Source organism: Rhinichthys klamathensis, unplaced genomic scaffold (genome assembly GCF_029890125.1).
Source record: "Rhinichthys klamathensis goyatoka isolate OS25496 unplaced genomic scaffold, OSU_Roscu_1.1 h1tg000442l_1, whole genome shotgun sequence".
NCBI classification, from domain to species: Eukaryota; Metazoa; Chordata; class Actinopteri; order Cypriniformes; family Leuciscidae; genus Rhinichthys; species Rhinichthys klamathensis.
This window is the reverse complement of record NW_026606938.1, coordinates 356,038-428,126: the sequence shown is the minus strand read 5'-3', so window position 1 is coordinate 428,126 and position 72,089 is coordinate 356,038. Positions and strand designations below refer to the sequence as shown.

Sequence of the window (72,089 nt, the reverse complement as noted above, 5' to 3'; positions counted from 1 at the left end):
CAGTTGGCGTAACAGCTGTGAGTGAAGAGCTGGAAGTCGAGGGGAATGTCTTGTGATGTGATTACTTAAAGGGTTAGTTCGCCCATTTAAGACATGAAGTTGTATGCAATCCTTACCAGCACTATAGTGCATACACACTGACCCACTCTCTTGCCACCTCCCTGGTCAGAGTTCTGGCCGCTAGAAGTTTTTCAATGAAGCACTCCCGGTTATTTTCCAGGGTCACAAAACTGTGCGTTTTTACGTGAAAAAATTATTTGCGTTTCAAAGCTTGATTAATTTACCACACAAAAAACACGCTGGTCAAAATTCATACCTCAGTTTTAATTGGCACTATTTTCTATCCATTTCTATCAATCCGCGCTGCTGTCAACGTCAACAGTGCGCACGTTCCGATCAGCTGTTCCATAGTGTTTACACAATCGATTGACAACGACGTAAAAAGTATTAGATTAACAATGGTGCGAACTTGTAAATTCCCAGGCTGTGACCACAACGATGTACCGGGATCAAAGTTCAGATTCCATCGTTTTCCTGTTTCGAATATAACTATGAGACAGCTTTGGCTGGTTGCCATCGGCTACTCTGCGGGAGCTAAAATATCCAGTCCGGAATAAAGGATTTTCATGTGTGTAGTGCTCACTTCAGCGAAGACGATTACAACCAAGGAGGAAAAGGAAAATTAAAGAGTTTTGCTGTACCAGTACCACGGGTAAGCTCTATTTACTAACTTTATGATCCCATGACTAAACTGTACGGTAAACAAGCTGATGTTTAACGTTAGACTCCATTATAAAACACGTGAAAAGATGTCTAATATAAAAACAGTATAGCCTATAGGGATATTGGTAGCCTGGATGCCAGCCCGAACCCCGCCCACAACATTTTTTGATCGGGAAGTTCGGTCTGGACTCGCTCCATTGAGGAGTAATTATGATCGGTTCAGAAATCGTTGGGCCAATCAAATTGCCAGGGCGGGCTTTATACGATGATGGACAGATGATCTGCAGGGACGTAATCCTCACGTTATCAAAGAGCGCTTGGGTTGAACTGGTTTCCCTCACAGATGACTGCCGCTGGAGAACTGAGATGTAGAGATTCCGCTATCGCGTCCGTTGTAAAAGAAATCGACAGCGCATTCATTTTAAAAGACGAACATAGAACTGCAATCAAGGCATTTGTCGATCGGAAAGATGTGTTTGCCGTCCTTCCTATGGGATTCGGCAAAAGTTTAATTTATCAGCTGGCTCCGATGGTCACTAAGAAGATGGGACGCAATGAAAACCCTGTGGTCGTTGTGGTTTCTCCTTTGGTCGCACTCATAGAGGGCCAAGTAAAAGAAGCAACACTCGTTATTTTACTTCTTCCAGCGTGCGTGCATTTGAGTTCTGTAGTTGACAACTGTGCTATGCAAAGTAGTTGACTTACTGCGTTGCTCTCATTGGTTGTAGGTCTATCCAATTGAGTGCAGAGTTTTTTTTTTTCCTGGTTCGGTTAAGACACGCCTCATAATCAAAGCCCTATGAAGCAGTATCAGACTCACATTCTGACTAGAATATGAGTATGACGAAGTCAGGCTAGGATATTGGTACAATTTGCTGAGAAAACTATTTGATTGAACACACACACAATTGAGGTTTGGTGTTGCAATCAATAACATTGTCGTTGTGCTAAAATTACTTTCATCATCTGATCCGTCTGACATTGTGCTAAAATTGGTTTCATCATCAGAAGTTTCGCAGTCAGACATGTTGTCAGCGAGTCGCGCTATCAACAGCTGATCGGAACGTGCGCACTGTTGACGTTGACAGCAGCGCGGATTGATAGAAATGGATAGAAAATAGTGCCGATTAAAACTGAGGTATGAATTTTGACCGGCATGTTTTTTTGTGTGGTAAATTAATCAAGCTTTGAAACGCAAATAATTTTTTCACATAAAAACGCACAGTTTTGTGACCCCGGAAAATAACCGGGAGTACTTCATTGAAAAACTTCCAGCGGCCAGAACTCTGACCAGGGAGGTGGCAAGAGAGTGGGTCAGTGTGTATGCACTATAGTGCTGGTAAGGATTGCATACAACTTCATGTCTTAAATGGGCGAACTAACCCTTTAACAGATCCCCACAATTGCTTGTTAAATTGTGCATGACTAATAGACCTGTTCAAGGACAAATTTGTGTTGACATGTTTGATGGAGTACATTCTCCAGGACTGATGGTTACCTATTTCCAAGTTTATCACATAGAGAGTTAATGACAACACTACTTTCCTGATGAGGAGGAGGGGGAAGAGGATGCTGTTGGTCAAAACACTTTGAAGGTGCTTATGGATTGAAATTCTGACTTTAATTAACTCACCTTCCATAGTATTTTTGACTCTCTGGATCTGTTTGTGCTTTTATGTACACAGATTTAATTTATAATGCCATAATACCTTGTCACGTCAATCTGTTTCATATTTAAGAGCTTATTAATCTACACTTAAAAGTCTTCACTGTAAATCATTTTTGATAAATTACCACAACACAAAAATACATCTTTTGTAATCAAGCTTGAAAAGCTCCTTTCTGTAATACAATGACACCTCTGAATTTGGAACTTACGGCTCATAAATCATGCTATGTCTGAGGTTAATGTCTCATCAGCCTTGTGTTCATAATGTATATTTATTTTCTGTCCATTATGCATCCAACGACTCACAGTTTTGTGCATTAATTGCTTTATTTAGTTAATTGAACAAATTAGAGTAGTGCATCAGTGAATACAGAATGAAATAAATTGTGTCCATCATATCCAAAATTTTCATAATAAGGTTTGTCTTAGCCAATGTGCTCCAACTTAAAGACACACAATGAATGATATGCAGGATGAATCTAAGGAAGTAAAGAATTAAAATAAATTGAAGTTTGAAGGTTTTATAGGCTTGATGGAATGAGGGATGGATGGATATATTTTTTATTGCAATTCAGTAAATTCAGAAAATGCCAATTTCCAATCTAACGTTTGTTGTGGCCAATGTGATTAAATTTTTCCATAGAATTTTTTTATTTTAATTGAAAGGGAGCCAACTCTTTAATTCTGAGTTTTGCCCAAGCGGCAACCTTCCCATCTCGCTTGAATCCAACACGGAAGTGAGTCAAGTGACTTAAACTGAAATTCATCAACTGGCCACTAGAGACAGGCTCCAAAAGAGAGTCAATCCCAATCCCAATCCCCCATGTTAAAATGCCCAACTTTACAGCAGAAAAAAAAAACATGTTTACAGCCTGGTACAAAAAGTGGTTTTGGTATATATTGATAATTTTGCCCTTCATGACAACTGTGAGAGGGGTGATTTTTTTTATAACTCATTTGTATAAATTATATTAAAGTTCTGCATAATTAAGGGCGTGGCCACTTGAGTGACCGGTGGATTGCCACTGCTGTCAGTTCTAGCCGTTTGTCTGCTGTCTGTAAACTGTCACGTCAACTCAGCTAATCCCGCCTCTTTGCCCATTTTCGGTTTATCACAACACCATAAAATGACGCACAGTGATGCGGTGCCAAGATGGCGACAGCCAGCACCGCCCACTTTGGGCTTCAAAAATCCTTTTCATAAAACTATGGGTGACGTCACTGACACGATTTTTTATGTCCATATTTTTTTACAGTCTATGGGTTTGCCCAACTGTGGACAAAATCCTAGAAATATAATTCCAGGTACATTTGTTGTAAACACATTACAGTGACTGACATTCTGTAAACAGACAAGATGTTTAGAATCATTTAGAAGGATGCCTAAGGCCATACAAAATATCCTGTTCCTGGGTGGGTAAAAGAGAGACACCTTCCTCACCTAAGAAGCAGCAGCAATGGCAGCTGCAGTCCGCCAGATTAAATGATAGATTGACCACAAATCAATGGCAAACTGGTTCTTTTTAAAGCCCCAGATAAATCTTCTCTAATCTGTGCTGTGCAGGTGTGCGCCACACATACAAGCACAGAGTCCAAGTAACCTCCCAAGAGTTCACAATAAATCAAATACTAGAAAGCCCAACAGCTATACCCTACTCAATGCCATTTTTTATTAAAGCTCAGAATTAAAACAATCTAGTTAATTTCATATCACACACTGGGTGGTGGCTTGATATGCTGAAATAAGTGGCAGTGTATGATGCTTTCACTAGCGATATGAAAATTCCACTAATTAATCCCTGAGTGTGACTAATCTGAGGATGATTCATGCTGTCTAAATCAACGTCCACTGAATTTAAACCTATAAAAAAAACCACACACACACACACACACAAATGGTTTCTGTCCACGCCAAAGTGTCTCATTTATTCACTGAGCCATGATCCAGTTTTTCCTCTTATAAAGATATGTGTAATCTTGATTGCATCTCACAGGCTTTCTTTTCTTATTGAATGGGTTGAGTCACGAGTCAGTGATGGATTCCTTTTATAACCACTATTTCTATTGTTCTTCTTCTGTATGTCTGCAATCATACTGATTTTATATCTTAGCTCATTAGGGTTTAAAGGAATAGTTCACCCAAAAATAAAAAAATTCTGTCAATAATTATTCACCCTCATGTCGTTCCAAACTCGTAAGACTTTCATTCATCTTTGGAACATGAAGATCTTTTTGATGAAATCTGAGAGCATTCTGTCCCTCCATTGACACTTTGACGCTTCAAAAAGTTCATAAAGAGATTGTAAAACTAATCCATATGAATTGAGCGGGTTAGTCCAAATTTTCTGATCAGCAAACATAATCAGAAGCTAAACTGAACCTGCTTGACGCGCAAGAACAAACCTCTTGCGGAAGCTCAAACGTGCTGCGTAAAACGAGAATGAACCTCATTGGTTCTTTCACGTCAAGCAAACATGTTATAGCTTCTGATAACCACAACCGATGTGGGTCGATGAATGTAAGACACAGTTAATGTGTTTTCTGAACACAGTTATACTGCAGCAAGAGAAAAACTAATAAAACTATCAAGGGTCAAGAGCCCAACTACAGAAAACACCAATCACCACAGTGGTGACTTGTTTGTTCCTCTTTCCTTCAGTGATTCTGCTTGTTAACTTTAGATCACATCATCACTAATGGTGTTAATGAGACACAGGGGGTTTTGCTGTTCCAAGGATGTCTTTACAAAAAAAGTGTGCTATTAGTTAGTTACTTCTAAACTAACAATAAGAAAGTATACTTTGTCTACTTTGTACTTCTCAGAAATACTTAAAATTGCACTTAAGAATATAGGTCTATGTATATTTGGCCTATACACTCTAAAAACTTGTACTATTTTACACTTAAAAATATTGATACAATTTTACCGCAATGAAATCAATTACATACCATATGAACTGAGTAAATGTAAGTAAAAAAACTAAGTAGATCTGAGTAACTGCATTTGGTACATTAACAAATAATAATTGAAGAAAACATAAAAAAACTATATTTATGAGTAATATTAACTGTTTTTATTATGAGTAATATAGATAAGAACTCCCGCACACTATCGTTACTTGCAATTTAAAAGTAATGTTTATTCACACACAACGTTTCGGTCACACGACCTTCATCAGGAGTACTCCTGATGAAGGTCACAAATATTACTTTATTCAAATCAATATTATTAATATATTTAACTTCTTCTCCTAAGAAATTGAGTAAGTTTTCTAAATTAAAACAATGCACGCGTGATTGAAATGCCTGATGCCTTGCATAAAACACACGACTTTATTCCTAAAGATAAAAAGACCTTCATCAGGAGTACTCCTGATGAAGGTCGTGTGACCGAAACGTTGTGTGTGAATATACATTAATTTTAAATTGCAAGTAACGATAGTGTGCGGGAGTTCCTTATCTGTGAAAACGACTAACTTGTTTGGTCCTATTATCCGACGCACCTATCACCTGCAGGTGTGCGATGGAGTTTGTTCACTAATTATGAGTAATATAAAATTTTACAGTACGAGTAATTTTAACTTTTAATTTCCTGTAAACCTTTGTAAAATACTCCACAAAACCACAGGTAACGTTATATATGACATTGGCCTTTATTGTCGATGAGTAGCCTACACCAATACAGCATATTTTATACTGTTTAAACATGTACAACATTTCCTACATTTAAACTCATATAACAAACATATTAGAAGTAAAAACTAAAAATGTAAAAACTAATTCAAGTGTAATCAACCGGGTCTGTTATCCCATTTCCACCGTATCAGTGCTAGTTCTCGTGCTGGAGATGGACTCGCGCTCTGCGGGTGAACTTTAGTCCGCTGTCCTGCGTTTCACTCATACCCGAAAGATGCTGCGCTATTGGATATCCTGCCAACAAACAAACAAACAGTGCACAGTTCTGAGAACATTTTATCATCTAAAATAATTCCATTTATTATCTTTAGGAATAAAGTCGTGTGTTTTATGGAAGGCATCAGGCATTTCAATCACGCGTGCATTGTTTTAATTGAGAAAACTTACTCAATTTCTTAGGAGTCAGTTAAATATATTAATAATATTGATTTGAATAAAGTAATATTTGTGATTCTTGAAACAGATCAGTTTAATTCTCCATTCTCAAATATTTTGATAGGAATTTCACAAAAATGTTAAGTGTATTATAAATAAATAATTGGTTAGTCAAATATTAAATTATGTTAGTGAAAAAAACTTGAATATAACTGTACATTTTAGACAAAATTAATTAATTTTAGTCAATTATTTTGTGTTCAACTCAAGCCATCAATTAAATGATATTCAGAGAAGTTAATAGTCAATTATTACTGTGATATTTACTAAGCTTAATTATTTTTTAGTGTACTTGCACTAAATCTTTTGATTGAGATATACCTAAAAGTATAATTAAGTATACTTGGCTTGTAGTTGTGTTTACTCTTTCGATTGAGTAGCCTATATACTTTTTTCACATAGTTTTATTTACACTTTTTCTTATAAACTATGAAAAATAGTTTGAAAATATTGATTTATAATGAAAACTGATGTTCCTAATTCTCAGTATCTGAATTTTTTGAGTAGGAAAGTGACCAAATGAAATTTCAACTCAGGAAAAGGAAACGACTGAAGCTTTGGGGTGTTAATGCACTCGTTCTACCAGCCTGGTCTCATTGTTAATACATAGGTATTAATACGTTATTTTCAAAGATAGAAAACAAACTTTTTTATACGTTTGGATAGATGCTGAAACGTATAATATGGACGTATCTGCAACATTTAAACGTAACATTATTACGATTTTACAGCTACAAAACGTTAATTATTTACGTATATTCCATATCATAAAGATTTCTGTATAATTTCCCTTTTACCATTTTATAGATAAATGTAAGATCCCTTAACCCTATTCCCAAACCTAAACATACCCATACAGAATATAAGAAGGGAACGTAACGTTAATGGACAGAGATGTGCAGGGAAATGGCAGTTTTATTAACAATATAGCAATAAAATATATTTTGAGCCACTAATCCTACTCCTACCCCTAAACCTACCTATAACCATTCCTTAAAACTACGTAGAGTACAATTATGAAGAAAAACATATAAGTATAATCACAATAATTTATTTATTGCGAAAATGTCAAAACCGGTACCAAAAGTCGTTCACATGATGTGTTGCAGTCCTCTCTGGTAGTATTATAATAGTTTTGTATGAGGTACAGAGCAGATTTTAAGTTAATAATCCATGAAAATGTTAAAGGGGAAATGAAGCAGTCAGTCAAGTTTACATAATTTACAAGATGGATTAGCACTATAATCAAAAATTATATAAGAAACATGACAAATGTTAACATATAAAAGAAAAAAAAAGAAACACCGTTATATCTTTCGAGCGGCAAGGGCGCCGCCATTGTGCAGTATTATAACTGGTGACGTCACGGGGTTGGTTTTGATATTTGATAGATTTGCTTTCACTAGACTAGTCAGCATAGAAAATCAAAGAAGGAGAAGAAAACTTCAAGAGTCTATGCAGTAAACCTCTCATACTTTTCAACTAATAAAGATCTTCATCGCTGGCAAACAATTTGATAGATTTGCCGATTTGCTTTTACTAGACTGTACTGTAGGTCCACGGCCACTTCATCCATCGCTCTTGATGTTCTTAAATCTTTCTCTTACAACTCCGAGTCGAGTGTGAATTGAAAGCGCTTAAGTGATTCAGTGCGTGCAGAAATCTGAACAGATCATTCAAACTGATTCGCGAACCGATTTAGACAGATCTGCCAACTTGTTTGATGAAGTCTTTGAACAGAATAAAAAAAAAAAAAAAAAAAAGAGTGATTCATTTGTAAATTGAGCGCTTAAGCGCTTTCAATTCACACTCGACTCGGAGTTGTAAGAGGAAGATTTAAGAACATCAAGAGCGTTGGATGAAGTGGCCGTGGACCTACAGTACAGTCTAGTAAAAGCAAATCGGCAAATCTATCAAATTGTTTGCCAGCGATGAAGATCTTTATTAGTTGAAAAGTATGAGAGGTTCACTGCATAGACTCTTGAAGTTTTCTTCTCCTTCTTTGATTTTCTATGCTGACTGACTTGTTGCACGGTGGTCTGTTGTTGTGGGGACATTTCCACGCCCCGAAACGTGACGCTGAACGAAACGAACTGTAATTGGTTGTTTGACATGTCGGTCAAACGGCCTTATGGGCGGGCCTTGGCCAAAGAAAGCTGCTATGAATTCCAGACCTTCAGCCGTCAGTCTGAAGGTCTGGCTACGCGAGACTAGTTCTACTCCATCTATGTTTTGATCATCATTCTGAATCCGATCTGGATGTAGTCTTTGACAAAAATGTGATTTTCTCAGCTTTTTGTTTAAAATGTTGCTTTTTAAATGAAACTTATCCAGATTCCAGTCTTGATAAAAAGGATGCATTAAAATAGAATAACATGTTTTTAAAATGGATAAAGGACAGTTATATTTCAAGTATAAAAATGAATACCTAAATAGGAACATAGTAGTATACTTAAAGTGCAAAAATAATATATAAATAGTAAATTGATACTTTCAGCAGGATAAGGTGCCATGTCACAAAGCTCAAATCATGTCAAACATTTCTTGATTTCTTGAACATGCCAATGAGTTCACTATACTCAATTGACCTCCACAGTTCCAGATCTCAATCAATAGAGCACCTTTGCGATGTGGTGGAACAGGAGATTCACATTATGAATGTGCAGCCGACAAATCTGCAGCAGCTGCGTGATGCTACCATGTTAATATGGACCAAAGTGTTACCAAGAAGATGGCAAAAAAAAAGGTCCAACCCAGTACTATATACAGTATATATATATATATATATATATATATATATATATATATATATATATATATATATATTAGGGCTGTCAAATGATTAATCGCGATTAATCGCATCCAAAATAAAAGTTTGTGTTTACATAATATATGTGGGTGCACTGTGTATAATTATTTTGTATATATATAAATACACACACATGCATGTATATTTAAGAAAAAAATATTATTTATATATAAAATATTTGTATTTATATATAATCAAAATTATATATAAATCTATATACAGTATATACATGAAAATATTTCTTAAATATTTACAAGCATGTGTGTGTATTTATATATATAAAATATTTATACACAGTGCACCCACATATATTATGTAAACACAAACTTTTATTTTGGATGCGATTAATCGCGATTAATCATTTGACAGCCCTAATATACACTCACCGGCCACTTTATTAGGTACCCCATGCTAGTAACGGGTTGGACCCCCTTTTGCCTTCAGAACTGCCTCAATTCTTCGTGGCATAGATTCAACAAGTTGCTGGAAGCATTCCTCAGGGAGTTTGGTCCATATTGACATGATGGCATCACACAGTTGCCGCAGATTTGTCGGCTGCACATCCATGATGCGAATCTCCCGTTCCACCACATCCCAAAGATGCTCTATTGGGTTGAGATCTGGTGACTGTGGAGGCCATTTTAGTACAGTGAACTCATTGTCATGTTCAAGAAACCAATTTGAAATGATTAGAGCTTTGTGACATGGTGGAAGTAGCCATCAGAGGATGGGTACATGGTGGCCATAAAGGGATGGACATGGTCAGAAACAATGCTCAGGTAGGCCGTGGCATTTAAACGATGCCCAATTGGCACTAAGGGGCCTAAAGTGTGCCAGGAAAATATCCCCCACACCATTACACCACCACCACCAGCCTGCACAGTGGTAACAAGGCATGATGGTTCCATGTTCTCATTCTGTTTACGCCAAATTCTGACTCTAACATCTGAATGTCTCAACAGAAATCGAGACTCATCAGACCAGGCAACATTTTTCCAGTCTTCAACTGTTCAATTTTGGTGAGCTCTTGCAAATTGTAGCCTCTTTTTCCTATTTGTAGTGGAGATGAGTGGTACCCGGTGGAGTCTTCTGCTGTTGTAGCCCATCCGCCTCAAGGTTGTGCGTGTTGTGGCTTCACAAATGCTTTGCTGCATACCTCGGTTGTAACGAGTGGTTATTTCAGTCACTGTTGCCCTTCTATCAGCTCGAACCAGTCTGGCCATTCTCCTCTGACCTCTGGCATCAACAAGGCATTTCCGCCCACAGAACTGCCGCTCACTGGATGTTTTTTCTTTTTCGGACCATTCTCTGTAAACCCTAGAGATGGTTGTGCGTGAAAATCCCAGTAGATTAGCAGTTTCTGAAATACTCAGACCAGCCCTTCTGGCACCAACAATCATGCCACGTTCAAAGTCACTCAAATCAACTTTCTTCCCCATACTGATGCTCGGTTTGAACTGCAGGAGATTGTCTTGACCATGTCTACATGCACTGAGTTGCCGCCATGTGATTGGCTGCTTAGAAATTAAGTGTTAACGAGCAGTTGGACAGGTGTACCTAATAAAGTGGCCGGTGAGTGTGTATATATATATATACTGCATATACACTGTATTATACCCATTCTATTTATTGTTTAACATTATGTTTCCAGGTTCTGCGACCAGAGCTAAGGGAGAGAAGTCAGAGCTGTTCATCTGTTCGTCTTGGACTGTCACACATAAGATGGCAACGGTGCTATTTTCACTGGCCAAGATTCACACTTTCACTGGCTAAACAGAATTGCATTCTGTATTGTATTCTTGATGTAAAGTTTAAAAGATGGTGTATTGCAGTTTTTGGATTTAATAAATGGCTCAGTGTGTTTTGTATGGACAGTGTATCTAAATAACACACCTGTTTTTTCTCAATTCTGTAATTTCTGCATAAAGATGATCAGTCTGCATGTACAAAAGATAGTTCCTTTAAAATACAGTAGTCAACATTTGAAGTGGATCAAAAAAGTGCATCAAAGTTGTCCTGAGACAAAAACGGGTATTGTTCAAAATTCATGTATAACTTTGATGAAAGGTTTTGATCCACTTCAAATGTCGACTACTGTAGTTTAAATTACCATTGCTGCAGCTGTATGAATAACAGACTGAATTATTTTTTCATTAATCATTAATTAAAGAAAATTAATGTTATTAGTCATTAATTACATATGACTCAATGAGTATCTTATGTAAATGGGTTGCGTGCTATGCTATCATTCCACTTCTTTGCATTGTTACAGACAACCTGAGTAATCCTGCTAGAGAAATAAAGACAATGATGCAATATGGGTTCTCTCTTGGCTCTGTTTTATGTGTTTATCTCTCCTTTTGTGTTTAACTTAGTAGCACTGTGCAGGGGCATATCATCGCCGGTATCATGAGAGGATATAGATTATAGAGACGCTCAAAAGCACATATTGTCTCAAAACAGCAGAGTGCTTCTCTGTAGTCTCTCGCCAGAGATGAATGCAAATAACATGTTAGAGCGAGATGAAAAAGCGAAAGTGTTTTGCTCACAGGCTTATTCAATATATATCCTCCCACTCATGAACGATCAATGCGACGCTTACAGCTTCCACGCTGTGAGTATCATCTTGTTGCAAAGCAAGTGCCAATACAATCAAAATTGAAACTATGCAGGGTTTGCATTCTGTTGTTTTTCATTAAGGAGAAAATATGGCAGTGGTTTATTGAATGGATCTTAAAAACTACACTAGTTTGAAAGAATCACATGGCTTAATTTGACCAGCACTGATTTAAAGATGCAATATGTATACAAAGATAAAAAAAAATTAAGCCGCTAGGGGTCGCTAACCTCTTACAATAACAAAGGCGTAGGTTGATGATGCAAAATTCCAGTTGAATTATGGAACTTGTCGTCAAGCTTATGGATCTAATAATGCTTATGGATGAGTGAATACATTGATGTTTTTATCATGACTGTGGTATGAAGCAGGGCTCAATTGCTAATGAGAGACAGACTAACTACCCGCAAGTGCAGAATTACTCACACGGGTCAGTTTATTAGACGAATGAAGCCTGTGAGGTAACGCAGCGCTGTTTCACTTGGTCTACACACTATCACACTAAACTGCATTTGAGTGTGTTCATGAAAGTTATAATGTTATTCTATGTGTTAGTTTGTTGGCTATATGAGACTAGCAGTAAGCTAGATCAACATTAGAATAACATACAGATCATATTCTAACATTTCATCATGTTGAACTATATAACATTGATTAGTTTTATGTACATTTGCTCACCTGTCTAATAAAGTACATATAAGAGCTCTGTCAAGTCGAAGTTTGTCACGGACGTGGAGCTCTCGGCATCTCGAAAACGCCACGCTGATATTGATCCTCGTTTTAGTTCTCCTTTTTTCCCAGAGTCTGCTTGCCATGGTCCATAATGTTTGAACGAAACAACTGCAGCTAGACGTAACGCTGTTGTCGACGTCTGTCGCCTCGCCATGGTTACTATGCTCGTACTGCACGAGCGGAAACCAGGGATAACGTAGATATTACGTCAGTGACAGGCGACAAGTGAAAATTCCGGGACGGCCAATTTTTAAAAAATTGGAATAGGCTCTATGCACGATCGCTTCCGTGTTTTGTCTCAGCCCGCCCAGTTACATCCGGTGCTGCGTCGCAAGCCGTTTTTGCATTAGGTGGAGATAATGGCAAATTACACTCGCTGTTTACAAGACCTTCCAGCGGTTAACGTGAATGATGTTAACAATATTGTGAGGTAGTTAGCTGTCACACATAAGAGTAAGAAAGAGAAGGGCATTAAATTATATATTTCCAGCTACATCGACAACTTTGAGGGTGAGTAATCTCTCATATAATGCGAAATCCGACTAGCGAATCAGTTTCTAAAATTGTTGTCTCGTTTCTGAGAAAATTACTTTTATTAAAGTTTGGCCGCTAGTATCCTACACTTCGCTATAGAAAAGACACTGGCTGAGATTCTACCGGAAATACGTCAGCAGCGTTCGTGCATAGAGCCTATTTCTCTGAAATTAAAAATCTTTGGGAAGTATTTGGATATTGTAAGTAGTGTACACAACTGCAGGAAATATATCACACTGTGCAAGTGATTTTTGGATATTTTATTACAAAATTCTAACATATTGTACCTTTAAAGCAATGTGCATTTCAGCATGACTTGTACTTAAAATAAATCAGAAAGGTTTGTCATGTAAAAACTGTAACACTCAATCAAGCATAAAAGATGGAATATTATGGAGGAAAAGTGAAATTTCGAGACAAAAAGGTTTGTTGATGGCAGATTGCAATGAGACAGGCATAAGACAAGCACAACCAAGTTCAGAGGATACAAATATACTATATATTTTTTTTTATAAATACTAAACAGACAAACAAATAAAACTTCTTATTTTTCATTTATAGTCATTAGTATGACCACACCCATTTACAGTATTAGGGTGAAAATACCCTGTGGTCCAAAATGACTATGAAATATTTAATTCCACTTATTCGTAGCATCAGCTGTGTATACAATTATCATGTGGTTGAATTATCACAATCTTGTTGATGTTTTACTTAAATATTTTTCACAAACATTCTGTAGTAGCCCACTTAACTTACTTCTGACACTGATGACATCATCGAGGCTGATCGAGGCGGAGGAGCAGTAATGATCCAGCATCAGTCTGAGCTGCTGTGAGGCACTGCTCTCCGGCTCATGTGGAGTTTAAACCGCATTTCTATTTGGGAAATACCTGAGATAGCCTATGTGTGGATTGCTTCTTAATTTACACGAATATTCTTTTGCAGCGATGGTAAGTAACAGCTAAAGCCATGCACTTTCATTCACAAATAATAATAAAGGTAAATCAATTTCTTGAAAGAATAGTTCCATAACTTAATCTGCTCTCGCGATAAATATCTGTAGCCTACTAAGATGACCAATACTAGGCTGTATAGCCTATACAAGACGCGTGCATTTCTTATATTAAGAATGAGATTGGGTAAGTTAGGCTATAGGACAAACTTGAGAACTGAGTCTTTCAGTCGGAACTGTCGATGTGCTGCAGTTAATCAAAAACTTTACAAAGTATTGTGCACGTTCAAATCATCCACATAATTAACTTTCAAATAAAATACAATTAATAAACTACCAGTTTAATACCAGTAGGCTACATTTTTTTTAGCTCATATTTAGGCTAGCCTATCTCAATCAAATACAACATATAGCCAGGATAGACTATTTTCTGTCATGAAGACGTTATCGCAAAATACATGTTTGTTCTGCGCTGACCTACATTATCGTTCTTATTACTCTACCAAACAAACAAATAAATACAAAAAGGATTTTTTTTTTTTTTTTTTTTTTTTGTTATTAGCCTACTGCTAGATTAGATTAATGCTTCTGTTGAGAAATATACTATCATTGACAACAATAGAAAAGTAGTAAACTACGCAAATAAAAAGGATGTCCTATAAGTAGCCTATTTCTGATAATAGTAGCATGTAAACAAATACCTGAATGGTGTAACGTTAGGCAACTGCACGAGCTGAGGATGTGTGCGGCGAGCAACTCGAGCCGTTGAGGAGCCGTTCGATTGGAGAGAGAACCCAGTTTACCGTAGTTAGGACGTCCAAGTGTAAGAGCCAGAATTATCACGAAAATCCTCGTAGTAAAATTGTACTCAGTAAATGGTTAAAAAGCATGCTTTTCGTCGAAATCAGTTCATGGTTTGCGAGTAACGTAGGCCTAACTTACGCGATTTCAGACGCTTCCTGCGTGTTTCTCAATATTGCCATAGATAGACCAATCAGAATTAAGCATACTATATTATAAGTATTTATTGACGTAGCCCTGAAATAAAAATCAGACAAAAATAAATATATATTTAAATCGAACTTTTAGACAAAAAAAAAAAAAATGAAAAAAAGAAAAGTTGCATAAGTGTTTTAGCTATCGTATTTAATTTGGCTTTTATGGCTCAATGATATAGGAGCATATGGAGCTCATACTTAAATATGAAAAAGGCCCAATCCAAGGTATTTAAAACAGTATAGCAAGCTACATAAACTGCAGTTAAGAATAAATTGTCACTTTATATCTCCCCATAAATTAATATGTCTCGGTAAGATGATATTTAAATATCTGTTATTTCTAAAATTAGATTAGTTTTATGATCAAAGTTCTGTAGTTGTATTGTGAGGGGGAAAACATTTAATGCAATCAATGATGGTTGAGTAGTAGGCCTACACAAACTTTCCTCAAATGCCAGAAGTATCATATTTCAGACTCACAGTCACATTTGAACTTGATATTTTTTAAAAAAAAGTGTGGATAATAAAGTAATCCTAAACTGCATCAGTCCAGTATTTATCTTAAAACTATTTAAATATCTAATATTTAAATAAAATAATTTACATCTAAAAATAAAACAAAAATGACATTTATAAAAATTAGTAACATGTGACCAAGACCTGAAGGTGGACATTTTTTGAATTATACTAAAATGCCATTTACTTGCTTACAATTTATAAACTATCAAAGATGACAGAAGACATGTAGAAAAGATTTTTTTCAGCAAAGTTTTGATTATGTTGATAATTTAGAGGCCTTATAAATTCACTTATCAAATATGATACAGTAGGCTTTATAGGGTTAAATAATTTTACATGGGGGTTGAATTGATAAATTATTTTGCTATTTATTTTAATGTAATATTTACAGTATTTCCTTCCACCTGTTGCTCTGTTCTTTTTTCAGTTGGCTCTGTAATCACCTGTGTCACAATGGGTAAATCCTGGATTAACCATCTTGTAATGCTGTGTATGTGGAGTTGCTTAGGTGCCCAGCAACTGGAAGATGCATTGCCTTTTCAGTTTACTCATCCAATTTACAATGTAATGATATTTGAAAATCCAGCAGCAAAAACCTTTGTTGAATGCCCCATAAAAATGGGCATTTTCATGGCGAACCAGTCTTGGGACATTTGGTACTTAATAGAATCCGGAGACCATGATAATTTATTCAAAGCTGAGAAGTATGTTTTGGGTAATTTCTGTTTCCTGCGAATAAGGACCAAAGGAGGGAATTCTGCCACTCTCAATAGGGAAGTAAAAGACCACTATCTACTGTCTGTAAATGCTATTGAAAGAAATACTGGTGCTGAGGCACAAACACAAGTTAAAGTACAAGTTCTGGACACGAATGATCTCAGACCTCTTTTCTCACCGACTACATACAGTTTTTCTGTACCTGAAAACTTAGCCATCAGAACAAGCATAGGCAGAGTTTCTGCCACAGATGCTGACACAGGCACCAACGGAGAATACTATTTCAGCTTCAAAGAGTGGACTGATATGTTCGCCATTCATCCTACTAGTGGGGTTATAACTCTGGCAGGCAAGCTGGATTACTCTGAGGTGGCTCTTTATGAGATTGATGTGTTGGCCGTGGACAGAGGTCTTAAGCTCTATGGGAGTAGCAGCAGCAGTAGCACAGCAAAGCTAAAGGTGCACGTACTGCAGGCCAATGACCACGCACCTGTCGTCACAGCTGTCCCCCTAACTCCATGGAACGCAACCAGGGATCCCACTTATGCATATGTGACTGTGGATGACGGTGATGAAGGGCAGAATGGCGAGATTGCCTCTTTGAGCATCGTAGCTGGAGATCCACTCCAGCAGTTCAAGACATTCAGAACAAACCCTGGGAGCAAAGAATACATGATCAAGGCCATCAAGGAAGTGGAATGGGAGGGTTATAGTTTTGGGTACAATCTTACATTGCAGGCCAAAGATAAGGGAAATCCTCCAAAGTTTTCCTCAGCCATAGTTGTGAGGGTGAGATCGCCCAGTGAATACACAGAGACTCCTGCATTTGAGAAGAGCATCTATAGAGTTAGTCTCAGTGAGTTTGCGCCACCTCACTCTCCTGTTCTTATGGTCAAAACTGTACAGAAACATTCAAAGATTAAATACTTGTTACAATTTAAAATGCAACAACATGAGAATCCATTTGTTATTAATCCAAACACAGGCCTTATTACCACCACGGCACCTATAAAAGCAGAAAGTGTCAGTCAATATGAATTTGATGTTGCTACCAGTGACAGACGAGCAGTGACCAAGGTGGTGGTCAGTGTAAGTGATGTGAACAACAACACCCCAACCTTTCAAAAATCAAATTTTGAAGCCAGTATTGCCGAACATGTACCCATCGGGACCAGCGTCTTAACAGTCAGTGCTACTGACAAAGATGACGGAGAAAATGGCTATGTCACCTACAGTATTGTCAATGTGAACAAACAGCCTTTTGAAGTGGATTATTTCTCCGGTGTCATAAGCACCGCGGAGGATCTAGATTATGAGATAATGCCAAGAAAATTCTCCCTAAGGATTCGAGCCTCAGATTGGGGCTCCCCTTTCCGCCGTGAGGCCGAGGCTGTGGTTTCAATCACTCTCACCAACCTGAATGATAATAAGCCGCAATTTGAGAATATCGATTGTGATGTTACAGTGCCAAGAACTCTAGGGGTTGGTGAGCAAATAATAGTGGTGTCTGCCATTGATGCCGATGATCTCGGCGTAGTGCAGTACAGAATTGACACTGGTAATAACTTGAATCTTTTTGAATTGGATTCCAGCTCTGGGTTGCTGACACTTAAAAAGTCACTGAGGGATGGCGATGCGGCGAAACACTCTTTCCACCACCTGCAAATAACTGCTAGCGATGGAGAAATATCAAGTACTCCTATGTTCTTAAATCTAACAGTTGTTAATGCTTTTAAACATGTCCACTCCAAATGTGCAGAGACCGGTGTTCTGAGAACTTTAGCAGGGCTGCTGCTTTTTGGCTCTAAACTACACAGGCAGAAAGAAGCAGAGGATGAATTCGCAGACATCCATTCTGTTAACCGCCACGCTCCACAGTTTATAGAGTCCACTCCAACTGTAATAGAAGTTAAAGAGGACCTTCCTGTAGGGACAAGCGTAGCACTCCTCAAAGCTGTCGATTCAGATTCTGGTTTCAATGGGAAATTGCTTTTTGTGATCTCAGGGGGAGATTTTGATAGCTGCTTCACGATAGAATCTGACACAGGGTGGCTTAAAGTTTTCCAGCAACTTGATAGAGAAACAACAGACAGCTACACTCTCAACATCACTGTTTATGACCTCGGCTTACCACAGAAATCCTCATCTCATATTTTAGATGTTAACATTTTGGATGCTAATGACAACAGTCCAGAGTTCCTTCAGCGTGAGTATTCAGTGGATATAAGTGAGGACACTGCTATGGCAACAGACATCATTCAGCTTGAAGCGAAAGATAAAGATTTAGCGATCAATGGAATCGTTAGGTACTCGTTTCTTACTGAAACGGACAAATTTGTCATACATGAGGAAACAGGGATTGTAACTGTTAATGGGCTGTTAGACAGAGAGGCCAATCCGTTATTTGTTTTGAGGGTGGCTGCTTTTGATGCAGCAATTGATGAGCCTAAAATGGTATCAACAGTGTTGTTACACATTCATTTGAAGGATGTGAATGATAATGCCCCTACATTTATACCCCAACAATACCATATCAGAGTGAGAGAAGACATTCCAGTGGGCACCTTGGTGCTCTGGCTTGAAACTCACGATCCTGACCTTGGCCTGTCTGGACAGGTGAGGTACAGTCTAACAGATGGGGAAGATGGAAACTTTCAGGTGGATAAAATGACTGGAGCTGTGTACGTCTCTCAGACTCTTGATTTCGAAACAAGACAAGTATATAATCTGACAGCAAAGGCCAAAGACAGAGGCAAGCCGAACCCTTTATCCTCATCCTGCTTCATTCAAGTGGAGATCGTGGATGTTAATGAGAATATGTACCGCCCCTCTTTCCCATTCTTTGTGGACTGGGGCGCTGTGAGTGAAGACGTCCCAGTTGGCACCTCTGTTATGAAAGTTATAGCTCATGATGAGGACAGCGGCAGGGATGGAGAAGTTCGCTACTCCTTACGAGGCGGTTCAGGCCTTGGAGTGTTTACCATTGATGAACAGAGCGGTAAGCAGATTTGTATTCTTTATTGCCTTTTTAAAGGAAACAAAACTTGTTCTAGGTCAGAATTAGTCTATTGGGTTTATAAATTCAAAACAAACAAGTCATCAGTAAGTATTAAGGAATCCACACACTAAATCTAAAGACAAACAAACACTATGTTGAATGAGCATATCACAGAGGCTTGTACATACATTTTCATGGTCATCTTTTTGTTCTTCTGTATTGAATGATTAGAGATTGCTCCAAAAAATATTTGAACAGTTAAACATATATTTCTTTGCATTGTGAATGTCATTGAAGTTTTCAAGCAAAACATTTCATTAGATATATTGTTCATTATTATGATAACAGTTTATGTGATGAACTACATCTGTGGTTACTCTGCAAGGACACTTTATTCACTCTTAAAACAATAAAGGTTCTTTATTGGCATCAATGATTCCATGAGGAACTTTTAACATCCATGGAACCTTTCCATTGCACAAAAAGTTCTTTATAGAGGAAAGGGGGTTATTTCAATTATTAAAATGTTCTTCATGCCTATAAAAAAAAGTGTCCAATAATCTTTGGGTCCACGCTATGCATTTTTAACAAACAACAATGATAGAATTTTGTTATTTGTACCATACTGCAATCTAAAGACGTGAGAGAGACCAAATTAAAAAGAGAGAGAATGACAGTTAGAAACAAAGAGCGATGTGCTGGGCACTTTCACCCTGAGGAAAGAGCTTATCAAGTTTTACTGAGTCGTAGAAGCCACACCGCTACCTTTAGAAAAAAGCCCACAGCGTGAAAGCAGACACTGCCGAGAGACAGACAACCAAAAAGAGCTGCCTCATCTCCCCTTACCCTCTTATTCACTCAATATTTTATCTACAATGTCTGCCCTGTACACATTTAATCTTTTATGCAAATGTCTGTGTAATGAATTCTCAGTTCCCTGATAGATAATAGATTAATTCTTTGCTTCTACTGTATGTTGATTACATTTTTCATTTAAAAATAATATTATTAGCAATGTGTAAGACGTTCCTACTTTGTATGGTTATGTATGGTGGCTTCATCCTTATCAAGACTTTAGAATTTGCAATGCAAAACTCCCAGTGCCATGTGACAAGATTTTATGACAGCACCGTTGGTCTCAGTCTAAATGTTTAAAGTGCTTCATGTAGTGCAACATGTTCCTTCTTCTTTTCTTTGTTACAGGCATTATAAGGACACAAGAGACTCTTGATCGTGAGACTACTAATCATTACTGGCTTACAATCTTTGCTACAGACCAAGGAATTGTGCCACTTTCCTCATTTGTGGAGGTTTACATCAAGGTTCAAGATGTCAATGATAATGCTCCACTGACAACAGAGCCTGTGTACTATCCTTCTGTATCTGAGAACTCTCCCAAAGACGTCTCTGTCATCCAGATCCAAGCATTTGACCTGGACTCTGAATCAAGTGATAATCTCTCATATAAAATAACCAGTGGAAATCCACAGGGATTTTTCGCCATCAACTCCCAGACAGGTAAATCGATGTCTCTCAAAACTGCTAAATCCCAGCTTGTGGATTTGTGTTTTAAACATGTAAATAAGGAATTTTAAATACATTTGACATATTTTGAACATTTATTTCAGTGTTAGCATTATTATTATGATGATGATGAAAATGCGACTGTGTTATTAAAGCAATGCCCTTCATGTTTCATATGCAACAAAGAGCACCTTGAACATTTAGTGAACACAATTTAAATGATTTTACCCTGTACTTTAATATATACACCAATATACATGCATAAACTGCAACATTTGAGTGATGTCCATACCTGTGAGGGAGAAAAATTATGAGCATTAACATGTTAATGTTCACAAATGTGCATGCAAATAACACATTTTCTGAACATAAAATAAGTTTGACATGAAATATTTCCTGAAGTTTTTAAACATCATTGATATTCACACCAGCTGGTTAATTACATTCACTGAGCAGCACAAGTAATGAATGCAGCTAATTAATTTGACGCGCCAATTGATTTCTCCTCCACCAAATTACTTGCCACACTCAGTCAGCTCAGCTTAAGGTCTCAACAGTGCAAGAAAAACAGTTTTTCAAAGGATTTTGCTGTCAAAGGCAATTGAACAAACTGAACTTAGGTGGTACATTGAGAACTCAATGTTTTTCTTGAGAAGAATTGTGACTGTTCAGTTAGCGTTTCCAGGAACAGAGAACATAGTACACTCTAAACTATGACTCTTTTTTTTTCTCTTTTGCAAAAATATACATGAAGGAATGCAACATAAAGGAAACACTCTCTGAGGAGAATACACAATGTAGGGTAGTTTTATCTGTCAAGCCCAAATGTTTCCCCTTTTTTTTGTCTGGAGAACAGCTTGAATATTTTATTACTAATAGAAAGTTTTCTCAGTCAGACGAAGAAACACACTGAAATGTACCATTTTTCGTTTCTTGTACAGGGTTGGTGACAACCACATCACGGAAACTGGACAGAGAAAAGCAAGCAGAGCATCTTCTTGAAGTAAGCTGCTGAACCCTGTAACTGATGATATTGCATTGTATTTACTTCCACTGAAGTCAAAGATGAATTTTCATGCTGTTTTTCTTCATATAACAATAGAACATAGTGACCATATGCCCAGCTCCAAAAAGGACATAAAAGTAATCCATGGACTGTGGTTGGTCTGCTTCATGAATGAAATGCTCTTTTGAAACATTCTAATTTTGTATTTCAATTAAAAAATGACACCATATGGTTTAAAACAACATGATGGTGTGAAAATAATAAAAAATTTTGGGTGAACTGTTCATGTTGAAGAGCTATTGAAGTTTACCTTTAATTAAATACATTTTATGCCTCTCATGTTTGTTTTGGCAGTAGTTTTTCAAGCGCTCAGGCCAGAGATATGTTTTTTATTCTTAAACAGATCACTGTTTCGGATGATGGCAGTCCAACCAAGTCTACAACGGTTCGTGTGATAGTCAACGTATTGGATGAAAATGACAACAGTCCCCAGTTTCTGGAAAAGACCTTTAAAATCAAGCTGGTGGAACGACCAGAGGCAGTCGAATGGGAGCCAATTTATCGAGTGATTGCTTATGACAGAGATGAGAGTCCCTCCTCTGATATCTCATACACAATCGAGGAGGGTGAAGAGCACAGGAAATTCTTCATTGAGCACACAACTGGGTTTGTGTTCTCCAAAGAGGCTTTTTCAGCGGGGGAGTATCATATTCTCACAGTACGTTTATTACAATTCCTAGACTCCAAATGGTGACAGACTTAATGGAGGTGTATTTGCGGCTTCAGAATGAATGGACAAAATATTTTTGATCCAAGTTAATGCAGCTTCTAAATGATAGAGAATTTTGTTAACTTTGATAATTAAATTAAGTAAATATTGTGGCAGAAATCACCCATTGACATACAGTTAACAAACAAATACAGTGTGCCCCATACAGTTACCATCCTTAAAAAATAGGCTCTTGATATGTCTGTCAAAAAACAGGAGAAAACACTCACATTGCTGTCTTGCAGATTAAAGCATCAGACAATGGAAAGCCTTCAAAGTCGTCCATCTGTCGGTTGCACATTGAGTGGATTCCAAAGCCTAAGCTGGCTAAACAACCGCTGGCGTTTGAGGAGATTCCGCTCTCATTCTCTGTGATGGAGAATGATCCAGTGGCCCATATGGTGGGAGTCATCAGCGCTCAGCCACTTGACTCTCCTGTATGGTTTACAATCAAAGGTAAAGATCTAAAGCTCTACAATCAGCCTTAAAATAATATTTCCACCCACCTATTCACCCTCATGTGATTCCAAACCCATATGACCCTCTTTCTTCAGTGAATCACAAAAGGAGTTATACAAGTATGTTGGATTTCATGCAATTACTATGTATAGGAGTTTCCAAGAGGACACAAATGCATCGTTAATGTTTCCATGAAAGCGTCCATTAGACTCATCCGATACATTTCAAGCCTACTGAAGTGATACGGTAGCTTTAAGTGAAGAACAGCCTAAAATTTAAGTTGTTATTCACTGATAATCTTACTCTCCAGTGGTCTGTTAAACGCTATAAAAAGTCAGTGAGCTAAACCCCAGAATTGATGACAAATGATTTATTTTTGGACATTGTTACTTCTATCATGTTTTTGAGTGATAGTTAACATAAAAATGCAATTTCTGTCATCTACTCACCCTAATGTGTTTTAAAGCTTTATGACTTTCTTTCGTCTTTGTAACACAAAATAACATTTTGAAGAATGTCTCTATTTTTGTCCATATATGATAGTCAATGGGTTCCAGTGTTGTTTGTTTTTCAACGTTCTTACAAATATCTCACACATGGAGTGAGTAAATGATGACAGAATTCATTTTTGAGTTTTAGTGTCATTTAAACTTCAGTCTAATCCTCACAAAATGTCTTTGAATAGCTTTAGAAGACATTACACAAGTCACGCTTCACTTTTATTATACTTTTATGGTGCTTTTTGAAGTTTGAAAGCCACAGTTCCCATTCATTGTAATTGCATGGGGAAAAAACATCATTACATATCTCCATTTATGTTTGGAAGAAAGATTAGAAGAACTAGATGAGGGTGAATAAATGGTGACAGAATTGTATATTCTATTTAATCTCTAGTCATTCTTGATGCTTCAGCTCTTTAAAGTTCAATGTTCAGACAATCTTCAATAACCCAACCATGATTTTGCCCTAGTCAGCTTTCAACTGTTTCCCCCCCCTCTGTCGCTGCCTTGTCTGACTCATCTGCTTTTCTTTTCTTGTTTCTCTACTCTTGCTTCACAAGGAGTCACACATGTTAAAGAAGTTTTTCACATTCTACAGATGGCTTGTGACCTGAACTGTACAGCAGGTATCTGCTGATAAATTGAAATATTTCTTATCTTCTCACAGCTCTTGCATTATTTCCTGTCACATCTACCAGAAAGAGTTCTGAATTCATATTCAGTGGAAGCGATCTTGCACAATATTTACTTTCTTTGAACGTCTGCTACTTTAATAGCTAATGCAAATTCTATAGTTTGCAAAAATTCCACCTGTTTGTTAACAGCATGAATATGTGGCTGCTGTCTGTTTTTGTACTAAAAGGTGGAAACATTGGCAACCACTTTGATGTGGAGAAGGCGAGTGGCACAATCATCATCGCTGGAGCTCTAGATGCTGAATGGCAGTCAAATTACAACCTTACTGTTGAAGCAACAGATGGAACAAGATCCATCAGCGCTCAGGTGTTTTGTCTTTAATGGCACTTACCAAGAAATTGCCCATGCATTTGTAAAATAGGATCAGTTGAATAGTGGATGGAGAGATAAGAACAATGATGCACATCTTTGCTTTGACAGATTGTGTACGCGTGGATCTGTATTCTGACAGGATAATTATTTTGTTGCTTAGTATTATCTATACATTTCGCCACTGCTCAAATTGCAAAGAGTTTAAAATTAAAAAGATTACATGTCACACAATGAATGCTAGGTTTAAATTTGTCACCAAGCAAACATATCATTTAGCTTTTTTCTAAATACTTGATATTTTGATCTTTTTGATCACGTGTCTAAGTATAACTTTCACTAATTTCTCTTGCTACACCTTATAGAAAGAATCAGGTTTAAGTCTAATAGAAAATATTAAATTTCATGTAAAAAAAAAAAAAAAAAAAAAAAAAAAAAAAGGATTACCCAAGTAGCTGGAATGTTCCCTGGCAACTGTATACTGTGATACTATTGGGCACACTTAGCTGAAGTCAGGCTCACTGCTGTCTTTCTAATGTATAAGTTGCCACTGTCCTTTTGTCATGGGGTGAACATACCTCTCCTTGGGCGATACCTGCATGTATCAGCCAAGCCAGCCAGCCTTATCAGGTCACAGTGCGAGACTCATCCATCAGTGTGAGCAGACCCAGAGGCAAAGAATGATGTGAGAGGGAGTAATGTTTTAAAAGAGAGCTCTGTTTCAGCCCTCAGTCCATCTCTCCTGTTGCAGAGAGCATTGCCCAGGAGATTGCACTCTGTACAGTTTGTCATCCTATAATGGGCTTCTTACTTGTGGTCAGTTTCAGGGTCTGTGTGAATTAAATATTTTAATAAATGTGTGTCTAAGGTCAAATACTACGTACTGAGTGTCCTTATGTTATTGTTGCTTGAGTAAACAATACATCTTCCAAAAATAATATGTAAATCTAAATATGATTAAGTGTGGATTTTGGACATACAGTATATGCAATGATTTTGACTGGAAGAACTTTTTTAGAGTACTTCATTAAAGCAGCTGGATTTTTACCTGTTTTACCTTATGGTTAATATAAATAATCATATACTTAAAATAATATAAGTAATATAATAATAATATAACAAATGTTTAACAAATACATATACAAAATATTTACTGTGTGGATTGTGCTTTGTTAAACAGGTCTTAATTCAAGTTCTTGACACAAATGAACATCGCCCCCAGTTTGGCCAAAACCAATATGAGATAAGTATTCCAGAGGAAACCCAGCCTGGTATGAAGATACTGGAAATAAATGCAACAGATAAAGATGAGAAGAACAAATTATCCTACACACTGTTGAGCAGCACAGACTTATTTAGCCTGAAGAAGTTTAGTCTTAATCCTGGAACAGGCTTTCTGTACACTGCTGAAAAACTGGACCATGAAACCATGCACAGACATACCCTCACAATAATGGTAAGGCCATGTATAAACTTATTTTGTCCACTACACTAGGTATTAGGAAAAACTGCATAAAAACCACACTGCATTTAACAGCTGATTGTTGTTAATATATATATATATATATATTATTCCAGGTTAGGGATCAAGGTGTGCCTGTGAAGAGTAATGTTGTGAGAGTGATCATCAACGTGGAGGACAGTAATGACAATGTACCACGGTTCACCAGCTCTCAGTACGCCGCCCGTGTCTTTGAAACAGCTGCGATTGGTTCATCGGTATTACAGGCCACTGCTCTGGACAAAGACAAAGGCCTAAATGCTGAGATCCTCTACAGCATAGATTCAGGTACAGCTTATCTCTACAAACACTGTCAAATCATTGGAAAAGTTTTATTGTTAATGGAAAACGACCCAAATGTTATTAACTGTTATTAATTTCGGGACATCCTATATATAATATATACCAGTGGCGAGCGGTGACTTCTTTAACTGGGTATGCTGGGTGGCGCATCACATCAAATAAAAGTGCCCGGTGCAGATATGTTGAATGGGTTTATAATAAGCGAGACGATTGCTTCGCTCTCATGACACATAGCAACACAGCTAAAAGTATTCCTAATATGTTGGACCTTTTATTGAAAGTAGCCTACATTTACCTGTAGAGACATGCCTTCACAAGCAACCGTAAGAGCTGTGATTGCGATGTTTGAGTTTGAGAGAGGCGCGACACACGAAAGGGGTGTTTGCAAAATAAGTTGTATTTTTGTTATTCCATTGGTGCTACTAGTGTCGCAGAAACTACATACTTCACCTTTAAACAGTACAGCGCATTGGCTTAAAGAGTCTAAGACTCAGATCTTAATCAGAGATGACAGAGAAACACCATGGCATTTTTACAGGCGAGCACTTCACAGACAACATTCCCTGTGCATGAAATCCCTATTTGCCAGCAAACCACTAAGAACGCAGGACAATGATGACCCTCTGTAACTGGCAGATTTGAAGAAAATTACCTTCGTTTGGCAAATAAATAAATGACTGACAGTTACATATGTATTACCAAATTTTTATCATGTAAGCTTTATGGTACACCTCAAACAAGGGAATTTATAATAATTTGTAGTGTTATTAATTAGCTAGTCCGTGAATGGCTTGGTTATATATGCAGAGCATTCACAGATTATATGGACTGCACGTCCCTGATATATACTAATATAAATAATACTACAAATAATGATTTTTTTATCAGATGTAATTGCTCTATTTTTAAGCTCTCTATTCTCACTATTCTATTCTCTGTAGGAAATCTTGGAAATTCCTTCAACATTGATCAGTCTTCAGGCATTGTTACAGTTGCAAGGGAACTTGATCGTGAATACAGAGACCAATATGAATTGTTAATAAAAGCATCTGATAAAGGAGAACCTCCTCTCAGTGTGGTTACAAGAGTCCAGGTCACAGTCACCATCTCGGATAATACCAAGCCGAAGTTCCCCTTCAATTCAATATTGGCTGAAGTCAGTGAATCTGTCCCTGTTGGAAGTTTTGTAACTTTAGTCTCTGCCTTCAGTCAATCAACCATATTTTATCAGATCAAAGAGGGAAATGTGAACAGTGTGTTTGACATCAATCCAAACTCTGGCGCTATCACCACAAGGAAAAAACTGGACTTTGAAACCCTTTCGTCATATAAACTGATTGTGCAAGGTTTGGACATGGCTGAAATGTCGAGCAGTGTCACAGTAAACATTCATCTAAAAAATGAAAATGACAACAATCCTGTTTTCACTCAACCTGAATTTACTGGCTTCATCAGTGAGTCGGCTATTGTCAGAAGTCTGGCTCTGACCTCTCAGAACGTTCCACTTGTTGTTCGTGCAACAGATGCTGATCAGCAGTCAAACGCCAGGCTTGTCTATGAGATTATGGAGTTATTCGCTCGTGACTATTTTTCTATCATTTCTGGGACTGGAGCTATTCAAACTCTCAGAAACCTGGATTATGAGCAGAGAAAAGTGTTTAACTTCAGAGTTCAGGTCCATGACACTGGGATGCCACGTTTGTTTGCTCAAAACACTGCCAACGTGACTATACATGTCATTAACATCAATGATTGTGCTCCAAAATTCACTCAGGATTCATATGAGACAACACTCCTCCTTCCAACCTACAAAGGGGTTAAAGTGATAACAGTAAAGGCTACCGACGAGGACTCACTGCCAGACACCAAACTACGCTTTGAACTTGTAGATGGAAACATAGGGAACAAATTCCTGCTTGATCCAACCTCAGGTGATATTTTTGTGCAAAATACTACAAAGTTGCGGAGTAGGTACAAACTGACAATCCGGGTTTTTGATGGAAGTTTTACTGGCACTGCAACTGTGAAAGTCAATGTTAAAGATAATAAAGGTCACAATCTTAAGTTCACTCAGGAAATTGTCACCGCCTATTTGCAAGAAAGCTCAATGGAGAAGAAGACCCTGGCAGTCCTCTCTGTAGTTGGAAATAGAGTCAACGAGCCTTTGTTTTATTCTATTCTCAACCCTAACAGTAAATTTGAAATAGGACGCACATCTGGAGTGCTTTTCTCCACAGGCATCCCATTTGACCGCGAAGAGCAGGATTTGTTTGAAATCTTTGTGGAGGTTACTAAAGAGTCAAGGTCGAACGGAACCGCCCATGTGCTTGTGCGAGTGCATATTGAGGATGTGAATGATAATGCCCCTGTCTTTATAGATCAGCCCAATTGCGCCATTGTTCAGATTGACAAAATCGTGGGCTCGGTTTTCGGGAAGGTGACCACCGTGGACAAAGATATTGGCAGAAATGCTGAGGTTACATACTATTTGAACAAGCATGATAAATATTTTCAAGTAAGCCCGTCAGGAGAAATATCTCTTAAGAGACCTCTAGAGCTTGAAAATGTTGGCAAGTTCGTCATTAACATAACTGCGCAAGACAGAGGCACCCCACCGCTGTTCTCAACAGCAGAGGTCATTATTTCAGTGGTAAACAATGCCACACCAGTGTTCGAAAGACCTTTTTACAAGATTGTAATCCCTGAGAATGTGCAAGTTCGTACTTCTATACTCCGAGTCGTGGCCAATCAATCGGCAGGACATTGTGCAGTCTACAGCATCAGTGAAGGAAACCCATTCAATCAGTTCAACATTAATTTCAATTCTGGACTCATTGAAGTCATCCAGCCATTGGATTATGAGGCTCACCCCGCATATCGGTTGAGTGTCCAGGCGACAGACTGTCTAACCGGTGCCAACTCTGATGTTTTTGTAGATATCATATTGGAAGATGTCAATGACAACATACCCAAATTCGAAGCGGCAGTGTATAATATTAGCATCTCTGAATCTGTTGTAATTGGATCCTCTGTGTTACAAGTTGTCGCCATGGACTCTGACACAGGAAGCAATGCAGTATTGTTTTATCAGTTGTATGAAAAGGATGGAGCCACCTCAGATCACTTCAGAATAGATGTTGAGAGTGGAGTCATTTGGACTGCAGGACTATTGGACCATGAAACGCAATTGCAGCATGAACTGATTGTAAAAGCTGTTGATGGTGGAGCATTTCAGCTGTCTGCTGAGGTCCAAGTGATTATATATGTAACTGATCTTAATGACAACCCACCTATTTTTGCACAGCAGCTTTATAATGCCACCATAAGTGAGATTTCTTCTCCAGGGAAGCTTGTGACCTGTGTTAAAGCATATGATGCTGACAGCCGTGGAACCAGACAGCTGGAGTATGCTATTTTGTCTGGAAATGACAACAATATATTTGCAATTGATGCGTCAAGTGGAGAAATTGTGATTGCCAACATCAGCCGACAGTCTCTTGAGCACTTCTACAGCTTAATTTTGTCAGTAACTGATGGTGTTTTCAGAAGTACTGCTGAGGCAAACATCTATGTGATGGCTGAGAATAGACAAAGCCCATCATTTACCCAGGATGAGTATCTTATTGAGCTTCCTGAGAACTCTCCAGTTGGTACGTTGGTTGGACAAGTTGAAGCCATTGATGATGACCCAGGGATATATGGTCAATTGACATTCTTCATTGTAAATGATATCGCCAGGGATAAATTTACCATCAAGGATGATGGCTGGATTCACACAGTAGATGGTTTTGACAGAGAAAACCCAGAAGAGAAAGCTATTAGTATCAGTTTAATGGCTAAAGATGGCGGTGGGCGATTAGGCTTTTGTACCGTTATTGTAATTCTCTCTGACGTGAATGACAATTTACCCAAATTCAGGCTCTCAGAATATAAAGTTACTGTGCCAGGAGATGCTCCCAGTGGTACAACTGTGATCAAAACATCTGCAGTAGATGAAGATGAGGGAAGTAATGCTGATATAATTTACACTGCTGACTCTGATTTAGGGCACTTCGAAATTCATCCACTTAGTGGTGCAATTGTTACAAAGGAAAGTCTAATTGGACTGGAAACTGGCCTGTATTCCTTCTTTGTGAAGGCCAAAGATTCTGGAAACCCACCAATGCAATCTATTATTCCTGTTTCAATTAGAATAGTTCCCCCTGAAACATCAATCCCAAAGTTTGCAGAGCCGTCAATGTGGTTGGAGCTTTTAGAAGACCTGGCTGTCGGAACTGAGATGGATATCTTCCAAGCCCAGAATGAGCGGTCTGTGATCTACAGCCTTGTTGGAGGGAACACCCCAGAGAGTAACAAAGAGGATGTCTTTGCTATTGACAGCAGTACTGGAAAGCTTGCACTCACAAAAAGACTAGACTATGAAACTATCAAATGGTATCAGCTTACAGTGCAGGTCCAAGACGTTGAAGATGGCATGGAAATGGTCTCAACTATAGATTTGAGTATCCATCTCAAAGATGTCAATGATAACAGCCCACAATTTGAGTCCTTCCCCTACCAGTCATATATTGTTGAAAACCTACCAGAAGGGACTTCTGTAGTGCAGGTTAAGGCCACTGATCTTGATTCTTGGCTGAATGGTCGGGTCACTTATACTCTGCATGAAATACAGGAGCACCCTGATGTTCTGGAGATGTTTGCTGTGGACAGTGAGACAGGCTGGATAACCACCCTCACAGAGATAGACAGAGAAAAGGTAGACCGATATCGAATCACAGTGATGGCCATTGACAGAGCCCAAGGGCAACGAATGACAGGCACTACTGTTGTAGAAGTGACAGTTGTGGACTCAAACGACAACCCTCCATTATTTGCTGATGCAGTTTTTAAAGGTACTGTGCGAGAAGATGAATCTACACCAGGCACAGTTATCACCATTCTCAACTGTGCTGATTCTGACAGTGAGGAGGTCAACAGGAAGTTCAGCTGTTTTATCACAGGTACACTGTCCATGCTACCAAGTTAACCTAGTGAGATTAAAATAACCATGGATTTCATTATTTACTTACTTTCATGCCCTGTAATTTTTTTTTTTGTTCCTGTAAGAAGAATGTCCAGACTGCTCTTTTCTAAACAATGAAATCAAATGGTACATTATATTTCAGCTAATAAGTGATACGTCCTCTAAAGCAACACTGCTTAAATGATAAGATATCTATTTAAAGGGATAGTTCACTTTGAAATAAATTTTGGTATGTTTTAGCTTACCTCAAGGGCATCCAAGATGTAGGTGTCTTTGTTTCCGCAGTAGTTTCAATTTTGATATTTTTAGGTCAAACTGTTCTTGTCTGTTAGTCATATAATGCAGGTCTATGGTCCCTTCCTCAAAGAGCATGCACAGAGAAGTCCAAATTAAACATGATTTAATGACTCGTAAATGTAAGTACACATTGATGGCCTAAGACACGAATCGAGCGGTTTGTGTGAGAAAACGAACAGTATTTATATAGTTTTTACCTCTTGTAAACACAGCCATGTCCAAGTGATCTGAGGGCGCGGGCGCTTCGGTCTTTTCCGGCAAGCGCTGGAAAGCGCCGGAAGTGATCTCTCGCGCATGTACGTCACTCATACAATTGTTTTATTTTTTATTGTTTTCTTTTATGACGGTTTAAACATCCCGGATAAGCGCAAATTAGTACCATTTTAATTAGCCGTCTTACCTACAATCTCTGTTCTGTGTAAACAATGAGTGACGTACACGCGCGAGAGATCACTTCCGGAAAAGACCGAAGCGCCCGCACCCTCGGATCACTTGGACGTGGCTGTGTTTACAAGAGGTAAAAACGATATAAATACTGTTCGTTTTCTCACACAAACCGCTCGTTTCGTGTCTTAGGCCATCAATGTGTACTTACATTTACGAGTCATTAAATCATGTTTAATTTGGACTTCTCTGTGCATGCTCTTTGAGGAAGTTACCATAGACCTGCATTATATGACTGACAGACAAGAACGGTTTGACCTAAAAATATCAAAATTGAAACTACAGCGGAAACAAAGACACCTACATCTTGGATGCCCTTGAGGTAAGCTAAAACATACCAAAAATTAATTTCAAAGTGAACTATCCCTTTAATTTAAGATCCATACTGTGTGTTACATATTGTGCATCATATTATAAAGGTAAATGTCTATTATTTTAAAATAGCGTAACATTTTCAGTCCTGTTTATTTTATTCTGATTTATTTGTAATGTTTTTCACAATACATATCATTCCAAAGTAATGTTAAAAAATTCATTAAATGTATTTAATAAATATTTTATGTTAACACCTAAACTTTTACAATTCAACAAATTCATGGTGTAAAATATCAGTTCTGTTTATTTTATTCAGATTTATTTGTAGTGATTTTCACAATACATATCATTCCAAAGTAATGTTAAAAAATGCATTAAACGTATTTAATGCATATTTTATGTTAACACCTAAACTTTTACAAATCCAAAAATTCATGGTGTAAAATATTTTCTTTTATGTTTTCCTTCTTGCTCCCCTAAAATTCCCTTGCTGCCCCTGGAACCAGTTTGAAAACCCTTAGTCTAAAGCCATACGATAGCTTTATGTGAGAAATGGACCAAATTTTCATCTTTAGGTGAACTATTCCTTTAAAGAAACTGGTATTGGCATTTCAACATGACAATTTTGTGAGGTGTTTATTAACCTTTGGAAAGAAATTACAGAACTAATGCCACCAGCTCAATTGCTGAATGTTATGAATAATCTATGATATGTATATGAGTGTTCTGTATTATACCGACGCTGATTAGAGATATTCAGAGCATCTTGTTATTGTCCTCAGTTTTATTACATCGCCTGATTAGTATCTTGTATGCAGCTAGAAATACAATGAAAATCCCCAAGATGTTTAGAATAATGCTAAATGCATGATGATTTGATTGCTAATCTCCTTATTAAATATTTCTGATAAGACCAAAGTTAATTTTCCTTGTTTAATGTATTCAGGTGGGGACCCGCAGGGCCTGTTTGATGTGAAGCACACAGATGGTGTTTGGGTGGTCGCTGTCAGCAAAACCCTGGACAGGGAGGAGAGAGATTTCTATCTTTTAAACATCACAGCCACTGATGGAACCTTTGTGACAAAGGCTACCGTAGAGATCACTGTTCTTGATGCAAATGACAACAGTCCTGTTTGTGAAAAGGCATGATGTGTATATTCATTAGCCCCTGAGCTCTTTATTCTGGATTGTGTAGAGAACTTTCAATGAATATGCACATTTTTCACAGATGATTTTTTTTAGATAATACCCATTTCTTCAGTCACTTTAAAATTAAATCCACTTTTGTTCTCAGGATGTGTATGCACAAACTGTTCCTGAAGATGCACTTGTTGGAAGACAAATTCTTCAAGTCTCAGCCACTGATGCAGATATCCATTCAAATGCGGAAATCACTTACCAGTTGAGTGGCAGCGGAGCTGAATCATTTACAGTTGACACCAAAACAGGTAAAATGAAATTTTATCTAAAGCAAGGGGTTAAGTATATTATTCAAGGACATGATGGCATAGCTCATTAATCAATCCCATCCAAGTTCAAGCCCACAACCTCTTGATTATCAGTCCTGATCGTTATTGACTTTATAAAGCGTTCAGTGTTCAATGTGAATACCGATTTCTGCAATACATGTTGTTCCAAAGCCGCTTTACATAAAATAATCCCTCAAAACTTTAAGTGAACAAGCCAAGCATGACAGTAACAAGGAAAAAACTCTCTAAGAGGTAAGCAGAAGGAAACATTGGCATGGTGATAATTACATGGTGGTGTGACCAATCCACGACGGCTATTCATCAAGGAGCTGCATGTTCGAGGAGCTTGTCATGCCCCATACGAAGAGGCGCTTGGAGGGCACCTCCAAAAAACCCCAGGATGTCGTTTGGAAAAAGAGTAGGGGTTTAACCCCGGCATCCTGGCCAAATTTGCAGTGGCCTCTGTCCATCATCATGGCCTCCTAATCATCCCCATACTGATTGGCTTCATCACTCTGTCTCCTCTCCACAAATAAGCCGGTGTGTGGTGGGAGTTCTGGTGCACTATTGCTGCTGTCGCATCATCCAGGTGGATGCTGCACGTTGGTGGTGGTTGAGGAGATTTCCCGCTTCCATGTAAAGCACTTTGACTTCAGACTATAATGTAACAATTCATGAGTTCACATCTACATATAATTATCATGGTTAAGGTTATGCGTACTTGGCGTGCTGTCCGGGTGGAGGGCTCCGAGGTCGGAATTTCTGCCCGAACCCAGAGTACTCCCCCCGTTGGTAAGAGTAGATGGAACTAGAAGTGAGGAGATGGAACTAAGTGAGGAGATGGGGTGGAGGTGGGATGCTGATAAACTGTCAAGGAACAACGGTGGGTTCTGCTGTTATTTATCCTATCCTGAGTTGATTACAGATTGAACTCCACTTGTGCTAATTGGGTTAATTATCTGCACCTGCTCCTCCCGAACCTTGTTAATAAAACATCATTTAGGCTTTGTCCACACGGACACGGGTATTTTTATAACCGGAGTTTTTCCTACATCGTTTAAAAAAAAAATCCCGTCCACACATGCTCGGTCTCCGTCTACATGAAAACGCAAAAACACGCTATCAAGCGCGGTCAAGAGCATGCCATGCCAGCAGGCGGCGATTTAAACCTTAACCGTAAAGCCACGTTGGCCAATCAGAAGCGCAAATCTGATGTCAAACACAGCGGATAACGGCGCACACTCTGACGTCGCAAGGCAAAAAACCCGGTTTCACTGTCTACACGACAACAGTGTAACCGGCGTTTCTGAAAATCCTCACCCTGGCAGGGGTTTTCAAAAATGTTCGGTTTCAGTGGGTTTCCGTGTGGACGAACGGCCGAACCGCGTAAAAAAAGTCACGGTTATAAAAATACCCGTGTCCGTGTGGACAGGGCCTTAAAAACAAAACAAAAAAACGCAGCCACCACCCGGCCATAGGAGGACATCAGCAGGAGGGCTTAATCGAAGAGTGCACTAGACCTGTGTGCAAGGAGCACAAATGTAAGCACTGAGATGGCAATTTAAGATGGTGCTGTACTAGTGTGATTTTATTTTGACAGTTTTTTTTTTCATTCAGTCACATTCACCACAATACACGGCAGTTGCACTACACTACAGTTCAATTTCAGTGTTATCGGTTATATGTGTGTTATGTGTGACAAAGTGGCCAATAAACATTTTTCAAGTGTTACAGTCAAATGTGATTTTTACAAAATGTTTTCTTTATTCTTTTGTTTTATCACCCTTGCATAGATGGGTCATTTTTGACTCGTGTGTAAACTTGATGTATTAACTCAAAACCTAGGAAATATTAAAATATGAATTTTTGATCATTGAAACCAAGATATTTTGAATGTTCATAAATCATGTAATTCATAGATCATGGAATATTAAATGCTGAAATATAGTGATTTCAAAAGATGAAACAAAAAAAGGCCAAGCCATGCATGAAATAACATGCATGAAATGAATACGGGTCTTTTTAGACCCATGTTGTGCATTAGAAGGGGTTTGCATAGCTTGAGCATCAAATGGTTAACAAAAATGAATAAATACAGTAACAAATGTATTGTTCATGTTAGTTAGCTTAATACATTAACTAATGTAAACAAATCATACCACATTTACTCAGAACACCTCTTAAAATGAGAATGTAAGTGTGCTTACCCCATTTTTTTTATTAAGAGTGGTTAGCAAGATTTAACCTTAAAGTGTAAATTGCAGGTTAACCACCTCAACCAATTAATGTGTAAATTAATGTGCTCAATATGTATATATTAAACATTTCTGTCTTAAAATGCGTTAAAATAACATTTATTGGGGTTTCTTCAAAGGTAGCATGTTTTTTACAGTAACTGGGTGATGACGTCATAAGAGGGAGCGCGGGCGGTAATGCACTCACTCTGTGTGTGCCGGTTTCAGGGAGAATAAAATGATTCGCGGTACTCCCGCAAACTAGAAATATCTATGAATAAAACATAAAAACGAATACATTTTTATTCATCTGTTGCAGAAAAGCAACAAGAACAACTAAAACAAAATAGAAACGATTTACAGGCCAGAGTTTCTATTTATAACATGTTTGCAGCGTTTAGCGCTGTAGCCAATCACAGACATATGTCTTGATTTCTAGGAACGCAATGGCCAATCAGAAGCATTTACGATAGACTTCCCTCACCGCTCAAAACTGACTTTTTGTTCAGTGATGAATTCTGTATGCTGGCAAATCCTCGAATTATAACAAACAAAGTGTAGATATTATGAAAGATTCATTGATAATAACAGAGATGTGTGAGATCGCGATGAACTGATGTCAGCTTTTTAGGAATCGTTATGGGAGCGCACTTTGTGCGCAGTCATGCCAAACCATGCACCTCAGGGTGGAGTCTCCATTCCCCGGGCCTCGGCCCCTGTCTCGACAGAATGTCTGCCCCCTGATTTAGATACCCTGGGATATAAATTGCCCTCAATGAAAGAAGCTTCCCCTGGGTCCAAAGGAGAATCTGGCGAGCCAGTTTGTATAACGGGCGCGAACGCAGACCTCCTTGATGGTTTATATAAGAGACCACCGCTGTGTTGCCTGACCGAACAAGCACATGATGGCCCCTCAGGTCTGGGAAGAAGTGTTTCATGGTCTGAAATACCGCCAACATTTCTAGACCGTTTATATGCCACGAGAGATGATGGTCCTGCCACAGACCTTGGGCAGGGCGACCACTCATGATCGTCCCCCTGCCCGAGAGGGAGGCATCTGTCGTTAGCGTTACATGACGACAAAGAGCTCCCAACACGGGTCCCTGGGACAGGAACCAAGGTTCTTTCCACATGACCAAAGCACGAAGGCAGCGCCGCGTGACTTTGATCTTGTGAAGTGGGTTTCCCCTCGGGGAGAACCCCTTGATCCTGAGCCACCACTGTAACAGTCTCATGCACAGCAGGCCGCAAGGTAAAACGTTGGACGCTGCTGCCATCAGACCTAGCAGTCTCTGAAACTGCTTTACAGTGAGCAGCTGGCCTAGCTTCACTTGCTTTACGGCTGAAAGAATCGAAGCGATACGAGCAGGCGTCAGGCTCTGTGATGGAGATAACACGCTTTTCTTGGAATTCAGCCTCAACCCTAACTTCTTGATGTGAGCGAGAACGAAATCTCAATGCCGAACCGCCTGATGCTCCGATTGAGCTAAAATCAACCAATCGTCAATATAATTCAGGATACGAATACCCTGGAGGCGCAGTGGAACTAACTCTGCATCCATGCATTTCGTGAATCTGCGGGGTGACAAAGCTAGACCGAACGGAAGAACCCGATATTGGTACGCTTCGCCCCCGAAAGCGAACCTCAGGAACTTCCTGTGTTGTGGAAGAATGGAAATGTGAAAGTATGCGTCCTTTAGATCTATCGTGACAAACCAGTCCTCGGATCTGATTTGACACAATCTGCTTGAGAGTGAGCATCTTGAGCTTGAGCTTCCCTACTGAGCGATTTAACAGGCGCAGATCTAAAATTGGACGCAACCCCCCCATCCTTCTTTGGAACGATGAAATATCGGCTGTAATAACCTGACTCCGTGCTGGGAGGAGGAACCCGTTCTATAGCCTCCTTTTGCAGGAGCATTTTCACCTCCTGTTCCATTACCAGAGCCTGCTCGGGGCCCACCACTGTGGGCAGGACCCCTCTGAATCGAGGTGGACGAGACCTGAACTGTATCGCGTAACCTTTTTCGATCGTTAGCAGGACCCACTGAGATATTTTTGGAAGGCTTTTACACTCTGCCAGAGAATCTACTAAGGGTACCAGCCTCTCGAGGCTGGCCTCTGGAGTATTTTGAGCAGCAAACACAGTGCCCCTCCTCTCTCTCAGCGTGGGGACTACCCTCGCTTCTTCTTAGACGAAGCCTTTTTGGTAATGAGGACTGTCCTCAGATCAGCCTTACCCCTCGAAGACTTTGTCTGCGAGCGCCGCGTCCCATCCTTTTTGTGGGGGAGCGCGAGACGCAACACTCTGTTTCTGCTACGCCCGGTGTGAGGAGCTCGTCGACGCCCGGGACTGCTCCCGCCCAGCAGCCCCAGGGTCATGAGTGGGAGGTACTTCTGGAACGCCGCCGCCTGCTTTTTTTCTTCTTGAAACCTCTCGATGACCAAATTTACAGTCACCGAATAGGCCAGCAGGAGAAAGCGGGGCATCCAGAAGGAAGGATTTCTCTTTTTCCTTCATACCAGAAAGATTAAGCCATAAATGTCTCTCCGTGGCCACCAGGGCTGCCATAGACCGGCCCACTGACTTGGCCGTCTCCTTGGTGGCCCGAAGAGACAAATCTGCAGCCTGACGCAGTTGCGAATTGCGTCAGAGCTAACCTCCTCACTCTCACTAATGTCCTTTAACAAATCGGCCTGGTATGCCTGCAGGATAGACATCGTGTGCAGATATACCGAATACGCCTTACCAACAAAAGCCGAGGTATTTCTGAGAGGCTTGGAAGGTAACAACGGTGCTTTGAAATAGGATGCCGACTCAGAGGAAAGGTGACTAGCAAGGGTCTCTTCAGCTCTAGGCATAGCTCCGTAACCGTGATTTTTAGCGCCCACGATATTTGAATATGTAGAGGTGTGGGGGCTAAAAATACGGTACGAGACCGGTTTCTTCCAGGGCTTCGACACCTCAGTGTGGAGGTCTGGAAAAAGTGGTAAGCACCGGCATGGAGGTTGTAGACGAGAAGGTACAAATCGTTCATCGAGTTTACTACGAGATCTAGACTCCTGCCTATCTGCTGGCCACTCAATGCTTAATTTTTTAACGGCAAGAGTAAGAACCTCCATAAGCTCCTCCTTCTCGAAGTGGAAGTGACGAGTCCTCTGTATCCCCCGTCCCGATACTGACAACATCCAGCTCCTCAGAACTGGATAATTGTAGTACGGAAGCCTCATCCTGGGCGGAAGAAACCACAGTGTGTGCTTCCAAACCCTGAACTGAGGCTGTGGATCTGGCAGGTGAAGGCTGAGAAAGGGCAGGGCCCGTCTCAAACCCCGCTACCAGATCCATTTGCGATCCCCACGACTGAAGCCGCCGCTCTGCCTCGACAGACGCGGGACCTGAGCCGCGGGGAGCGCGAACCGAACCACTCTCCTTGAAGAGACTGGGCATGCTGCACTCCCAAACAAACAACACATAGAAGATGTATATCCCCACTCGTGATGTAACGAGAGCAGGGAGGAACACACTTTCTATATAATTGTTCGCTCGCCATATTATCAATATATATATATATATATTAGGGCTGTCAAATGATTAATCACGATTAATCACATCCAAAATAAAAGTTTTTTTTTACATAATATATGTGGGTGCATTGTGTATAATTATTTTGTAGATATATAAATACACACACATGCATGTATATTTAAGAAAAAAATATAATGTATATATAAAATATTTATATTTATATATAATATAAATTATATATAAATCTATATACAGTATATACATGAAAATATTTCTTAAATATATACAAGCATGTGTGTGTATTTATATATATAAAATAATTATACACAATGCACCCACATATATTATGTAAAAAAAACTTTTATTTTGGATGTGATTAATCACGATTAATCATTTGACAGCCCTAATATATATATATATAGTTTTTTTTTAAATGTGAAAACTCCTGCCTAGTGAAACTAAGGACAGACAAAAACACTTGGACATATATTGATTCACACACAGAGCGCTTGCTGAAGGCACAGAAGCTGACGCGGTGATTCTGGGGTGCTTTATAGTTTCCTGGTCGATGACGTCACACGCCTATGACGTTCCGTCTCGCCATTGGACTGATTCCATACGTGCTTCAGGACGCACTCACGCAGGGGCGTTCCCACAGCGTTTGACGCAGCTCAAGTTCCCTTGAAAGGGAACTTTTAGTTCAGACTGGAGTGAGGCGAAACCAGAAAAAAAAGAGCAAAGCAAGTTGTTGTCAGCTAACTGCTAATTGCATTCAATTGTACAGTATATGGTAGAAAATTAGAATATTAGTTAAAATAAACTTTTTAAATGCTACTTTTTTATTCTACTTTTTGAAATTGATATGATTATATACCAAAATAATTATTAGGTCTAGCAAAGAAGGATTTTATCTTACAAAGCTATGAAATCCAGTGGTAAAATCACAGCTTTAAAGAAAAAAAAAAGGGGGAAGAAAGGATGACAGTGTCCGTCGGCCACCACCGAAGACCAATTTTGACCCAGGAAAAACAAGAATTTTGACCCCTTAGCAAACAAGAGATTGCGCCTTCTTTTGAAAGTTAACTAGTCGCAAGTTTGCAGTAAAATGCAGTCGGGTTGTCGAGGTCAAAACACTATACAAGCTCTGAATCAAATACACTTATTATAAATAATGTATTTTTTCTTCTAGGTGTAGTGAAAACACTGGTAACCCTGGACAGAGAGATGACAGATGTGTACAACCTAACTGTGCGTGCAGTGGATGGAGGCAATCGCTTCTGCCAAGCTTCTGTGGTCATCACTGTTGATGACGTTAATGACAATGCCCCCAAATTCACATCGGACTCACATCATGTGAGCATTTTTCAGAATACACAACCTGGGACGTACGTGGCACGACTAGAAGCCTTCGATGCAGATATTGGTATGAACAACTTTTCAACATAAGCAACCGTTTCTATTATTTGGTAAACTTGTTTTTTGCAAATTCCCTCATACAAAAATGAAGAACGATTTGTTAGATTGTAGTTAGATGTACAGTCATTGGTTCCAGCAGTGTAACCTGATTGGAGCAGTAGTTGAATCAGTAGTTATTAGTCTGTGCCATGTTTCACTCTGTGTGGCATTTCATCACTCCCGTCTTCACTCAGCATGTAGCGTTCCCTGACGTTGGAACAAATTAATATAATCTTCACTCTTGCACAATTGTTTTAGCTCCCTGCGAAGGTAACAATTACTTTCTCGCAGTAGTCCACACTCTCGATAATCTGAACTTTTCTGCCTTGTAAATTCAGATCACATTTTGTTTTGTTTTTTTGACATCTCAAGCACATTGCCTGTTGCTTGCTTAACATTTCAATCATCACTCCATTCTCTGCCGCATCATTACTCTTCGAAGCTTCTGGCCACTTGGAGGCCCGTCTGTCTTGCAAACATTATTGTTGCCACTAACTAAAGTAAACAACTGCCAGGTAGGATGTCTTGTAATTAGCGTTTCTTTCATGAATTAACATCATCAAGATGTGTTTGCGAGTATTTGCTGATTGGAGAGGAGATTGTGAAGTGATTCATTTCAATTCATTCAGCTGTCATCGTAGGATTTTCATAGGCGTTAATTAGTCAGAGGCAATTACGCTGGACGACCGGGCGACACCAACAACAAGGCCTGCTCTCATTGCACTAATGAGCATATGAACAAGTATGTTTTGTATATAAACTGCAAATTAACCCAACAAGAAGCAATTAGATCATATTTCTTCCACCCTTCCTCACTATGTCATGAAGGGATTAGATTAGAGGGACAGACTAATTTTTGCATCACTTGGGATTCATTGCAAGCCCAGCCGCTCTCCTCTGAATGTTATCATTTCAACCCACTCATGACTTAATGATATAATGACATTCTTCTGCCCACTTCTACTCAATTTAGGTCCGAATTTTAAATGTTTACTTTTCTCAGCAATTTGTCTTTATTTAAGACTTCAGTTTTGTCATTAAGTAGGGGGTAATTTTATCTACAAATTTTCAACTAATGATTTTGTCAACTCTTTCTTTCTCGTGGAGTAAAGACTATTGTAGAAAGAAGCACTGTAAAAAAAAAAAAAAAAAAGAATTTTATTTTTTTTACAGAAAAAGACTAAAAAGGCTATACAGTATAAACCTGTTTATTGGTTAATTGCAAGTTACCTTAACATGCACAGTAAACAAATTGTAAATGGTTTAACATTACATTATAAGTAACTTTAAGTACTGTAAAACGTATTAATAAACTTCAAAGTAAAATGTATGGGTTTCGGAAATACAAACATATGGACAAACTAAGGACATTCCCAGAAGTTCCTGTATGACACATCACATGATTATATGTTATTTCAATAGTTTTGTTTCTTATTTCTGTTATCAGTAATGTACATTAGGATGTTTCGTGTTACATTTTGTGTTTATGACCCTCTGCTCACAGTCCATGTATTATGGACAGCCCACTTACATTGAACTCCTATTCATGTGGCATTTTTTCATCTGAGCTGCCAGTTTTTTACTGTAAATTTAACAAGATATCTCTTTTTTACAGTGAGTGGTTTGAGAGGGTGGGCTTAAACCTTACTTCCTGCGAACCGACATGTCTTATACAGCCCACTGTGCCACAGCTCTGGAATATTAAAATATTAGAAGAGTACTCTACAAGAGTTTGTTACTATATTGTGTTTTGTTCAGAGTTAACAGCATGTTTACTGATAAAGAATTAAACTCTGACCATTTCTGCAAAAAAATAAAAAAATAAATAATCTGGCTTCAAATAAAAGGAGGGAAAGGGGACTTCTGTGAACACTTAATGGAGTCAATGGATTCAAAGTTTTTTGCCCTGATTCACTGAAATGAACACTTCAAAATAATTGATTCACAGAAATGTGAAAACTAAAAAAACTAAAAAATTGAATAAAAATACTCTCAGGCAGCCTTCTTCCACAACTTGTTCCCAGTCCCTTGCTGCTACAAATCTAATACAGGCTGTTAGAAATCTAATGGAGACCTCCAAAATTGACATTTCCTAATACTCTTTCCCTTTTCTTTATCTCCAGGGATGAATGGAAAAATACGTTACTTGTTTGAGGACTCTGCCGGAGGTCTGTTTTCAATTGAGGAGAGCTCAGGAATTATCAGTTTAGAAAGGTCCCTGGACAGACAGATGAAGGCCATGCATGTGCTGAGGGTACGTGCTACAGACCAGGGCTCTCCCCATAGACTCTCCTCTCTCAGTTTTGTAGTGGTGACTGTGCTAGACGCTAATGACCATCCACCAGCGTTTGAGCGCAAGGACTACGTTTCCACAGTTCCTGAAGATGTTACGGTAGGGACTAAGCTTCTGAATGTCTTTGCTGCAAGTAGTGACAGAGAAATTACTTCCCAGACAACGTACTCTATCACCAGCGGCAACGAGCAAGGAGCTTTCCGAATTGATTCACGGACAGGTGACACACACACATATACACACAGTTTCCCCTCTGACAGTGTGACTCAAAGAGGACTCCATTGTGGATTTGGGGATCACTTAGTGAATGTTTGTGTTTGCAGGGGATATCTTTGTGATGGAGCAGCTGGACTATGAGGTGTCTCCACAGCACTACCTGACAGTGAAGGCCACCGCCAGAAGGAAACAGTCGCTCAGGGACACAGCTACTGTAACCATTCACCTCCTTGACATTAATGACAACAGCCCTGTGTTCAGCCAGAAGATCTACTCGGCTGTAGTCAGCGAGGACACCAGACTTGGGAGCACAGTGCTGACGGTAGGCTTTTAGCATATGTTTACATTTACATTTGCATTTATTCATTTAGCTGACGCTTTTATCCAAAGCGACTTACAATTGCTATATATGTCAGAGGTCTGGAGCAACTAGGGGTTAAGTGTCTTGCTCAGGGACACATTGGTGTCTCACAGTGGATTCGAACCCGGGTCTCTCACACCAAAGGCATGTGTCTTATCCACTGTGTTTATCTTGGAGTCGACATGCAAGGGGAATGTTGAACAGAAACTCCGTACCATGTGCACCCTCACAATGGGTATAGGCGCAGAGCGGTTTGGTGTCACAGAAAAGTGTGGCACAGCTACTCCATCACAACCAAACCGGCGAGAGGTAAAGATCAGACAGCTCAGACAAGATCTACGATCCCTGAAACGTCAGTACAAGGCAGCAAAGGAGGAGGAGAAAACGGCCCTGGTAGAGCTCAGAGAGATTGTAAGGAAGAGGCTCACCACACTCAGGCGGGCCGAGTGGCACAGAAAAAAGGGGAAGGAGCGAGCCCGCAAGCGTAAGGCATTTATCTCAAATCCCTTTGGCTTCACTAAGAGACTCCTGGGACAGAAGAAAAGCGGCAACCTCACATGCTCGGCGGAGGAAATGAACCACCACCTCAGTAGCACATTCAGTGACTCTGCTAGGGAGCAAGACCTCGGCCCCTGCGAGAAGCTCATCGAACCTCCAGAACCAGCAGCCCAGTTCAACATCTCTGGGCCCACCTTGAAAGAAGTAAAGGATGCGGTAATGGCAGCAAGATCAAATTCCACTCCTGGTCCCAGCGGAATACCTTATAAGGTCTATAAACAGTGCCCAAGGCTCCTTTTACGACTCTGGAAAATCCTGAAGGTGTTCTGGCAGAGAGGGAAGGTGGCTTCCCAATGGAGATCAGCAGAGGGGATCTGGATACCCAAAGAAGAGAATGCAAGTACCATCGAGCAGTTTCGCATAATCTCGCTGCTCTGTGTCGAAGGGAAAATCTTCTTCAAGATCGTGTCACAACGGCTAATGGAGTTCCTCTTGAAGAACGGGTATATAGACACCTCAGTGCAAAAGGGGGGAGTCCCAGGAGTACCTGGATGCTTAGAGCACACAGGAGTGGTGAGCCAGTTGATCCGGGAGGCAAAGGAGAACAGAGGAGACCTTGCCGTACTCTGGCTGGATCTTACCAATGCCTACGGGTCTATTCCCCACAAGCTGGTCAAAGAAGCACTGACAAGACATCATGTGCCAGAGTTGATCCGCAACCTTATTCTGGACTACTACAACAGTTTCAGATTGAGAGTATCATCAGGAACGGTAACATCTGCCTGGCAACGGCTAGAGAAGGGTATTATCACCGGCTGTACAATCTCCGTACCACTCTTCGCTTTAGCCATGAACATGATCGTCAAATCAGCAGAGGTGGAATGTAGAGGCCCCATGTCTAGATCTGGTACTCGGCAGCCACCCATAAGAGCCTTCATGGATGACCTTACTGTGACAGGAGCTTCAGTTCCCGGGTGCAGATGGCTTCTTCAGGGGCGCCAACGCCTCATCCTATGGGCAAGGATGAGTTTTAAGCCAGCCAAGTCCAGGTCCCTGGTTTTAAAGAAAGGCAAAGTGGCCGATCGGTTCCGCTTTACCTTGGAGGGGACACAAATTCCTTCAGTAACAGAAAGACCAGTCAAGAGCTTGGGGAAGATCTTTGACAGCGCCCTGAAGGACACAATTGCGCTCCAACAAACCAGAAACGACATGACGAACTGGCTCACGGCAGTCGACAAGTCTGGGCTTCCAGGAAAGTACAAAACCTGGATGTATCAACACGGAATCCTGCCAAGGCTTCTCTGGCCCCTTCTCATATACGAGGTACCCATGACAACGGTAGAAGCACTGGAGAGAACCATCAGTCAGTTCCTCAGGAGGTGGTTGGGACTCCCACGGTCCCTGAGTAACATCGCCCTCTATGGTCATTCCACCAAGCTGCAACTTCCCATCAGCAGCTTGTCTGAGGAATTCAAGGTCACACGTGCCCGGGAGGTCATGATGTACCGAGATTCCTCCGATGCCAAAGTCTCCTCAGCTGGAATCTGTGTTAAGACGGGAAGGAAGTGGAAGGCACAGGAAGCGGTGGACAGAGCGGAGGCTCGGCTGAGGCATGGTGTCTTGGTTGGCAACGTGGCAGTGGGACGTGCAGGCCTGGGCAGTTTCCCTAAGCCACGCTATGACAAATCAAGAGGGAGGGAGAAGCGTCAGTTGGTGCTGGAAGAGGTGCGGGCAGAGGTGGAGGAGGATCGTATGACCAAGATGGTCATGGACTAGGTGGGAGAACGCCGAGCAGCGTAAGATCACCTGGGCAGAGCTGTGGAGCTCTGAACCACAGCGCATCAAGTTCCAGATCCGTTCGGTGTACGATCTTCTACCTAGCCCATCCAACCTACACCGCTGGGGCCTGGTAGACTTACCAACATGCCAACTGTGCCAAAGGAGTGGCACACTGGAGCACATCCTTAGCTGCTGTCCAAAGGCTTTGGGGGATGGGCGGTATCGCTGGCGACATGACCAGGTCCTCAGGGCTCTTGCGGATACTATCACCACAGCAATTCAGAGCAGTAAGAGTCAGCAGCCCTCCAAGCAAACCATCTCCTTTGTCAGAGCTGGGGAGAAGGCACATCAGCAGCCACGCTCCCCAGGCGGGCTCCTCACCAATGCAAGAGACTGGCACCTTCAAGTGGACCTTGGAAGGCAGCTCAAGTTCCCGACTCACATCACGGCCACTTCACTCCGCCCAGATGTGGTGATTACATCGGAGTCGACCAGGCAGGTGGTCATAGTGGAGCTTACTGTCCCCTGGGAAGACAGATTGGAGGAGGCAAATGAGCGCAAGAGAGCCAAATATGCAGAGCTGGTGGAGGAGTGCAGGAGCGGCGGCTGGAAAACACGCAGTGAGCCAGTGGAGGTCGGTTGCCGGGGCTTTGCAGGACAGTCGTTACCCCGAACACTCAAACTCCTTGGAGTTAAAGGACAACTGTGCAGGCGAGCCATAAAGAACATCTCTGAGGCTGCCGAAAAAGCCTCACGATGGCTGTGGATCAGGAGGGGGGATCCGTGGAGTAGCACGCCACTTGGACACAGGCCGGGGACTGATCACCCCCGGCTGGGTCGCCCGGGCGAGGGTGTCTGTTGATTAAAGACCCGAAACACCTTTTGACCCCGGGTTCATCACTGATGACGTGTCCAAGTAGCACCAGAAGGTGTATGTTAGAACTACCAATCACATAGCCTATCACCTATCAACAGTGTTGGGAAGTTTACTTTGGAAATGTAATAGGTTACAGATTACAAGTTACCCTATTTAAAATGTAATATAGTGTAGCTATTTTTATTACTTTATTAAAGTAATGTAACTGATTACATTTCATTACTTTTTGATTACTTTTCTAATTTCCAGCACTGTTACGCATTTTTATCACTCGCCATAGTGGCAACTCTTAGACAGATTAGACAGCGGCAATGTGGATTGATGTAATTGGCAGACATGGTGAGCTGCAAATTCAAACAAGAGAACCAATTAAAAGCATCCAAATAGCATCGATTTACTGAACGACAGATGGCTGGAGGCATTGTGCACATCAAAAATTAATATTTTTCAACATATCCTAACTTTTTACAGAAAATGTTCAGATGTAATCCCCTTTGTAATCGTTAACATTTTCATAAGTAACTATAATTTAATTACACATCAGTAACTGTGACTGATTACAGTTACATTTATTTTGTAATTAAATTACATAACTCAGTTTCATGTAACTTGTTACTCCCCAGCACTGCCTATAAATCACCTCAAACACCCTAGCAACCACGTACGTAATAACATGCTAAAAAATCACTCAGAACACCAACCGCATAACCGCATGAAAAACTCTGGACACCCTGGAATTGTGCCGGCAAGTTTTGTGGGAGCAGTATGCTCATCAATCTAATTAAAATTATGAAACAGTATTTTGATTGTGTTTCTAAACCAGTATAGAAAGATGTGGCATATAGTTTACGTGAGATAAACAGATTTTCATCAAGTGTAATGATCCTTTTCCTTAGGTACTAGCGAATGATATTGATGGGCATTTAAACAACCGAATCCACTATTCCATTGAGGACAACAACCAAACGTGTCCATTCATCATGGATGCAGTCAGTGGTGAACTTCAACTTGTCCATCAGTTGGACAGGGAAAAGGTAATGCTTTGGAAAGTTGGGCTTTGAAATGATCTTCACAGGTCTTGATAACAGTGTTTCTAATTCCTTTGCGAAAGCCAAGGATGACTCCATCTTTTCCACCTTTTTCTTCTCCTTTAAATTAGGTAGCGAGTTACTTGCTGACCGTGGTGGCCTCCGACAGTGGAAATCCCCCCAAATCCGACAGCGCTGTAATCAACATGGCTGTGTCTGATGTGAATGATAATCCACCTGTCTTCTCTCAGGCTAACTACAGTCTCATCATCCAGGCAAGACCACACTCTCCTATAGAGCAGGGCAAATTAAATCCTACGCACTCTTTTCTTACTCCATGCCTGAGTTCTCAGTGAGAGGTGGTGGTGTAATTTCTCAGGTCTGTTGGAATGATTCTGTGAATCTTTTTCTCTTCGATAGGAGAATCTCCCTTCAGGGACCAGTGTGTTACGGCTCAATGTGACAGACAATGATTACCCCCAAAATGGGCCTCCTTTCTCCTTTAGTATTGTGAAGGGTGATGAGACAAGCCCCTTCAGCATAGACCAGCTGGGTGTGATAAAGACAGCTGGACTACTGAGAAAGGGCCAACACATACTCCATGTTCAGGTGAGAACTGAGCTTTGTCCATTTGTTTGTTGTGTAGCAGTCCTTCAGGGGACTTTTAGAGCAGTGTTTCTCGAACTGAACTTCACAGATCCCTGTGGGTTCTTCACAAATAGGCAGAGAACCAGAAACCTCACTGATAGAGTGCAACAGTTACTTTTTCAGCAGAATGGTGTTCATTTTCATTGCTCAAAAAGAGCATTAGGAGAGCCTTGAAAGAAACCAACCAAATGGCACGTCCTGATTTTGCACTATAGGTGCGTTCCTGGGTCGACATATTTTGTTGAACCTGGAACAATATTCCTGTCCAAAATTCTAATCCTATCCATGTTCCTACCCCTAAACCTAACCCTACCCATAAGTTATGCATGAAATCTCATGGAAATGATAGGTGAATAGCACTGATGTAGAAGCACTTAACCCTTGTTGTCTAAACTTGACATAAACTGTCCCTCAAATCAGATTGGTTGATTGGAATATTGTTCCAGAATCAACAAAGATGTTGATCCAGGAACATGTAATACTTGGTAAAAAGTGTCTGAAATAAGAAAAAAAAAAAGAAAAAAAACCCAAGGTACTTAACCAGTGTTGGCAAATACTTTGGGCTCATGGCAGGGTTCCTTGACTAAGAGTTGGACAAACTATGCATGATTAGAAGGTGTTGGCCTGATTTGTAGGCAAATGTAAAAAATACATTAAATATGCATAATTCCTTTATTGTTACCAAAATATACCTGTTAGTGGAACATTTCATTGTGTTATATGATACAGACATTCTTAAAGATCGATGTGTTGAAAGTTCCCTCTTGTGTTGAACAAGTGTCATAGCAGTCAAGTGAAAACCTTCCTATCTACAATGCCTGGTCCTGTGCCTGTTCTATAATATTGACAGAATTTGCATACATTAAACACATAATTTTATAATAAATTATAGACACATTTTATATCTGATTTATATTATTATGCCTTATTTTATAATATATTCATTTTAGTATTATATTTGATTATAAAATAATATAACCCCCTCCCCCCCCCTAATTAATATTGCATTAAATTGAACAAAAATGACAGTAAGGTCAACAAAATAATTCTATTTAAAATAAATGCTGTTGTTTTGAACTTTATATTAATCAAATAATCTTCCAAACACGTATCACAACTTTTTTCTAACTTTGATAATAATAAGAAATGTTTCTTGAGCAACAAATCAGCTTATTAGAATGATTTCTGAAAGATCACGTGAGACTGAAGACTGGAGTAATTATGCTGAAAATTCAGCTTTGCCATCACAGGTGTTAAATATGAAAATAGAAATAGATATTTTAAATTGTAATAATATTTCACAATATTTTACTGTGTTTTTGATCAAATAAATGAAGCCTTGGTAAGCGGAAGAGACATTCAAAAACATTAAAAAATCTTAATGACCGCAAACAGTAGTGTATATATTACATTTCTTTATTTTTTTCTATTTGATTAAGTTGTCATTGAAAAATATTATTCAGTGCTTAAAAGATTAGTTGATGTATGTTCAAATTTGAATAAAATGAAAATATTAAAAGTTTCATGAAGTTTTGGACTATATGTATGTACAGGTTATATATAGAAGTATGAAAGTTATTGTAAACCATTACCTTAGTTTCATATAATGAAATGAAAATGAAAATGGTCTGTATCTGATTCCAGGTGTCTGACAATGGAAGGCCCCTACTGAAATCAGTCACTTCTGTCAGTGTGCTTGTAGTACAGGCGGGTGTGTGTCCTCCATCTGTGCTTTCTCTGGATGTTTTCATCATGATCTTGGAAGATGAGTATTTCGGAGGCATGCTGGGCAAGGTCCACGTCACAGATCAAGATGAATATGACACGCTCACATTCAATCTGGAGCCACAGTCACACAGCTTGTTCTCTGTCATTGGGAAGGATGGCAGATTGTTGGCCCGTGGAGGCTTGGACGTGGGTTATTACCAGCTTAATGTCTCAGTCAGTGACGGTCGTTTCTCAGCCTTAGCCGGTGTCACAGTGAACGTACTGCGGGTCACAGAGCAGATGCTGGACAGTTCTGTTACTGTGGGCTTTGCTGGCATCTCTGCTGAGGATTTTATCCAGGACCACTGGAAAAACTTCCAAAAAGCTATCCGCAGTGTAGCCGGAGTCCGCAGGGGCGCCATGCAGTTGATCAGTCTGCAGCCTGCAGAAATGAACGACGGCCTGGATGTTCTTCTGTTCTTTGAGAGACCAGGACGAGACGCCAGGTCGCTGGAAGCCCTCTCTCAGAAGCTCAACTCTTCCAGAGCAGCCATCAAAGAGATGACAGGACTACAAGTAGTGAGGGTTTTGAATAGTCAATGCTTAAGCTCTGAGTGTCCCGGGAGTATTTGCAGACGAGTGGTCCTGCTTAACCAGACCAGTATGGCAACATACAGCACTGCCCGAGTCAGCTATGTCACTCCCAAACACAACATAACAGCCGAATGCCTGTGCACAGGTATGCAATGTGACCGCTATTAAATGTGACATATTAAAAATATTTTTTAAATTAAATTAAATTAAATTAAATTAAATGTATTATATATATATTTTTTATATATTTTTACTATTATCAATAGTAATAATAATTAATATATTATGAATAACAATTATTATTATTATTATTACTATGTATTATTATAAACGTAATTTTAATCTTAACTCTTAATATTTTTTCTTTCTTCTGCTTTTCAGACAGTAAGTGCCTGAAGCATGAAACCACCTGTGTAAACAACCCATGTCCAGAGGGCTATGAGTGTGTGTCAGGCTTTGGGAAAGAAAAACACAGCTGCATATGCACAGATGGTGCCAAAGTCAAATGCTCAGGTAACAGTAAATTAATTTCCTTATCAAATAAGACAGTGTCATTTTAAGGACCCATCACAGGTGCAGATTAAATTGTTCCCCGCTCACTTAATTAATAATAATTTGCAAGCACTTAGTGTGTAGTGTAAACACACATCCATTAAGTACAATAATACAAGGTTCATTTTCAGCTATTTGCAGATTTAATCATTAGGTGAAGCAGTGTTTACACGCGCAATTTAACACACGGGTATTTTTTCATAATTTCAGCTTGAGTAGTAGGATCTATGAGGTGTTTAACAGTAAATCAACTACAAGATAATAGAAGTGAATTTCTTCAGCTGAGAATGGGTTTCCTCCATTATATACTTTACGAGAATGTCTTGACAGTTTTAAAGTCCCCCTGTAGTCAATAATTGTAACCCTTAAAACTCATCTTTGATCACCAAAATGACTTTTAAAAAGATTTTCCTTGAAAAAAAAATTATTCTTGACTTAAAATAGTTGAACGGCAACACCCTTGCCTCATTTAGTATACGCGGTTGTATGAATATGCAAATTATCCCCGCCTCCACTCACTCACACCAGCTCAGAGATCCACTCGTTGACGATCACACGTTGACCTGATTGGTAGTTTGTGACCTCAGAAACACCAACGATTTCAAAGTTTCAAACTTTCTGAGATCAGCAATGGTGTTGACATGAATTTGTACATGGTTTGTCTTAAAACATTAAAAACACCACATAGACATATAAACAACATTAATAGCTTGATTTTCACCACAGGGGGACTTTAATTCAAACCAAATTCGACTCGGCCAGCGTGGTGCTACTAGCAGTAGGCTTATTCCAGCCGGTGAGGGAAGCATCTGTCGAGATAGCAACTCGATGGCAAAGAGACTCTGGGTCCAAACACCGGACCCTGCGTTAAGAACCAGTGTTTCCTCCATATAACCAAGGTGCGGAGGCACCGCTGCGTGATCTTGATCATACGGAGTGGGTTCCTTCTTCTAAGACAGATCCTTTCTCCTTGATTTCAGCAAGATTCAACTCAGTAGCTAGAAGGGCTGCCATAGACCGCCCAATTGCTCTAGCAGTCTCACTCTTATCCAGATCCCCCAGCAGATCGGCTTGATAAGCCTGGAGCACTGTCATCGTGTGAAGACAGGCTCCAGATTGACCTGCTGCCGTATATGCCTTGCCCACTAAGTTAGATGTTGTCTTAAGTGGCCTTCAGAGACGATGCTGGACCAGGTGACAGATAGCTCGTGAGCATCTGTTCAGCCCGGGGCATCGACTCATATCCATATTCCTTTAAACCCTTTATTCCAGAATATAAATGAACTTGGGGGCTAAATAAACGTGACGAATATGGCTTATTCCACGATCTGGACAGCTCACTGTGCAGATCGGGGAAAAAGGAAAGGCCCCGTGGTGGAGGTGAAACACTGGATGTAAGGAACCGCTCGTCCAATTTGCTTTTGGGACGAGCGCCCCTTTTCTCGGCTGGCCAATCAATATGTAATTTATCAACCGCACGAGTGATCACCTCCACCAGCTCCTCATATGCGGGGGAAAGAGGTGGCGAAACTCCTTCCCCCATGTGTGTGCTTTCTCTTCCAATGCTTAGTACATCTACCTCCTCGGAGGAAGAGCACTCAACCATTGGTGGGCTCTCTCCCCGGGCGGAAGAAGCCGCAGAGCGGGCTTCCGACACCGGAGGGAGAGCACTGGATCTTCCAGGTAAGGAAGGAGAAAAGGTCCTCGGACCCGTCTCCAACCCCTCTGAAAGATCCTTTTGCGATCCCCAGGAATGCATTCTCCGCGTTGCCTCGGAAACAGCGGGTCCTGCACCCCGAGGATCGCGAGCCTGGCCACTTTCCTCAAAAAGTGACAGGCAGGAGTGGAGCATACGAAGCGGAAGCATCTCGCAATGCTGGCATTCAGCCCCCTCGAAGGCTGAAACCACATGCTCCACTCCCAAACAAATTACACAAAGCTTGTGTGTATCCCCACCCATTAAATAACGTGGGCAATGAGAAGCACAGAGCTTGTAAACTTGTTTCGCCATCTTTCCCAATATATATATATATATATATATATATTTATATATACAGACAACAGTAAATATAACAGACAGAAAGACACAGATCGCTTGCTGAGGCAACAGAAGCTAATGCCGGTTTGCACCGGATGCGCTTTTATCTCTTCCTGGTCATGACGTCACCTGCCCGTGATGCTCATTCTTTCCATTGGACTAGTGGACATAGATGCTTCAGACGCATTCACGCTGGAGGCGTTCCCAAAGCGTCATCGACGCATCGCGAGTTCCCTCGAAAGGGAACTGTAGTTGCAATGCAGCCAAAGGCAAAACTCAGTAACTGTAAATTTAAAACTGTCCCGTGAGCGACCTGTTATATGGAAGTAAAATAATGTCAAATGTTTTTAAAATAAAAAGCCTGTTTAATTGCACTACTTGAAAAAAATAGGCATTGCATTAACCATGCTTGCATTTTAATGCCTTGTATTTTTAGGGCTTGCATTTTTATGGGCTGAAATTTAGCATGGTTGAATATTTAAGCTGTGAATATTTCAATTAAAAACATTTCAAACACATTTTCATTATTAAAAATTCAATAATCCATATTCACCATTCATATTTCATTTCCAAAATATTCAAACTGTTTAAAAATACAACCAATAATATTCAACAGGCAATTTTCGGTCCATTTTATTTCGCTTTGCAAATTCGCTTCCACAAATTCAGTGGTTCAAATTCGAAAGTAAATTCAACATTGACGTCCAGGAACTGCAGGAAAAGCAGAAGATTGCCGAGCATAATCTCCATCTGCTGTTAGTCGTCCTCACCAGCAGGGGGTGCAAAAGCGCTTGTTGTTGACGAAGACATTCATTCATAAAATGGAAATGATTATCTGTGACAGTATATGCGGAAAAGATGATAAACACACAAAAGCTGTGTTTATTTCATTCAATAACTTCATTGTTACTTTCCCTGTGTATTCTACATGTCATCAGCTTTCTCTACCATGAACAGGATTATAATCGGTTTCCCAATACCTCATACTCAAGGATTCCCTTTCCGTTGGGACAAAACGCTTAACACATACAGTGATATGAAAGACCAATCTTGCACCTTATTGGGGATGTAGGCTGTAGGCTACTACATAGGCTACAGGCAAGAAGATGGACCCAGATAATAAACTTTACGCGCAAAGTTTCATGCTGAGCGTTTCGTGATCACTGGCATAAAATCAACACTTGATCAATTAATACTAACACTTTCTATTCTCTCTCTCTCTCTCTCTCTCTCTCTCTCTCTCTCTCTCTCTCTCTCTCTCTCTCTCTCTCTCTCTCTCTCTCTCTCTCTCTCTCTCTCTCTCTCTCTATATATATATATATATATATATATATATATATATATATATATATATAAAGTCCTAAAATGCCTACGTGTATTGCATTAGCTTAAACTGGGATCATAGCACTTGCATATTGTTGTCCTCCTATTGTTAGTTTAACTGTAATCGCTTTGGATAAAAGCGTCTGCTAAATGACTAAATGTAAAATTGGCTTGACATTGGACATTCGCACATTTAGGGACCGTCTCTAAAGTTGCATACAACATTGGCAAGTACGTTTCTAACTTCAATCGCAAACTTACATTTATTTGAATAAATATCAAAATCCAAAGGGTGCGCATTATGCCTGACACTACATGAACACTTACAGTTGGTTTTATGACTGTAAGTCGTTCTATTCAAATGCTATTGAAGTTAGAAACGTGTATACCAAAGTCGTATACACTTTAGAGACGGTCCCTAAATGTGCGAATGTCCAACATCAAGCCAACTTAATGCCAGTCTATCACTGGGAAACGCTTAGCTGTGCGCGTTATTCTGAGTCCTTCTGCTTGCCTGTGAGTTTGGACTTTTACATCACTAGTCCATTAAGCTACGTTAAGCGTATATGTCCAGCAGGGGAAACCTGAAGTATTGAGGGAAACCCTAATAGCCTGCATGCTGCACATCGCCACAATATAAAGTTAAGGCAACTAAACAACCAAGAGAAATATATGTCAACCTCAAAAATGTAACATTGGATCTGTATATCCGCATCGGGGAATAAAATTATGATCTCGTTCACGGTAGAGAAATATGCATGTAGGCTACACAGGAAAAGTAACCGTGAAGGCACCGAATTTAACAAAAACAGCCGTCATAATAATCACAAATAAACTTACATTGCTGTAAATGAGTTTTATGAATGAATGACTTGCTCTAATTTTGCTGGTCTACGTCAACAACAAGCGCTTTTGCACCCCCTACTGGTGAGATCGACTAACAGCAGATGGAGATTATGCTCGGCAATCTTCTGCTTTTCCTGCAGTTCCTGGACGTCAATGTTGAATTTACTGTCGAATTTGAACCACTGAATTTGTGGAAGCGAATTTGCAAAGCGAAATAAAATGGACCGAAAATTGCCTGTTGAATATTATTGGTTGTATTTTTAAACAGTTTGAATATTTTGGAAATGAAATATGAATGGTGAATATGGATTATGGAATTTTTAATAATGAAAATGTGTTTGAAATGTTTTTAATTGAAATATTCACAGCTTAAATATTCAACCATGTTGAATTTCAGCCCATAAAAATGCAAGCCCTAAAAATACAAGGCATTAAAATGCCATCATGGTTAATGCAATGCCTATTTTTTTTCAAGTAGTGCAATTCAACAGGCTTTTTATTTCAAAAACATTTGGCATTATTTTACTTCCATACTGTTAGCACAACTATGCTATGATTCAAAGAAATCCAAGTATGAAAACTGATCATCAAAATTAAGTCAAGAAATCTAAGGCCATTTTCTCAGTTCTAGTGTTGCTGTAGTTTCTGGGCTTTCCCTTTGTGGGGCAGAATGAGATTGTGAAACATTTTAGTATGTGTATTCTGTGCATGACATTTTCTACAATTTTCCATGGCTTAAAATGATTTAGTTAGACATTTATTTTTCCAGCCAGTTTTAAAGGTTTGTAAAATAGACACTAGCAACCATGATCCAAACTTAAATGTCATCTGTATTTATTTTAATTAATGTACTACTAACTTTATTTCCTGTTTTTCTCTATGTTATAAGGAGGATCTTCAATGGCATTTAGTCAGAGCAGCTATATTAAATATCGCCTGAGAGAAAGCACTAGAGAAGTGAAGCTCACGCTCAAGTTAAAAACTCTCTCAAGAGAAGGAACAGTAATGCTTGCCAAAGGAACAGGCCACAGCATTCTAGAGGTATAAAAGAATATTAAATCACTGTGTATTTCATTTTCTTTAATTTTCTTAATAATACTGACTGTATGTATTCCTCAGATAGTTGGAGGCAGACTGCAGTTCCAGTTTGACTGCGGTTGGGGTCTTGCCACAGTTTCTGTGCACAGTGTCCTGGTGAATGATGGACAGTGGCACATGGCAGAACTTGAAGTGAAGGGTAACTATGCCAGACTGGTTCTGGATCAGCTCCATTCTGCGTCAGGCATCGCGCCCGGTCCCCTCCACTGCCTAAACCTGGGGGACCAGGTGGTCCTGGGTGGACACGCTCAACGTCTCATTTCCAGACTCAGGCGCAATCTGCCTGTATCAAACAGCCTACAGGCCTGCATGGACTCCGTGCTGTTTAATGGACAGAGACTGTCCTTGGACTCAAATGATTCATTAGGGGTTGCCATTGAGGACATGGTAGGAGTGTCTCCTGGCTGTGTCTTCTTCCCATCTCCAGACTGCTCTAGTAATCCCTGCTTGAATGGAGGGAGCTGCTTGATGAGGCAGAGTGGAGGTAAACTGAACCACCACATACTGTAGATGAATGAAAATAACATACTAACCGTATCTGTATTAAAATAAAAGTTAATTATTCTTTTCATATTCATTTTTCAGATAAATATTAATTGTAATAGTAATAGAAGAATTAGAATATAATTTCTATTTTTTGTAATCATTTTATAGTGACTTTACAGAAGTTACCTAGTTACCGAACACCATCATCAGAATCAGATTTAGGCTATATCAACATGCCCTTTATGTTTACTACATAAAGTTTCACAGACAGGTTTCACATACAGGGCTTAGATTAAGCCAGGATTAGCCCTTAGTTCAACCCAAATAATTATGACTTTACTTCTTGAAGGAGTTTATGTCCCCTAATGTGACTTTATATTCCATTTTCACAATGTGACTTTTAAAAAAAAAAAGTCTCATTGTGAGATATTAAGTCACATTGGGAGTGTTTGGGGTTAGTAAGACTTGAATTAATACTTTTATTCAGCAAGGATGCATTACATATTTCAAATCCATTCATTTAAATTCTAATAATATTTCACAATATTTCTGTTTTACTGTTCTTGTTTTCTTACCAAATAAATACAGACTTGATGACCATAAGAGACTTTTTTCAAAAAACATTAAAAAATATTACTGACCCCAAACTTTTGAATGTTAGTGTAGTTGCAATTTTGAGAAATAAAGTCACAATGGTGACTTTATATTTTACTGTGTAACTAGGTTTCCTATTTTTAACTTTATCCCAGAATTACATTTTAATTTTTAATCGGATGATAGGTTAGATATAAATTGGAATAACAGAAACATTTTTGCTTGTGGTTTCTAACTCCACTGTAGATGATACATCGTTATCTGACCTCCATATTATATCTATCAGTTGGTCTATTGCTGAGTCATTGATATTCTCCCAGGTTATGCCTGTAAATGCAGTACTTCATTCTCTGGGACTCACTGTGAGGTCAAGATCAGTCCTTGTGACTCCAACCCCTGCCTGTATGGAGGAACCTGCATCCAGAATAACCTGGACTACTCCTGTAAATGCAGGGGCCAATACTCAGGACAAAGGTACTGCACTTTCAATGTACTGTACAAGTGAAATTTTGACTATAAAATCTTCTAATGGGACATAATTACTGTATGCCCAAAACTCTCTGTATGACCACAGGTGTCAAATAGGTCCTTACTGCAAGGAGAATCCATGCCAAAATGGTGGAAAGTGTATAGACAGTCTTGATGGACCCATATGTCAGTGTGAGTCAGGATTCGAAGGAGAAAGGTCTGTTGTTATTATCGACCTCTTAACAAATCTTAGTACTTTCCCTTTCAAGTATGTTTGACAGAGCATTTTTGTTTTTTAGGTGCATGATTGATATCGACGAGTGTGTGGACAGGCCTTGCTTCAATGACGGCGGTTGTGTCAACACACATGGATCTTTTAACTGTTCTTGCTTGGTGGGATTCAGTGGGAGACTGTGTGAGATGAACACTGAAGTGAGAAACCAACTTATATCTTCATCCTGGAACTCTTGGATTGGAGAACTGGTCGCAATGCTGGCATTCCTGACAGCCATCTTTGTTTTGATGTTGCTCTTCTTAATAGTGTGGAAAGGAACCTCCAAACCTGGCAAGAGAGATAAAGACCTTGATAAGTACAAATATGTTGATTCTTACATTCAGAGGTCCAGTGTATATAACCAAGCCCGAAAAGAATCCTGCCCGGACACCCCGCCGCAGGTCCCGGTGCGACCCATCTCATACGCACCCAGCATTCCTGGAGAATGTCGAAACAACCGAGGCTCCGTGCCTGAGTTCAGCAGCTTTACGCCAGATCCACTCTTTGGTCTTAGGAAGACTGTGGCTGTGTGCAGTGTTGCCCCTAACCTACCACATTGCAAAGCATCCCATTCACACTCGGAAAAGGATTCCATACAAGCAGATTGGGATGAGGAGTATGATGGTAAGTGCAGTCTAAAGCTTCAGTTGGAGGCCTCAAGTTCGAGAAGCCGTTTAATTCAAATTTACGTCATATGGGAAAAAAAGTCTATCGCAACTTCAATTTATGCTCTTAGTAAGAAAGCAAGTACTATTTTGCTGGTTGTGTAATCTCCACATGTGGCCGCCATGTAGATTGTCAGCTTTTATTTTTTATTTAAGACTTATTTAATTGCTCTTTACTTTTCTGTTCCTTCTTTGTATATTCATTCTTCCAGAAAAAGTCCAAGACTTGACTTCCTGTTTAGAAATTGAGGACGACAGTGTTTCCTTTTCTCGTGATAGAGGGCTGCTCTGCTCCCTCCAATCAGACATCATGGATGACAGTAAGTTGCACAAACCAAAAATTTAAAGTTTGAAATTATATAATTTAGTCAAAGACTTTTCCACAAATGCACAAATCTGACAAACGTAGGTATTTTTCTGTAGAGCATCATTTTTTTATTTTGTGCACTGGTGTATTCACTTATGCATCTGTGTGTCCGTGTCTATAACGAATTCAGCCCCAATATGGGTTAAATCTGAGCAGAGATTCTGACCAGACTGCAGTGTAAGTGTTATGCATGTGATTAATTAGAACTAGGGTATTAGTCACTAATTCATGTTTTCTTTTAGACTAGAATGTGTTTAGCCGTATGGTGCTATTGTTCAAAAGTTTGGGGTCGGTGGGGTTTTGTTTTATTTTGAAATAAATTAATCAATTTATTCATGAAGAATGCATTATATTGATCAAAATTGACAGTAAAGACATTTATAATTTACATAAGGTTTCAATTTCAAATAAATTGTTCTTTTGATCTTTCTATCATCTATCATCAAATAAAAAAAAAAACACTGAAGACATGGAGTCATGGCTGCTGAAAATTGCATCACAGAAATTAAATTGTAAAATATATTACAACATAAAAGGGTTATATTAAATTGTAATAATATTTCACAATATTAATTTTTTTTCTGTTTTTCTGATCACATAAATGCAGTCTCTATGATCATAAACTACTTCTTTCAAAAACATTAACAAATCTTACTGACCCACAAAGTTTGGACTAAAAGTGTAATATTCTTTTGGTGATATACTATTCTTACTATTCTTGTAATCATTTTATAGTGACTTTACAGAAGACCTAGTTACCGAACGCCATCAGAATCAGATTTAATACATATGGGCCTGGTTTCACAGACAGGGCTTAGATTAAGACAGGACTTAGTTTAATTAGGACATTAGTAGTTTATTTTTAAACATGCCTTAGAAAAAAAACATGATGTACATCTTAAGTCAAAACAGTGGCACTGACATTTTAAGATATGTCAGTGCAAGTTTCTTTCATTTAAAACAGCTCAAACATGCATTTTAGTCTGGGACTAGGCTTAAACCTTGTCTGTGAAACCAGGGGATGGTCTTTTGTAAAGTTTTATGTAATTAAAATAAGATTTAATAACTGATGTTTTATTCTTTACTTTTACAAGCTTTCAAAGTGAAACACCCTGTCAAAACATAGATTGACATGGTGAGAAAAAGGTATTCAGTTACTGTACATATCACATCATGTCAGTGGTTTCATATGTATCATCATTCTGTATGTTTCTCTAACTCACTTCAGCTGATTGTTTACTCGTTAAGCACTGACCAACTTTATTGGACATTTTAAGAGATTCATTTAGCCATTTGAAATGTATAATTAAAACTCTTAAAATTTGAAAATGTAATTTTTTCTTGTGAGCTTTGGTAGAGCTTTTGGAGAATGGCAGTGGTTATTTCTGTTTTGTTGTTGTTTATCAGACTCTTTATGCATGCTCCATTGCTTTAGCAAGCTTGGTTACACTGAACAACTGTGTGAATTTGATCGGTTCTTGTGAATTGCCTATAACAAGTTTTGCTCTATGCACTGGCATCGATCTCAGGGGCACTTTGATGTTTAATCTTCTCTAACTCGGAGGAGTTATAACAATCTCTTTCAAACCAGTGTGCTCAGATCTTTCTCACTTTCTAAGATTAATGAGCCTCAAAACTATCAAAACATGCCATAGTCTGAAGATACATGTGAGATTTACTGAAATGTGTCTGTTGTGGAGCTGCTTGCAGCTGTGAGAATGTGAATGATGTGACAATATACACTGCTGTTCAAAAGTTTGGGGTCAGAAAGAATTTTTGTTTGTTTGTTTTAAAAATTAATACTTTTATTCAGCAAGGATTAAATAATTGTATTCCTTCATTTGATCAAACTTGACAGTTAAGACATTTAAAATGTTACAAAAGGTTTCTATTTCAAATAAATGCTGCTCCTTTGAACTTTCTATTCATCATAGAATCCACAAAAAAAAAAAAAAAATATATATATATATATATATATATCACGGTTTCCACAAAAAATATTGAGTACAACTGTTTTCAACATTGATGATAACAAGAAATGTTTCTTGAGCACCAAATCAGATTTCTGGAGGTTTATTTGACACTAAAGACTGAGTAATGGCTTCTGAAAATTCACGTTTGCTATTCCATTTTAACATATATTGAAATAGAAAACAGTGAATTTAGATTATAATAATAATTACTGTTTTACTGGTTATCTTATCAAATAAATACAGCCTTGGTGAGCAGAAGAGACTTCTTTCAAAACCATTAAAAAATTCAACCAGTCCCAAACTTTTAAATGGTAGTAGTGTATAAACATTTACAATATAGTGACTCTGTTTATCAGTACCTACATTATATATTTTGAGCTTAACACATTTTCCATCTCTGATAAATGTGTAAAACTGTCTGGTTTTCTAACAGGCTATTACTGGGATACCTCAGATTGGCTGCAGAATATCTACTCTCCTGGGGTCCAAGGTTTTCTCCAGTATGAATTTGTACAGAGGTCCTCCTCTATGCACATCGCTCCAGATGTTCTTGACATGCACTACCTTACTCCTGGCGGTGACAGAGAACTTCCTGCCAATTCCAGCTCTCCCTCTTAATACTGACATGTCCGCAGTTCCAGAGTACGACCAGCATACCAGGCCAGAGGTCCACCACGTTATCCACTCAACAGCAAGGTCAAACTCCATGTTGCCTAGTCAACATCACAGCCATGGCTACCCACGGCCCATTGAAACAACCTTTGAGATTCCTCAGGGCCAACATATAGGACCTGCTGAGATTACTGATTTCTCAAAAAATCATTTGTAAGCCACACACTTCTAAACTCACTTACTCAAACTTGCCAGCCAGTGGTTAAAAATTCAATTCTACGGTCAGTGACCGTGAAAATCTTAGTGAAGCTGCGGTTGGTAACACCTGAGGTGTGACATGTGGTGGGTTGATGTGCTCTGATTTGAAACCACATTTAGTCTCTCATGCAGAATCATGTCTTTATTCATAAAGTCAAATCTTGTATGGTAGGATATGTCACTGTTACACGCATTCCTAGATTTACTTTAAAGGTGCACTCTGTCATTTTTTTTCTTTAATAATTTACAGTGGCAACATGACAGTGGTCTTGGACTTTATACTCTCACCTAGTGGTATAAATGAAGCATCACACTAAAGTATTGTTTTTTTTAGTTATCGATGCCATAATAGTCAAATGTGCTATTCACAGTCAGCCATGATTTATTCTGCAAGTGAAAATGTCCAAATTAGGGAGTTAAGATAAACGGAGGAGTACTTGGCCTCCGATGATTGACCTTCATTTTATGTGTATGTGATTTTAAACATATATTTTTATAGCACAATGGATTCCTTTTGTGCATTTTTTATGAGGAAAGAAAAACAGAGTGCACCTTGAAATTATTGTGAATAACTGTCATTTCTGTGCCACTAGCTTCACCAAACAGAATTACAGAACTACACTGCCACCTTCTGCCATTGGTTTGGACAGACATAGAACACTCACCTAAAGGATTATTAGGAACACCTGTTCAATTTCTCATTAATGCAATTATCTAATCAACCAATCACATGGCAGTTGCTTCAATGCATTTAGGGGTGTGGTCCTGGTCAAGACAATCTCCTGAACTCTAAACTGAATGTCAGAATGGGAAAGAAAGGTGATTTAAGGAATTTTGAGCGTGGCATGGTTGTTGGTGCCAGACGGGCCGGTCTGAGTATTTCACAATCTGCTCTGTTACTGGGATTTTCACACACAACCATTTCTAGGGTTTACAAAGAATGGTGTGAAAAGGGAAAAACATCCAGTATGCGGCAGTCCTGTGGGCGAAAATGCCTTGTTGATGCCAGAGGTCAGAGGAGAATGGGCCGACTGATTCAAGCTGATAGAAGAGCAACTTTGACTGAAATAACCACTCGTTACAACCGAGGTATGCAGCAAAGCATTTGTGAAGCCACAACACGCACAACCTTGAGGTGGATGGGCTACAACAGCAGAAGACCCCACCGGGTACCACTCATCTCCAGTAAAAATAGGAAAAAAGAGGCTACAATTTGCAAGAGCTCACCAAAATTGGACAGTTGAAGACTGGAAAAATGTTGCCTGGTCTGATGAGTCTCGATTTCTGTTGAGACATTCAGATGGTAGCGTCAGAATTTGACGTAAACAGAATGAGAACATGGATCCATCATGCCTTGTTACCACTGTGCAGGCTGGTGGTGGTGGTGTAATGGTGTGGGGGATGTTTTCTCGGCACACTTTAGGCCCCTTAGTGCCAATTGGGCATCGTTTAAATGCCACGGCCTACCTGAGCATTGTTTCTGACCATGTCCATCCCTTTATGGCCACCATGTACCCATCCTCTGATGGCTACTTCCAGCAGGATAATGCACCATGTCACAAAGCTCAAATCATTTCAAATTGGTTTCTTGAACATGACAATGAGTTCACTGTACTAAAATGGCCCCCATAGTCACCAGATCTCAACCCAATAGAGCATCTTTGGGATGTGGTGGAACGGGAGCTTCGTGCCCTGGATGTGCATCCCACAAATCTCCATCAACTGCAAGATGCTATCCTATCAATATGGGCCAACATTTCTAAAGAATGCTTTCAGCACCTTGTTGAATCAATGCCACGTAGAATTAATGCAGTTCTGAAGGCGAAAGGGGGTCAAACACAGTATTAGTATGGTGTTCCTAATAATCCTTTAGGTGAGTGTAGAGTAGTCCAACCCCAAACACATGTCATTGGTTTAGCCATTGTTTGCAGTATATTGTAGTATTTAAAAATTTCACACTTCAGCTTTAATTTAAACACCCCCCCCCCCCCCCCCCCTTGTGAAATTTGCTATGATATAAGTTAGGTTTGGGTAATCAGAGGCAAATTTTAAAATAAATTTAAAGTTTTAAATTTGTATTCCCTGATCCCTGAAGTATTTAATTATTGAGGTTTGTCAATGCCCAGTGCCCAGGAAGAGGCATTATTGAAGTATGTCAACTTAAAATTTTAGAAACATAAAAAAGAAAATGTATTTGTCTTCTCTGATGTTTTTTTTACACAATAATACGGTCTGTAAAATGTATATTATGCTCTCCTTGTGGACTCTTTGAAATGTTGATGTTCTGTATGTACAAAAATTTAAATATTTTTTAAGACGTATACATTGTTCTGTCTCATTTATTCATAGTGTTTTGGTGGTTGTTTTAAGACTGTAAAGAACATAAAGGTCTCTGTTAACAAGTAACTTGCACATCAATCAACAGCAAGAGGTTGGGGAGTAGAGAGCATCTCTGTGTTCATATGGCGAGTTAAAAAAATGCGATCCCTTCACTGTTCTCCTGCTGCTTTAGCCCCACTATTGCAATCAAACAGTCTCATTTGGGGACTTTAAACTTTTCTGAAGCTGTGAAATTTTGCATTTGCAAAGGTTGATGATCCGGAGCTAATAGCAGATGTCCTCAATAGGGCTGTTATGGCAATAATGACTAGAAGGTCGTCTGCTGTCAAGGTTATATTTTATAGTTAAATTAGGAGCGTTTTGCTAATTTACAACTTAGGGTATGACCACGTTAACATTTTAATGGTTTATTTAAAAAAATCTTTTTTATAGAAATATTTTTATTTTGCAAGTACAAAGTAAAACAGAGAGGCAAAGCAACAAACAACCTAGACACAGTTTTCCATCCAAGTATTAACCAATACTAAACAATATCCTCTATGCAATAGTGGAAGAGAAAACCCCCCCCAAAAAACAACAACAATGCTCATTCCCCTTCACTTTATACAACACTCTTTTCTTTCTTTTCTTTTTTACACACAAGACAAGAGACAATAGACAAGGCAAACAAGACAAACTATTTAGACATTCAGAACAAGTTACAACACACAGGGCACAAGTCTCACTAACAAAAAAAAACAAAGTAATAATAATAATGATGTCTCATTCACACACACACGGCCACACACATTAATGGTTTTAAATGTTTGCAAAATTCAAACTTAAAATTTTAGAATAATAGCCTAGCTGATTAATGAAATGTCTACATTATTTGACTACAGTATTCAGGTCAAGTTTATTTGTAGCTATAGCTCTTTTCACAATAGGCTATACCGTTTCAAAGTAGCTTTACAGAAAATGTTTCAATGTTACAATTTTGGATAATATATATATATATATTAAAGTAATGTCCACTTGGCCATGATGGCAGTAATATAGCAGCTATAATATGTTCTTCTTTAGTTAAGCAGACACAACGAACATGTTAGGCAGCAATTGCAACTTGTGCTCATAATGATAAAATAGTAAAAAAGTAATAATAATATAAGGATAATAAACAATTGAAGGATAATACTTGATAGTTTTGTATTTCGATCCAAAACTGGCGTCATTTGAAGTCTTCGCAAACAGCCTATTCCCTAAATCTAATTCCACATTATGGCATTTCTAAATTTATTGGTGCATGTCAGCAATAGCAAAATTGGTGTGTCAACTTCATATAGGCCTAATTCAAAGTATTTTACATTGAAAGCAGGATTACCAGGGAGATTCTTTCCATATTATACATACAATTGAACACTAGAGGGCAGCACACTCATAAATTCAAACAACCAGGTTGACTGCATGCATAACTGTAAAACAACAACAACAACAACAACATTTTATTACAAAATTTCAGACCTTAATACAGTTTATTTTGATAACGATAATACATTTGAACACTTTATTTTGAGATTATTCCAATGAAAATATATTTTCATTTAAGAATGTTGCTGATAGTTAAATGATTCTCTATTGATTGTATAAGGCATAATATGACGTCCACAGGATGCTTATAGCCTATACTGGAGGGAAGACAGGTCTACACTAGTGCATGTCTTACAGATCACTATATGAGAGTAACAGCATGTAAATGCTTTAACAAGTAGTGACACAGGCCTGAGGCGAGGAACAGGATACATGCGCGTAACACAGTGTGACAGATTGACCTTGTATGATGCAGTCATGTGACGCTGTCATTGTGTGACCTACCCTGGCCTGGTCCTTGATGAACAACAAATATTACAAGGATCTCAATGAATGGGAATGTGTGTTCAAAATGACATAATACCATGCTAATTTTATATAGTATTAGGCCTACTGGTTTTATATGGAATATATGCATGGAATCCATAGATGACTTTTGCCAAAATTCACACCACATACTGTATACTGTACACAATGCAAAATACTGTATCCCACAATGCAATGTGCTCAACTTGACCTTCCATTTCCAGTTACAAATGAATATATGCCGTAATATATGCCAGTCAGGATTTTCAACATCCCTTTGAGTGAACTGCCAAATAAGAGATTTTGATTTATTAATCAAAAAAGTCTAAATAATCCACATAAATCTAGTCAACTTAAGTGTCTGAATCATTCCAGTGCACTCGTATAACCCAATGCACATAGAAGAAGAGACATGCTTGCCTATAATAGATGATTGAATTTCAAATGTCAATGATGGATGGAAACTCTCTCCTAAACAAGAGGTGCGTGAAGGGGGTTTTCAGCTTGAGTTAGGCTGTCTATAAATATGTATACCCTGAGTAGCACTTACATACAATAAATGTCCTCCAAAAATATATGCATAAATAAATATATAAATATACATATATTTAAAGCTGCAGTTCCGCAGTTTTTCCTCTTTGTCATCATCTCTGTTCGAAATCTGCAATTGCAGTTATTCGCGGAATTATCAACTTTACGTGAGTTGTACTTCGACACGGCACAGCGCGGATGAACACAATGTTTGAGGAGAGTGTGCGGCTGTCAGCCGGTGTGGATACTGTCATTCAGAATCACAGATTATTCTTTTTGGAAGTATGACCAGCATAAGAATTTTCACCGGAAAATGTAATCTGAACAATTATGATTCAGATTACTTTTTTCAGATATTAAGTATCATCCACTTTTGTTCTGGTTCTGACCAACTAAGGGAAAAAAATCATTGCATTAAAACGCACTGATTGAATCTAACAATCGCTTATCATATCACGTAAACCGTGCAAATTATACTTTGTTCTCAAATTGTCAATGTTCAACATCAGCATTGCGTGACTACATTTAATGCCCTTCAGATATGTATCCTTGTTTTCGCATGGCCCAGTTGCAGTCTCTTTTTTCTGTAGCCACTCCGAAAACTTTTGCATTTTACAACGGGTGAATCTCCAGTTGTCACTGGTGATTGTCGTTTGAACCTTTCTGGATTTGCCATCAAATTAATAAGTTTAATTATATCAAGTGCTGTGAGAAAAGAATATAAATCTCCACCTCCAGCATCCTCACACGCAATATAGCCTACTAGCCGAGACTCCTTCTTTATGTGTACAGATGTGACGTAATGACGCAAAGACATGCTCGAATTTCCCGCGGAAATCCACCAGTACCACTGGAATTAAAAACATTATTACAAGCTTACCGTTTTGAATCGAGCTAAGGCAAGCAGATAGTTTTGAACACTGGCTGGTTATGTATTTGCTCAAAATTTTATTTTGGATCATTTTTAACCCAAAAAAGCTAGGGACTGCAGCTTTAAGAGCAGCAGTTATAGACCTGAGTGCTTTTAGATAAATGGGTAATTCTTCAGTTTGGGAAAAATACAACTTCTTCAAACTGTTTTAAAAGTAGACAGGTGAAAAGTAGACAGTTTTAAAAACTTTATTATAGAAGAGTAATACAAAAAAAAAGAAGGTCTACGCAAAGGACAAGCCCAAAATTGTGAAATTATGTTATCGCTGCAGTCCGTAGCTTTTTTTTGGGTTAAAAATGATCCAAATACATGTTTGAGAAAATACATAACCAGCCAGTGTTCAAAACTGCTTGCCTTAGCTCGATTGAAAGCGGTAAGCTTGTAATAATGTTTTTAATTCCAGTGGTACTGGTGGATTTCCGCGGGAGATTCGAGCATGTCTTTGCGTCATTACGTCACATCTGTACACATAAAGAAGGAGTCTCGGCTAGTAGGCTATATTGCGTGTGAGGATGTTGGAGGTGGAGATTTATAACCTTTTCTCACAGCACTTGATATAATTAAACTTATCAATTTGATGGCGGATCCAGAAAGGTTCAAACGACAATCACCAGTGACAACTAAATATTCACCGCTGTAAAATGCAAAAGACTTCGTTCGGACTCGGTTCTTGGCTACAGAAAAAAAGAGACTGCAACCGGACCCATGCGAAAACAAGGATACATATCGGAAGGACATTACATGTAGTCACGCAATGCTTGCTTACGTTGTTAACATTAACAATTTGAGAACAAAGTATAATTTGCACGGTTTTGCGTCATGATAACTTATAAGCGATTGTTAGATTTAATCAGCGCGATTTACTGCAATGTCAGAGCCAGAACAAAAGTGGATGTTTCTTACTGGTTCAGATGACATTTTCCTGTGAAAATTCTTATGTTGGTCATACTTCCAAAAAGAATAATCTGTGATTCTGAATGACAGTATCCACACTGGCACGGTGACTGACAGCCTCACAGTCTCCTCAAACATTGTGTTCATCCGCGCTGTGCCGTGTCGAGGGTGTTGAAGTACAACTCACGTAAAGTTGATAATTCCGCGAATGACTGCAATTGCAGATTTCGAACAGAGATGGCGACAAAGAGGAAAAACGCCGGACTGCAGCTTTAAACATTTCAAAACTTTTGAAAAAAATAGGAATAATTTTAAAAAACACAATAAAAATGATATCCTATTCATTATATCTTGAACATTTTAACCTTTAAAAAAAATCTGCCAATTGAAAAACCATTTGTGTCAAGAAAGCCACATTCCACGGTGTCTAGAACATTCAGAATTTCAACTTGAACTTGACCTATTGTATTGCACACACACACACACACACACACACATGTTGTGTTTTCATGTTTTATGGGGACTTTCCATTAGACATGCTGATTTTTATACTGTACAGAGTGTATATTCTATTCCCTTACACTAACCCTATCCCTAAACCTACCCATCACAGGAAACATTCTGCATTTTTACATTTTCAAACAACATCACTTAGTATGATTTATAAGCTGATTTCCTCATGGGGACCAAAAAATGTCCCCACACGAACAAGGATTTCGGATATTGCCATCTTTGTGGGGACATTTTGTCCCCATAACGTAGGGTTTACCAGGCCACACACACACACACACACACACACACACACACACACACACACACACACACACACACACACACACACACACACACACACACACAAAGCGGGTGTGACAGTCGTCATCCATAGACATCATAAATACTTATAAAATCAACCAGCAAGTACACAAACTCTCACAAACACCCACAGACATTCACACACTGCTAGTTTTTTGAGACTTCATCTTATTATATGACAACTTTTTTCTGCATTCTGCATTTAGTGGGAGCAGGGCCGTCGCTAGTGGGGTGAAAGGTGGTGACAATTATAGGGGCCCCCGCTGCCCAGGGGGCCCCACAAAATCCAGCAGTTATACTATTTAGGCCCCTGTTGTATGAATAATTCTAATATTTATATTAGTTGTATGCCTGAGATTTAAATGAAAACCGCAAAAACGTGCAATTTGGGTAAATATTTTTCCAAATATCTGCTTCTCTTACCTCCATAAAAATGGTTTAGTCCGACCTAAAGTATTTATTAATTATTCAGTCAGAGTCAGTGACAAACATCAGATGGACCCAATAACATTGTAAGTCCCACCCCAGCTCGTGAACAGAACCAATCAGAGTTGAGGCGGCAGCCTGAAGTTAACGATGAACTTGGTGGAAGAGCAGGAGACTAACTGACTGAAAAATGTCTGGAAAAAAGAAAACATAAATCAGGGAACCAGAAATGCCAGGAAAAGACGGAGAGGGAGGCAAGGAGAGTGGTTGTATCCTAGTCGATCAAGACGTTCTTAAAGACCGGTTATATATTGTTATTTCGCTGGGAATTAGAAAACTTCCGTCTACAGTCTGCCGTGTACAGTCATTTTTTATTATCGGTGCGCGCCACAATCGACCGAATGATTACCTGGTCTAAATTCCTGTCTTTTTACACTATTGTAACTAGAGTTTTAAAAAATTTACACGAGTCACGACGCATTGCATTATGCATCTGACCTGCCGGCTGATGATATTTAAAACATCGAGAAAACACGAATACAACACACTGCACTTGGATGAATAAATGTATTTGCTTTATTTAATAATATTACCAGTTCCATATTATCTTTATTAAAATATAAGACAATGAATGGTTTTATTTTTTTAATTAGACTGCATTCTTGTCAATTTCTAAATGTTTACTTTTTGATTTATGAATTATAACAGACTGATGGGGAAAAAAAATATTACTTTTTAAAAATTGGTTTTATTATTATTTAACAATTTCTTGCTTTTTGTTAGTTTTTATTAGTTGTAATTTTTATATAAACATTTAACTTTTAAAACAAAGGTTTTACAACAACATCACCATCTTCTGTTATGTGGGCCTCCATGTTCATCTATTGTACAGTATATGATATTGGTGGAGGGTGGTGGGGGCCCACATCAATATTTTTTCAGGGGGCCCCGAATCCTCTAGCTACGGCCCTGAGTGGGAGTAATTGTCATGAGCAGTCTCCTCACACCTGGCCTCATCTACAGAAAGTGATAAAGTGGTGAAATGTTGAATGTCCTTGTTTCAACTCTGTACGGGCACATACAGCAGCCAGAGATCTCTTAAGTGCTTTCAACGCATTTTTGGGAGGAAAAAAAATCTACAAAGAACAACCTCTTCATGGCAGCTATTGTTGCTCCCAGCCATTTCCAGGAAAATGAAGAAATAATAAATTTAATAAATAAATGGATAAATAAATAAACAACAAGCTGTATTCCAGCCTTGAATACCTATTGTGCTCTTCCTACCATTCATGCTCGATGTTATTTACCATCCAGAGAAAATAGAGAACACCATTTCGTGTTGCTGCAAAATACCAATTGTCCATAAAATGAAACACAAAATAGCCCAACAAGATACACACACCCTTCTACAGTAAATGTCACTTGAAATAATCATTCCTTATCAATTTTACCATCATTGCCAAAATTTCGCTGATAACAATGGCATTTTTTTAAC

At 39.1% G+C, this 72,089-nt stretch overlaps 1 protein-coding gene across 1 annotated transcript; it reads left to right on the top strand.

Moving 5' to 3' along the window:
• The first annotated feature begins 16,122 nt into the window (after positions 1–16,122).
• On the top strand, positions 16,123–63,434 carry fat1b (FAT atypical cadherin 1b). The gene is made up of 27 exons (XM_056236276.1): positions 16,123–19,402; positions 20,606–20,920; positions 21,868–21,929; positions 22,336–22,650; positions 22,947–23,157; positions 24,221–24,286; positions 24,523–24,662; positions 25,846–26,121; positions 26,244–26,454; positions 27,411–31,469; positions 33,495–33,691; positions 33,843–33,996; positions 40,967–41,200; positions 43,356–43,745; positions 43,849–44,063; positions 48,153–48,290; positions 48,416–48,559; positions 48,705–48,893; positions 50,577–51,378; positions 51,615–51,746; positions 56,882–57,033; positions 57,112–57,574; positions 58,491–58,644; positions 58,745–58,855; positions 58,938–59,536; positions 59,790–59,897; positions 62,351–63,434. The coding sequence occupies exons 1-27, from the start codon at positions 16,141–16,143 to the stop codon at positions 62,533–62,535; spliced, it is 13,284 nt and encodes a 4,427-aa protein (XP_056092251.1). The 5' UTR covers positions 16,123–16,140; the 3' UTR covers positions 62,536–63,434.
• The last annotated feature ends 8,655 nt before the right edge of the window (positions 63,435–72,089 follow it).

What these genes read in the sequence shown, in the direction of transcription:
- fat1b (XM_056236276.1), top strand. Translation starts at nt 16,141, where the DNA reads ATGGGTAAATCCTGGATTAACCATCTTGTAATGCTGTGTATGTGGAGT. An exon ending in GGGAGTATCATATTCTCACA is followed by an intron (nt 22,651 to 22,946) that starts GTACGTTTATTA and finishes GCTGTCTTGCAG; the next exon opens with ATTAAAGCATCAGACAATGG. An exon ending in AACACATACTCCATGTTCAG is followed by an intron (nt 48,894 to 50,576) that starts GTGAGAACTGAG and finishes ATCTGATTCCAG; the next exon opens with GTGTCTGACAATGGAAGGCC.